General features: G+C 35.4%; 1 pseudogene; it reads left to right on the plus strand.

Moving 5' to 3' along the window:
* The first annotated feature begins 21,754 nt into the window (after positions 1 to 21,754).
* LOC107849194 lies at positions 21,755 to 35,513 on the plus strand (annotated as a pseudogene).
* Positions 35,514 to 72,089: the final 36,576 nt, after the last annotated feature.

Genomic DNA, 72,089 nt, shown 5'->3' on the forward strand with positions numbered 1-72,089 from the left:
CAGAGTTGGTTTGGGGTGTATTTTGATGCAGAGAGGAAAGGTCATAGCCTATGCCTCTAGACAACTTAAGCCCTATGAAAAGAATTACCCCACTTATGATCTTGAGTTAGCAACTATTATTTTTGCCTTAAAGATTTAGAGGCATTATTTGTATGGGGTACATGTGGATATGTTCACAGACCATTAGAGCCTGCAGTATGTGTTTTCTCAAAAAGATCTGAACCTGCATTAGAGAAGGTGGTTAGAGTTATTAAAAGACTACGATATAAGTGTTCTGTATCACTTAAGCAAGGCTAATGTAGTGGCTGATTCTCTCAGTAGGATGTCTATGGGTAGTGTTGCTTATGTGAAGGATGGTAGAAAGAAGTTAGTTCAGGAAGTTCATCAGCTTGCCCGACTAAGTGTTCTCTTAGTTGATTTGGCAAAGAGCAGTTTGTGGGTGCAGTACAGTTCAGAATCATCTCTAGTTTCTGAAGTAAAGGAATAGAAGGATAGAGATCCCAGTTAAGTCAAGTTAAAATAGTTGGTCAGAATTAGAAAGTAGAGGTTTTCTCCCAAGGGGGCGATAGTGCCAACTGTAGATGAGTTAAGGCAATGAATTCTTGCAAAAGCGCATGGTGCGCATTACTCTTTTCATCCATGGGCCACTAAGATGTATCGTAATTTGTGGAAGGTCTATTGGTGGAGTGGGATAAAGAGAGACATTGTAGAGTTTATGGCTAAGTTCTCTACATATCAACAGGTTAAGATTGAGCACCAAAAACTTAGTGGTTCCATGCAAGAGTTCAGTATTCCCATGTGGAAGTGGGAGAAAGTAAACATGGACTTTGTGATGGGTTTGCCTCATACTCATTGTCAGCATGATTTGATTTGGGTTATTGTAGACAAAAGACCAAATCAGCTCATTTTCTACCAGTTCATACCTCTTATTCAGCCAAGGATTATACCAAGCTCTATGTTAGAGAGTTGGTTAAATTTCTTGGAGTTCCATTGTCTATCATCTCAGATAGAGGTATGCAGTTCACCTCTCACTTTTGAAAAGACTTCCAAAAGGGTCTTGGTACCCAATTTCACCTTAGTACAACCTTCTACCATTAGACAGATGGTCAAGCAGAGAGGACCATTCAGACTTTGAAAGATATGTTAAGGTCGTGTGCCATTTACTTTAAGGGTAGTTGGGATAACCACTTGCCTTTGATTAAGTTTGCATATAATGCTAGTTATCATTCCAGCATTCAGATGGCTCCATTTGAGGTAGTTTATAGCAGTAGATGTAGATCTCCCATTGGTTAATTTGAAGAGGGTGAGACTACAGTGGTAGGGCCTGACTTGGTATTTAATACCTTAGCAAAGGTTCAGTTGATCAGGGAAAGGCTTATGATAGCTCAGAGCTGATATAAATCATATGCAGATGTATGAATAAAGGACATCTAATTTGAGATTAGCGACTTAGTGTATTTTAAAATCTCTCATACGAAAGGGGTGAAGAGGTTTGGCAAGAAGGGGAAGCTCAGTCCCCGATATGTTGGTCCTTACTGAATTCTCAACCATTTTGGAAAGCTAGCTTACGAGCTTGAGTTGCCATCAAACTTATCTTCAGTACATCCAGTGTTTTATGTCTCTTTTCTAAAAAAATAGATAGGAGACCTAGAAGTTATAGTCCCTTTAGAAGGTACAGATGTTCAGAACAGTCTCTCTTGTGAGGAGGTCCCAATCAAAATTCTTGACCATTATGTTCACAGATTGAGGAACGAAGAAATTTCGTTAGTCAAAGTTCTTTGGCAGAATTAGTCCGTTGAGGGAGATACTCTGGAAGTAGAAGCAGACATGTGAACCAGTATCCTTACCTCTTCTCTGGAAACTCAGTCTCAATTGAAGGTAACATTTTCCTTGAAATTTGTCCAGTTCCATACTCAGATTACCTTTACAAATCTGTATTAGTTCAGTTGCATAGCATTTTTTTATATCATGCATACCTTCATGAAATAGCTCAGTCATGTGTCATGTTTTCAGAACTCAGTCATGCTTCAATTATGCATGTTTAGTATAAAATCTCAATATATCAGTACATTCAGTCATGTAGTCATATTTCAGTTATGCATGTTTAGTATATAAATCTAGTCTATTAGTAGTCTCAGCTTAGTCAGTCTCATTCCCGGATGAATATCCCCAAGGGGGAGATATTGTAAGATCTCACAAAATTCTAAGCTTAACTCAGTTCGTTAAAGCTTGAAAAGAGGTCCCAGACTTCTAAATTGCAGCTAAGTCCCAGACTTATAAATTGAAACTAAGTTTTAATACTTAGACGTATTTTAGCCTTTGTAAGTTGGCGATCCTATTTCACGACCCTTACGGCCTTAAAATATTGATTTTTAGGTTGATTCATGATTAAGAATGGTAGTAGGTCACTTCGAGTGAGTTTTGGATTTTTCGAACCTCGTTTGAATTATGTTCAAGTGACAAAGATAGTGGGTTGACACGATCTCGATGCATCACATTGCCCATTGTGTCAATAATTAATTTCCCCCTAGTATTCAATGCAATTCCAGTGAAACAAGATGAACTTGATGTGATGCGTTGGTCATCGAATTGATGCCATCGACGCAACACATTAGTTTTTGCATCAGTGGGCATGCTTTTAGTCATTAAAAACCCACGTCTAAAGGAGTATTTAGGTCATTTTCCCACCTATTTTTAGCCATAAAACATAAAATCAAATGACCCTAGTGGCTAAATTGCTCACTTTCTTTCAAATTCTCTTAAAGTTACTCAAGAACAAACCCTAGGGCTTTTAATTTCAAGAGCAAATCTTCAAGAACAAACCACCAGTCTTCACGAATTCAAGAATCAAGGTATGTGAAGTGTTCATCCAAGGGTTTCCTTCCACCCGTAGAGTTCAAAAAACTCTTTTAAAATAATAAGTTAATTGATTTCATGAATTCCATGTAGGATTTGAGTGTACTCATGATTATGATGTTAATTATATTCTAATTCATGGTTTATTTCAAGTTTCATGTGAAATTATTTATCATGTGTGTAGTATCACATGAATTCATGTTAAAAGCCCGTAATTTTTGAATTGGGATTTGAAATTATGATGCCTAAATATTGTTTAGTATCATGTGCATAGATTATACTCCCCAAGTTCCTGATAAATTGCTCATGTGAATTAAATGTGAAAATCATGACATACTGGAATATGTACAAGCTTATATCTTACAACGGTTTGATAAAATGCCTCTATGAATGAGTTGTGAGCAAGTGAACATTGTTATGCCTTTCAAGTTTATGTTATGCTTTACTTGTCATGCTCTCGAGTCCTACGGGTATTCAATACCCAAAAATTTAGCTGCTTACCTAGAGTTATAGTTGTTATAGAATAGTCACTGTAGCATCACAAATAGTAGTATTCAATGATCAGTCATAGACTTAGTTTAGTATTCAGTTCAAAACTTAGTAGTATTTCATAAGTCAACGGGACCCAGTAAATTTAGTTCAGTTCAGATATACAGCACGATTAGTAATAGTTCAGTCCAGCCTAGTATAGTTTTAAAATTAGTTCAGTGTCTAATCAGTTGGGAGTAGGATTCAGCATCAAATGAACCCAAGAATGAGGACTCACCTGTCAGTAGAGGGTGTGATCTTTAGAAGCAGTCCTTCCATTCTCAAACTATGAAGCCAGTGTAGGTTGAGACATCAAACTGCCAGTAGAGGGTTGATAAGGTGTTCTACCTGCTAGTTGAGGGTACTACCATTCTCATTTTGAGCACCTACCAGATGAGGGTGATCCTCAACTTGTCATTACTCGTGGTACAGTACTGACACCTTTGTAGCTGGGGTTACAGGTTGGACCCCAATCAGTTAAGAACGGGGCATGTCGTTTAGATGATTTTCTCCCACAGTTTTAGTTTCACTCTTAGTATAGAACTCAATTCAGTTCTATAGAATCAAGACTGTCAGACACTGTCACCCAGCTCCGTATAGAACTCAGTTCAGTTCTACAAAATCAGGACTGTCAGAAATAGTCACCCAACTATCAGTAATATAGTTATTAGTAAACTCATATATTAGTTATTCAGTTATCAGAACTTCGTATCAAGTGTTACTATGATTTCAGACACAGTATATGTAGATATGTACATAATATTGCATAATTAGTGTTTCATCAGTTTTAGTTATACATGTACTATCATTCATTTGTATTCATATTACTTAGTTAGTTATTGTTTATGAATATCAGCCTACCTCACTTAGCATACCAGTACATTTAAAGTACTGACACATATCTTTCTTTTTTGCTTTTATGTTTTATATCATAGGTTCCGATGCACGGGCTCCTGACTGTATCTAGAAGGCCAGATAACTAGCAGTAGATTTAGTAGGGAGTCCTCATAGTTTGAGGAAGGAGTTGTTATTTTTAGCATTTTTAGTACATTATCAGTAGTTGGAGTTAGTTAGGGACTTTTCACATCAACTTCATTTTTAGACAATTTAGTTAGAGACTTTTCAGACTAGACTATTTTAGACATTTATTCAATTTTTAGATATGATTGTCAGATATTCAATATTCAGTATTTACGTATGAGTATATGATTCAGTTTTGAACCTTATGGCAATTTCCACCTAATTTCCGCATTATACAGTATTATTATTTAGTGATTGCAGCAGGTACCAGTATGGGTTAGCTTGTAGTCCTTTGAGATTATTAGCACCGTGTAACATCTGGGGTACAGACTTGGGGCGTTACAGTGTTTTCTCAGTTGCCTCAGTTCGTGTAACTAACATACTCTAGGGTCATTTTAATAGAGGAGCTGAACCCATATCCCATGGGTGCATTTAGGATGGTTTAAGCCATACATTTTAGGTTAATAGTTTAAACTCTTATGTTCATGACCCTTTTTCCTATCCTGACATCCTATATGTGTATATATAATTGTTGTGCATGTGGTTTTGATTGGTTTTGGCATTGGCATTATCTTACCACTTTCCCTTAGTTAAATACCAGTCCTTGCTCCATTGACCATCCTTAGACACTGCATTATTTTATGATGTAGGGTTTGAGAGCTTTTTTGTTACCTCTGTGTAGCATTAGGTGGTATAGTACGTTGGACGAGTTGATGTGAAGTAATGAGCCTCCCCTTTTTGGAAAGCCTTTCCATTTCAATAGGTTACTTTTTAGATTTTAGGAATTATGAATTCTCTTTTGTCATGATTGGGAGGCATGTATCGACCTAGTTTGGTATTTTAATTTTAGAGGCTTTTGTTGACAAGTGTGGGTTGTTTGTTTTTTTTAACTCTTTGTTCTTATTTGGTTTATCTATTCTTTCTATCATCATTTTTGGTTTTCTTCTATTATGTTCTTTTACTATGTTCTGGATGTTAGTCTAAGGGGGTGGTCTTCGTCTCATAGTGTGCTTAAGATACCCTTCATGACTAGGCCATGTTTTAGGTCGTGACAAGCTTAGTATTAGACCAAAGTTTAGGGTCGTTGGGTATCCATAAAACCATGTCGAGTATAGTTCATTTTTGGGTGTGTAGAATGCCATATTTATAAGGAAGAGTCTCTATTACATTTAAGAATGTTTTTCTTTCTTGTGTTCTATTTTTGGGCTATAAAGTCTAGTGCTATGAAACTCTTCTAACTCCTGCCTTACTTATATTTTAGATTATTCCTCTCCAAAGATCTGACAGTTGTAAATACTCTACTGGACCCTCTGTCCTACCTGAGGAAAATATAGAGGGAACTCCCCCTGTTATGGAGTTTAGCCCTGGTGTAGGGTCCCTACTCCTGACTGTAATGCTCCATGTAGGGTTCCACCAGTCACTACTAGTCCTCCTCGGGCTTCTTGAACTGGTGATACTTTTGCTCTGTCACCTCTGGGAGATCTCTCTAATGCAGAGTTTCGTCAGTCGATTCATATGCTTGCTCAATTGATGGCATCACAGTCCCATCAATCTAATTATGTTGGTCCTGTCGCTAGATCATCTGAGCTTAATTGGGTTGGCTAGTTTATGAGGTTGAAACCCCAAAGCTTTATAGGCTTCGAGGTTCAGGAGGATCCTCAGGGTTTTATTGATCAGATGGAGAAAATCTTTGGGTTGATGCATACTACTGATTCAAAGGGTGTGGAGTTTCCTGTCTATCAGTTGAAGGATGTGGCTTACTAATAATACCCAAGCTACAACTTAACTCTAAAGATTTTATTGTCGTTGTCAATTACAGTAACCCAACAAAGGTTGGAACGAATCCCAAGGGAATATGTGGAATCGTGGCTCTCAACTATTGTAATCAATGGGCAAAACTAGAAAAGTTAATGGGGGGCTTTGAGTAGCAATATCAAACAAGTGATGAATATCAACTTCAGTTGTAATTATTCATAAGTAAACACTAGGATTGTGTTCCCCTAGCTTCCTAACTCTGTAGGCTTATCATGCTTTATTGAACAAACCTGATACCTAACATGAAGAATCTAATAAGTTATGTACCTTCAATAGTCTTTTAGATGAGCTAATGGATTTCACCCTTTACCTTTTGAGTCCCAGGATGTCGTCTTGCTAACCTTTATCTTGACCCTAGTTAACTATTACATTTTGAGTCTCTAGTTATTAGATGATATCTAACCATTTTACATAGATAGTACCTAGTAGCATAGATCGATATTTAAACTTCAAATTATTGTTGTAGTTATCTTTTCCTTGTTACTACTCTTTTTTTGTAGTAGGTAGCAATAACCTAGGAGGGATCATAATGTTCGCAACAGCTAAGAAATCTATTTATGTGAAAATAATACAATACATGCATGGGTAAAGTGAAATGTAGCCAGCTATGCACCTAGCCATATCAACTCTCTCTCATCTTTTCTCTGTCTCCCTCATAATGTGTCTATTATGTACAAATCTCAGTTTTTAGTCACATTTTACTGTAAATGCTAGAGTGATATAGTCTAGACTAAAAATGACCTAGCAGATAGTCTTTGCTCAAAGACCAACCCTGACCCCTTTCATAAGGGTCTGATCAAGATGTGGTTGCTCTATATATCATCAATCCTAGAAATTTATTCATCAGGAGGACTACTGTGGGATAATATGATGCATAAAACTCTCGTACCATAGTTGGGCTGTAAGAATTGATGGTTTAGTCATCCACTCCAACTGATAATGATGAAAGAAAGACCGAAACTGTGGTACTTTACTTACCTCAGATAGATCAATCCTAAACTCCTAAAAATAAGATTCTTGGGCATACCGGTCTCTGAGATATGATTTTCTATATCATATATAATTTTTGAATCCCCTCCACAGACTACCTCAGGTTTTCCTTCGCAAGAGGTGCCTCTGTTTCATTAGTGAGTGTGGAACTTTATCACTGCTGTGCCGGTGCCTCTTCATATAGAGTGGCCACCTCATGGGAAGCTTGGTTTTTACCCTCCTCAGACTAGGATACATTTGACTAATATACATGAACTGTGGTACCCTTCTTATACTAAGGTACCATAGATGAATCCTCCTGCTCTGCAGCCTCGGATGAATCCTTGGACCCCTCCTCAGACTGGGGTCTTGAGCTACACCCTATAGATCTGGCTCCAAATCTACTTCATCCTCCTCTTCATCATTATTTGGTAGAAGAGAATGTAGAGGTGTTCTCCGTGCTGACTTCATCCTCAGCTGGGCTTCAACTACCTGATTAGCCTGGACAATCCAAACAGCGTCAGCCTGAGATATAGGCTACATAAAGGCTGGCTGTTTACCCCACTGTGAGTGCTTAGGTGGATGTTGTCCCATCGTCCCCAAAATAATTGTCTCATCTACCTGGCGAATCTATTATCTAGTCACTCTATGTGACACACCTCCTGTAGCTTCCCTAACTCATGCAACCAACTACTCCTCCACCAAACCACTTGGCTCAGGGGACTCATACTGTCTCCTTGATGTATCATCCTTTTTCTTCGTAGAATCTTCTGGTGCCATGTGTACCTTAAAACTAGTCGTTAGTTTCCAACCAAAAATAAGGGGATTGCAGAAGTTGAGAAAAAGTCACAATTCAAATAGTGCATATTTTTCCTTAATTTTCACACCCCTATAACTTCACTGAAGTCGCAACAAGTCTAATGTGCACAGATATATCTAGAATCATAATTTTCAATGTAAACTAAATGCCCAAGCTTTGGTATTCCTCTACTAGTTCAAATTCAACTTCCATTTAGGGCCTAACCTTATGATTTAATTCAAAATAAAAGCCCCATATCAAGATTTTTAGGCTACTTCAAGGATCCTACATACAAGTATGATAGTTTCTATAAATTTTACATGCAAATACACATATAAGCTTGTTTGTTCAATAATTATATCAATATATAACCATTAGGAGCCAAGAAAGTTACCTCTTTTATGATAATCCAGAAGTGAACAATGAAGGACGAGAGCAAAACCCAAGTTGGAACTTATTTTTAGTGTGTAGGGAGAAGTTGGTATGTCAAATAAGTTTCAATTCAACCTTTTTGTAAGTGTGGGATTAGTATGCTTTGACAGAGAAGTTTGGATTTAAAGATAAAATTGAGATTTTGAGACTATGAATGAGTTAGAATGATGTAAAATATGTTTAAATAGTGTGTGTGTAGGTAGGGGGGGAGAGGAATTAGGTCTTAAATAAGCATTGGTGTCTCAAAAATTTTATTAAAATCTTGGCCCACACGTACCCCACATGCGGCCAACAATTGGGCGTATGTACCATACGCGGTCTGCATGTGCAGGGTACATATGGGCTTACATTTTTGGCCAGCTTTCTTGTATTCTGGACTTGGTATTTTGATATTTTCTAGCTATTTATGGTTTCGTATCCTGAATTTACGGTTCCAAAAGTATGATTATTTTCCAAAGTCCACAACTTTCAATTCTCATCCTCAAAATTTAAATTTTTTTAATCATTTCTCACCTTACCTGGCCCATATGGGACTTTTGACCCTGATGGGTTGGTCACACAGTCCTCTTACCTAGAAATTTATGCATGTAGCAATCCTACCATATTCCAGGTAAGTCCATAAGCTATAAACCTACAAAAGAAAAAACACAAAAAGTGATCACTAAAATAGTGGGTTGCCTCCCACTCAACGCTTGATTTATCGTCGCGACATGAATTGGTTGTGTTAGTTACTCAAACTTCAACAACAAGCCTATGGGTTGCCTTCCATAAAATGCTTGATTTAACATTGTGACATGATATGGGTACCTTTCTTATTCAAAATTTATCAAGATATCCATAAGACTACCTTCCTGGGTCATCAATACAATAAATCACCAGCATCACCCTCATATCAGTTGGCTACTTCATTAATTTTTGGATGTTGAATGTGGCCTCCTCACCATTGAATTTGAACTTCAACTCTCTTATTTCTATGTCAGCTATTAATCTACCTGTGACCATAAATGGTCTCCCCAAATATAATGGGCATCTCGGTGTTAACCTCACAGTCTAGTCAGTTGGAAAGATGAAGTTATCAACTCTCATAATCATTTCAAACAAAATTATAATAGGTTTCTACACTGTGCGGTCAACCATCAATAGTCACATTGCAGTTGATTCAGGAGGGTTCAAGTCCAATTGCTTGAACACCGCCAACAACATTAAATTTATGCTGGATCCTAAGTCGCATAAAGCTTTGGCAAATTGAGATTACCTAATAGTGCATGGTATAGTGAATGCTCTGGGGTCACCCTTTTCCTAGGAAGAGACCTAGAAGTGACTACATTATAGTTGGTACAGTCCATCAACATCCTCAATTGTAGCCCCTTTATTCTTTGTAACCAATTTATTCATAAACTTAGCATATCTAGGCATATGTTCCAATGACTCAAGAAGAGAGATGTTCAAACTTAACTCTTTTAGCATCTCAATGAATCACTTGAACTGCCCTTCCTCTCTTTTTAACTTCAGTTGCTAAGGGAATGGTGAGGGTGGTCTTAGAATTTGTCTTGTTTCTTGCTCAACGACCTGCCCCATACCTTTATCCTTACCAAATTTATCATCACCACCTGTTAACATTTCTGAATTAACAATAGGTGTCGTACTAATAACAACTTCATCATGCTGAGGCACTTCCACAATAGGTAATGGGGGTCCACAAAAGTCATACCACTCCTTGTGGTAATGAAAAGAAAATGACCATCATTTTTCAAATTTTTCACAGTGTTGCTCAGAAGGGTACCTGGCTACCTCTGGTTCAATGTTGCTGACATCTGCCCCAAGTGGTGCTCCAACTGCTTGATAGTAGTGGCATAATATTCAACCCTTTACCATCTTAGTCAACCTCTCTTCTATTCTTATTTGCATCTCTTTTGCTAGGTGGAATGTACTAGTATCTCTTCTCTCTTTAGTCATCCTTCTTCATCCACTCACCGTCTTACTCCCTACTATGGTATCTATATCTGTTATAGTAGTTTTGACCTTGTTTTCCTTGCCCTTGGGCTTTGAAACTCGTTATCGGATAATCCAGATAGTTTGCTTCCTCCTCAAATTCTAAATCATAAGCTTTGGAAGCTGAACCTGTGCTCCTACTACATTTACTTTCTTAGAACTTGTTGCTACAAAATACTTTACCAGCAACCCAAGAGCAGCTCTTAGCAATGCAATCTCAACCTAAGACCAATTCTTAGCAGTGCAATCTCTTGCGCTACTATATCATCATCTACTTTTGGTAATATGAGGCACCAATATCATATATGCTAGATCCCCTCTCATCTTTCTAAGTTTTCCACCCTTAGTTAGTGAGCAAGATCTGATATAGCATCTTTGAAACTTTCTCCTAGCGTAGTCTCATCAAATCTCCTCTAGAGATGGTGTCTTCCATGGGTTTGGAACTGATTGTCAAGGCTCTGTAGAATATCTCCAATAGGCTAGTTCCTGAATCCGATGGTTCGACACCATGCTAAGATTCTTCTTGAACCTAAATCAAGCCTCGTACATAGATTCTGACTGCAGCTGCCAAAAATTATAAATATCAACCTTAATCTGCAATATCCTAGATAGAGGAAAGAACTGGTTTAAGAATTGCCTGTGCAATTCATTCCATGTAGTGATATATCCTTTTGGCAGTTCCCCTAGCCATAAAGATGTTTTTCCAATAAGTGTGAAGGGGAACAACCTTAGTCTAAGCGTTTCCTGATTCATCCCTATATTTGTATACAAGCTACAGATCCCATGAAATTCATAAGGTTCATGTTTGCATCATGAGTAGGTAAACCCACAAATACAACCTTCAGATTTAAGAGTTGGATCATTGCACTTGTTATGTCAAACTTAATGACTGGGGGTAAAATAGAAGTGATAATGGCTCCAGTCTCTGCTAGCTCAAAGTTCCCAGTATCCTTTTCATCATCCTCATACGGATTCAAATACTGATATATTAGAATCACTTAAGGACGACCACCTTTAACTCTATTTTGATGTAACACCGCAAATCTGGTACCTAAAATGCCACACGGTGCTCATGACCCCAAAGGACCATAAGCTAACCAATGAATGATATCTGTAACTAAGCACTACATAATATACTATATAAATACAGAATAAAAGGCTAAAAGGACATAAGGTTCAAAACTACAGAATAATAATAATACTGAACGTGGTATAACAATACCAAAACAATTGAAATAAATAAAATTACTGAAGTCTAAATATCTAGTTTGAAAGCCTATAAACTGTTTGAGTAAGGAGTTGATGGGACATGTCCCCAACTAACTCTGACTGTTAAAGTAAACTAAGTATTGAAATACTGAAATGATAAAGCATCCTCTAATGATGAGGGCTCACTGTTGATTGAAATCTGACCTGCTAAGCAAGATCGAGAACCTGAGCGTCCGAACCTAAGGTATAAAACACTATAGCGTAAAAGAAAAGTATGCGTCAATACGTGAGAATATATTGGTATGCAAGTGAGGTAAGATGAATGCATGGGGTTCATATGCATAAACTATAGCTGACTGATAACATAAACATGAACATGACTACGTGAGGATACATGCATGAAAACATAACCGCAATTGAAACATGGGGATTCTTAATACTGAATATATGATAACATGGATTAATAATAATTGATATAACTGATACTGGGTGACTGTTGTTGACAGTCTTGATTTTGATGGAACTAGCTAAGTCTCGTACTGAGCTTAGTGACTATATTTAACAGTCCTGAAATCTGTAGAACTATCTGAGTTCTATTAGTAAGACTGAGACTGAGACTATGGGAAGTAGTCATCTAACTGATATGCCCCTAATAAGCTATTATAGCTGAGTTGGGGTCTAATCTGTAACTCCAATTGAAAGGGTGTCAGTACCGCGCCACTGGTAAAGACAAACTGTGAGTGACCCTTGTCTGGCAGTATCCCCAAAGGAGAATGGTGGAACCCACATTTGGCAGTGTTAATCCACCTCATCAACCCTTAACTTTCAGTGTTGATGTCTCAACCCATGCTGGTTACGTAGTTCTGGAATGCAAGGATTTCTTTTAAGGGGTCACACTCTCTACGGTTAGCGTGTTCCCTCATCTTTTGGTTCGGTTGGTGCTAAATCCTACTCCCAACTAAATAGACACTGAAAAGATTATACTGATATGAACTGGACTGAGTTCACTAAGTTCTGTGGACTGATGGATTATTACTGAATTCTATTAACTGACTGAGTTCATCAGATTAGTTGATTTTTCCTGAGTCATATAACTGACTGAATTCTACTGATCATGGTGTGACTGAGATTATCATAAAACTGACACTGGCTCTAGGCAGACGACTAAATTATCGGGTATAAATACCCCCAGGACTCGATAGTATAATAATAAATTATGGAATAAGTTTGAAAGCACAACAATGGCTATATAGGTATATCCATAATTCATTGACCAAGACATTTCATCAAACACTTGACATGCATTAACTTGTACATGAATGGGGATTTCATATTAACATACTATAATGGCACTTTTTTCTTTGCCTAGGCATTTTATCAAACACATGGGGAGTATACTTTGGTTATACCATCATCAATGCATCTAATTATCATGGTTGCATAAATAAACTTACAAGTTTAAGGGTTTCTCATGAATATTATGCAAAATTGTACATACTAGGATCAATCATTGGAACATGTAACTTAAAACATGAATCAAAACCCAACAACAACATGAGCATGAATTTCAATTCAACTAAATCATGAACATTCATAAATACAAAATCTTTGGATTTTGAAAAGAGATTCTTGAGCTTCATGGGTGAAAGGGATCCATGAATCAACACTTGACATACCTTGATTGTAAGTTTATTGAAGTTCTTGGAGAGATTCTTGGAATTGGCTTTGATTTCTTAAAAGCTAGGGTTTAGTTTCTTAGGAGAGAATGTTCTTGATTTGGGAAAAAAGTGAGTAAATAAAAATTTAAAACATTTTTAGGGATTAAATCCTGCACCTGGACGTGTTAAAACCTTTGGGAGAGATGAATTTATCCCTGGATGAAAAATCTATTTTTCATCATAATTTCCTGATTTGGTAGGTTGGCGCGACACGGCGATATCATGTCGTGTCATTGGAAATTGCCAATTGGGAACTGGGCTGATGGCGCGACATGGTGGAATCGCGTTGCTATATTATTTGTGAACTCGAAGTGCACCGCGATGCGGTGAAATCACGTTGGTACACTGTAAAATGACAACTCTAAAATTGAGCCTTGGCGGACACGCCATAAGTATGGAGGCTCACTGGATTTTGACAATTGCCATTTTTGCATGCTCCGCGATGCGTTGGTGGCTCAGGTGACACTATCTTACTAAAATAATACTAACTCTTCGCCCGGGTGTCGGATTTGAGAAAATTTGGTATCGATGGAAAGCTTATTCAATTTTTCACACAGAAAAAGTCAATTCTTGAAAGTTCCACATGTTTAAAAGTGGATTCATCTTTTAAAGTAAGTCTTTAACATTCTTGGGAAGATTTTAAGCTAGGTAGAAGTACGGAGTATTATATTTGATTTCCACCTAGCGCTGCTTGGCGGTCTGCTTCTTGTCTCTACTCATCTAGCTCTACCTCCCTAACTATCAACTGAACTTCTTCTATTGCCTACCTCTTATTTTTAGCATGTTAAAATTACCCCCATCTACTAGTCAACAATGTCCTATGCTTCTTCAGGAGGACGGGGAAGCATATCATCATGAACCCCTCTAGGAATATCATCTATTTTCAGTTTCATCATCCTACTAGGTGTTTGTAGAATCTTGTCTAGATTTGGATTCACTAGGAGTAAGGGATTGACTCTACTCCGTATGCTAGGCATACACCGACATATACCCAACTAAGAAAGAAAACAAAAAGACCCGTAAACTATACAATCTCAATACACAAATGTCGTATTTCTCGATAACGGTGCCAAAATTTTATAATGCCCAATCTACACCTTTACTCTAAAACTTTTATGATCATTATCAAATATAGTAAACACAACAATGGTTGGGGTCGAATCCCAAGGGAATACGTTGAATCATAACTCTCAACTGTTGTAATCAACGGGCAAAACTAGAAAAGTAAATAGGGGATTTGAGTAGCAATACTGAACAACTAGCTAATATCAATTTTAGTTTTATCCATCATAGGTGAAAACTAGGATTATGTCCCCCCCAGATTCTCAACTCTATAGGCTTATCATGCTTTATTGAAACAACCCGATACCTTGCATGCAGACTCCAATAAGTTATGTACCACCAATAGTCTTTTGGACATACTTCTGGATTTCACCCTTTACCTTTTGAGTCTGGGGATATCACCTTACTAACCTTTATCTTGATACAAGTTAACTATTACATTTTGATTCTTTAGTTATTAGATTACAGCTAACCATATTACTTAGATAATACGTAGTAGTGCAGATCAATAATTAAAATTCAAATTACTATTGTAGTTATCTTTTTCTAGTTATTAAACCTATTTTGGAGTCAGTAGCAATAATCTAGGCGGGATCTTAACATTTTCAACTACAAATAAATCTATTAAAGTAAAGATAATACAATGCATGCATGGGTATTAGTTAAAAATAACAATAGCACTTCCCCTACTTTGTTAATTTACCAGGGTTTCCACAACCCTAGCTATGGGTTTTTAGCTTCTCATGCTTGTGAATTAATCAACAAAATTCATAATTGAAAGCATAAGATGAAATCACAATAATCACACGTAAAAACCTAAAACTTTAACTGAATTAATCAACCGAAGTCAATACAAAAGAATTCCAAGACCAAAATCAAATTTCAAAATCAAAATATGTTTATAAGTATTATGAGTGCATAAATTTTACTAAAAAAGCATAAGTGGTATTTATAGTACTTGGGGAAACTAAAAAATCAATGTTTAGATAAACAAAAAAGGGTCGGTGGCCACTTATCTGTGTCCACATGCGGCCTGGCCTTGGATGCATGTGCCACATGCGGACTGAGTTTAGGCACATGTAGAAACCTATAAGTTCCATAAAAAATTCCAGCAGCTTCAGCACTTTGGTATTTGTACTACTGGCATTTACCTTACCTTCTATATATACTACATGCGGTCCGCATATTGATATAGATAAGTGCCAAAAGTTTGCTTTCAGCTTTTTCACCCTCTGGATCTTTACTTTTGGTACTTACCTTTGTCTTATATAGACCATATGTTCTATATGTGGTCCATATATAGACATAGTTAAGTGCCAGACCTTCCAATATATGCAACCAAGCTTCAAATCTTCAAATCTCATTACATGCTTTGGTCACATCAATCTAGTAAGTTCTAAAAACACCCATAAATGATCAACTTAGTAGCCAAAACCTATATTTTCATCTTTTTCATGGACTTATCATTCAAAACCTAGTTTCCTAAAAATCATACCCAAAATACATCATATCTAACAAAACAACCTAAGAAACTTGCAAAATTTTTATAGTTTTAACTATCAAAAGTGCTATATTGCTATAGCATATCACTTACTAATGGTATGAGGAGCGGGAAGCGATGAGAGGTAATGATGCTAATCCGACTATATGGGATGACTTTTTAGGTACTTTTATTAATCACTTCTTTTCTCAGGAGTTTAGAAAAGCTAAGGCTGAAGAGTTTCTGAACTTAAAATAGGGTAAGATAAGTGTGGAACAATATGCCTTAAATTTTTAGCAGCTGTCCCATTCTACTCCAAAGTTGGTGTCCAATATGACGTCTAGAATAAGGAAGTTTGCTTCTGGTTTATTCTGTGACTTGGTGTTGAAGTATAAAGTTGCAATGCTGAACAATGATATGAATATCTCCAGGCTAGTGGTTTATATACAGCTAGTGGAGGATGAGAAAATAAAAAGGTAGAGATGGGATAGAGGCAGAGCAAGAAGTTTAGATATCCAGAGTAGGGTGTAAGTAAGTACAACAGTAGGAGATATGTCAAGCACTGCACCAAGAAGAATAATTGGGGAAGTTATTATTAGTTGGCTAGTGCTTCTTATCCTAAGCCTTCAGGTGATTGTCATTTTCAGGCATAGGGTGCCCAGACTCAGGCTAGTGGAGCTCATTCGACCCCGTCTTATCCTCCTTTCTAGTTTTATGGGCATATTCACCATGGATATTCTGAGGAGGGGAGGAATCGATGATATAATTATGGTTATCTTGGTCATATACACTGAAATTATCCAATTGCTAAAGTTTCCACTGGAGCTAATAATGTTTTAGTTGCCACTTCTTTGAGTCCTACACCTAAGGGTGCCACTTCAGGTACCGATATTGGACGGAATTATCTCTATGCTCTTGCTACTCATTAGGAATATATGGTATCCCCTGATGTTATCATTGGTATGTTACAACTCTTTTCTCATGATGTTTACTATTTGCTAGATGTAGGTTCTACCCTGTCTTATGTGACACATTATGTGGTTGTACACTTTAGTTTTGGTCCTGAAAATATATTCGACCCCTTTTATATGTCTACTCTAGTGGGTGATTCTATTGTTGCCAAAAAAATCTATAGGGATTGTGTGGTGTCTATTTTTATAAGGAGATATTGATCGATTTAATAGAACTTGACATGGTATATTTTGATATAAACTTATGGATGGAATGGCTTTATTCGTGCTATGCTTCCCTAGATTGTAGGACCTAAAATGTCAGTTTCCATTTTCCTAATGAAACAATGATTTAATGGGAGAGTAGTTCCTTAGTACCTAAAGAGAGGTTTAGCTCCTATCTTAGAGCTCAAAAAATAATTTCTAAGGGATGTCTGTATCTTCTAGTTCAGGCTAAGGATTCTAGTTCTGAGAGTCCCTCTCTGCAATCTGTCCTTATGGTTAATGCATTTTTTAAAGTTTTTCCCAATGATCTTTTTGGAATTCCTCTCGATACAGAAATATATTTTGCAATTTATCTTCTACCGGATACCTATCCCACTTTTATTCCTCCTTATAGGATGGCCCCGATAGAACTAAAAGAGCTAAAAAAGTAGTTAAAGGATCTTCTTGATAGGGGTTTTGTTCTTTTTAGTATTTCTCCATGATTGCTCTATTACTTTTTCTGTAAAAAAAAATAAAAAGTCTCTTTGGATGTGTAAAGATTATCGTATGTTGAACAAGGTTACAGTGAAAAATAAGTACCTTCTTCCTAGGATTAATGATATTTTCAATCAGCTTTAGGGTGCTATATATTTCTCTAAGATTGATCTTTGTTTGGGCTATTAGCAATTGAAAATTAGTGAAGTTGATATTCTTAAGACTACTTTCCAAATCTGGTATGGCCATTATGAGTTTTTGGTTATATCATTTAGGTTGACTAATGCTTTGGTTGCTTTTATAGATCTTATGAATTGGGTTTTCAGGCAGTTTCTAGATTTTTTTGTTGTATTCCTTATTAATGACATCTTAGTGTACTCTAAGAGTGAGGAGGATCATGCCTATCACTACTGAATTATGTTGTAGATTCTTAAGGACCAGAAATTACATGAGAACTTTTCTAAGTATGAATTTTGGTTAAGTGTTGTGACTTTTCTTGGGCATGTTATTTCTAGTGAGGGGATCAAGCTGGATCCTCAGAAAGTTGAGGCTATTAAGAAGTGGCCTAGACCTACGACTCCAATTGGAATTAGGAGCTTCTTAGGTTTGGCTGGGTATTATAGGAGGTTTGAGAAGAGTTTCTCATCTATTGCTACTCCGATGACAAGGTTGACTCAGAAAAGGTTAAGTTTTTATGTTTCGATACTTGTGAGGGTAGTTTTCTGAAGTTGAAGGATAAGTTGACTTCTGTAGTGATTTTGACCCTGCCCAAGGGTAGTAATGGATTTATTTTGTATTGTAATGCTTCTCGTATGGGACTAAATTGTATTTTGATACAACATGGTAAGTTTGTATCCTATGCTTCTAGAAAGCTTAAGGTTAGTTAGAGAAATTATCCAATTCATGATCTAGAGTTGGTTGTTGTGGTTTTTGGTTTGAAGATCAGGTGCCATTATCTATATGGGGTGCAGTAGATATTTATTTAGACCATAAGATCTTACAGTATGCGTTTATGTAGAAGAAACTAAACCTACGACAGAGACGGTGGCTTGAGCTACTTAAGGATTATGACATGAGCCTCTACTACCATCCAAGTAAAGCTAATTATATTGCAGATGCTCTTTGAAGGTTGTCTATGGAGAGCTTATCTCATATGAATGAGGAGAAGAGAGGGTTGGTGAAGGATATTCACAATGGATACGAGTCGTATACTACTCAATCGTATGGAGTAAAGTTTTAACTTTAATGTACTATTTTCTATATGGATGAAGCTTACGAGTTAGGGGTTCAGTCATACCCTTTGGTTACAACTCAAGGGTGTATGCTTGTACCCTTAACATTATAGATGACTTAGGAGGAGCCTAAGGTATGAGTAAGGGTAGCACTCACACCCTAGGGTATGATTACTTAGGATGTCGTATGGGGGAGACGTACCCCTGGATGGCGTCATTTTTCAACTCTTAACTAAGGGACTTTTTTTCATTTCCCATACCAAAAACCCTAAACCCTCTCACTATATAAGTGTGTTTAGCCTCCTAAACATCCATTTGGATGAATCAAACACCCTAAATACCCTCTCAAGTTCATCTTTGAAAGATTGGAGGCTAGGGTTTCAAGGGAGCTTATCTAGTAGGAAGAAAAAAATCATGTTCTTGGTGATGCAAGTTGTGTAAGGCATATATCTCTTACCGTTCTTAAATAACTCTAAAACCTATGTATTTCACACTTGAATTAGTAAGTGTACATGGTGGTTTTGAAATCAAATAAAAAGGGTTTTTTGCTAAATAATGAAAATAATGATACCTACTTAGACGTGTTTATTCATGTTATTGATGATGATTTGCATATGTGGATGCTTTTTGTATGTGGCCTAACATGTGGTTCTTGAGTAACCCTAATCTTAATGATTTATACAATAAAAATAGCCTTGTGGAAGGTATGTACGTAAGGTGTTTATGAAAATATCTAAGTGAATTGTCTAGCCAGATGCTTGTGATGTTTTGAACTAGGAAAATGGACCAATAAGCATGCATGAATGATAGATTCTATCATAAAGGTATTGTGAACCATGTTTTACGAAATTGATAATATTGTTGGGTTAATGACTAATAAAGGATTAAAGCCCCAAACATGAGAATGAGATTGATTTGTGTGTAGAGTTTAAATATGATGAGAATGTGGTGAGAGCTTGTTAATGAAATGTGAATGGTCCAATGTGTATCTACGAAAATTGGTCTAATGAACATGAATAAGTTATGATAGGGACTAAATAAATGTTAATACTTGTAGATTGTTGGTAAAGGCCTTATTGGCCATGTATTGAGTTATAATGATTGTAAATGCTTGGTAAATGGTTGATAAGAACCTTATTAATCATGTAATGGATTAGCTTATGGATTTAAATGGGTCGATGTCCCTATAAGTATTAATGCTTGATAAATGGCATTGTTTGATATTATTAGCTATGTAATTTGTTAATCTATGGCCATGTGGGTTTGACGGCTGAGAAAAGAGGGTTCAATTCCCCAAGATTGTACTTGAATTTTTTTATGGAACTAGGGTGTGGTATAGGAATGTTAATGAATAATGAATGAGTTAGTAGGGGTCTTGATGACCTCTAATTAAATTGAATAATGGTTTGAATCAATGCATTAGCCTAATAAAGTGTTCAATCGATAAATATTTCTCTGATATGGTCTCATGTGGGTCTTGATGACCATAAATTAAATTATGTGATGTAATGAGTCAAGGCATTGACCTATTGAAACGGTTGAGCAATGAAGTCTCCCAGAGGACCTGGTGGTTATGTGTAGTGTTGAATTGGCTAAATAGGCTAAAGCCCTTAAATGTCTAAATGAATTGTATGGATGTAAATGTATGAACCAATGGACTGAGGATCCAAATGTTGACTAATGATGGTAATGTGATGGATTGTTGTTAAATTCCTTTTCCTTATGAAATGACTTGTAGTTGAAGTCCCTTGTCCAATGACTTATGGTTAAAGTCCCTCATTTAATAGTTTATGGATGGAATCCCTTTCTTAAATAGATCTCTTAAGGTTAAAATACATCTCCTTTTGAAATGGCATGTGATTAAATTTCCATGAACGATTGAATGAAATGACATGTGATTAAATTTCCATTACCGATTGAATGAAATGGTATGTGATTAAAGTTCCATGACTGATGGAATGAAATGGCATGTCATTAAAGTTCCATGATCAAATGAATATATGCGTATGTGATAGAGTTCCATGCCCACTTAAGTATGTGCACACATGATTAGAGTTCCATGCCTAAGTGTATTAGTAAGCATGTGATTAGAGTTCTATGTCTAATTGAATATGTGAGCATGTTCTTAGAGTCCCATGCCTAATAGATTGTGGTATATATATAAAACCCTTATTTCCATGGATGGATATATGGTCCTAGTCCCTTGCTTAATGAGTGTACCCATGGTTGAAGTACTTTTTCTAATGATGTCTGAATGTGGTTAAAATACTATGTCTAATATAAATGGGTTGAACGTAAGTATGGAATGCTAGAGGCCTCAACTTTATGTCTTGTGATTGAAGGATTTGACAAAGTTGTTAATTCTTGATATCTTCTCAACATGTGATGTACCTATATGTAAGGATGCATGTATAAATATTATTAAATATAGTATATTGACTGGTTATTAATTGATGATGTTATTTTATTATTATCCTCGAGTTACATACTAGCGCTCCATTCGCTAACCATCTTCGGATGCTATGTCTTCACACGACATAGGGTCTAGATCATCATCTTCTTCTTCTATGTTGTGAACAGGTGTTTGAGTGGTTCGCACGTTGACGTTGAAGTGGTGAGCTTCCATACTCACTACTAGAAATTACCCCTATTGAACTAGACCTTTTGGGAAGGTTCCAAAAGCATTGCTATAGCAGGTCTATTGCAAGGGTTAGAACCATTGCAAAAAAATTGTTGTATTAGAACTATTTGGTGCTATAACCATTGCTATTGATGGATAACCATTTCAATAAGGTATCTTATAGCAACGGTTTCATGAACCATTTCCATAGAGTCACCTATGGAAACACTTTACTGGAAAAAAAATCTATTGTATCGGACACACTTTGAATATCATTCCATTTGTTATACTATTTATTTTGTCAGAACCATAGAGAGAAATAAAATCCAAACACTTCTACTTTCTATAATGGTGAAACACTCTTTTTCTCTCTTTTCTCTTCTACCACCTCTCTCCTGTCTCAGTTGAGAACCACTAATTCGAGGGTTTTGACACTGATTATATCAATGATTTTGTTGTCCTCGATGAACCCATCTCCACCGTACAATACTTCCCTTCTTCTCCACCTACCATTACTCTCTCCGTCTCTGACCCTATTAAATCTCATCATGGTCCACCTTCTTCTCCTCCGTCTAATCCTACCACTCATGTTACATCTCACCATCTGACCTAAATCCTACGTCGATGTCCTTTGAGGAATGGGATGAAGATGAGTTAGAAGGTATTCCTTAATCTCCGCCCTCTAATTCCTATTTAATTATAGAATTTGCCACTGAGACTTCCACTTTATCCAAATTGGATCCCGATTTAAATCCTAAACTAGAGCTTGACACTGAAAGATTGAGATTGATATCGAATTATACTATTGATATAGCTTGTGTTTATTTCTTGATTATGTTTGTAATAAATTAATTTGGGAAGAATGAGAATGAAAACTTAGCGTTAGCTTGGGCGAGTCAATTCGCAATGAGGGATTTGATATTTGATAATAATTCTAGTGGGAGAAGATTTTGTCAGGGTTTGCTGGTTATGATGAAGATAAAAATTTTGCAAGATTTGATATTGAGGTTGTGTAATATGTTGGTGCCTTGTAAAGATGAGGTAACTTTTGAGGTGTAGATAAATGATTATGCAATGGATCATGTGGTTGTTGATGTAGCTAAGAAGAAATTATTCTAGACAATGCCAAAATAGATTATGGATCTCCAGAGATTTGCATTAGTGGTGAGTCCACTAAGTGGTAAGAAGTGGATTACTGACGAGTTGGCTATTATTACTGAGTCATAAGAGGTGGCAGGGGATATGATCAGCGAAACCATGCTTCAGCAGGTTTCTTTCTTAATGACTATGTATAGCATTAGTTTTTCATAGTTCATAGTAGTCTTGGATGTTTTGTTGTTAGAAATAATATGAATATTAGTTTGATTTGTGTTAGTCATTCGTGCTATATTAAAATTGTGTTCTTTTACTGGAACGTTTGTTAGTGTAATCTACTCTATTGTCATTTTGGTATGTTGTTTGCTTCTCGTGGCCTTTATTTTATAACATTGGCTATTGTTTTATAACAAATAGTAAAACAACCATTGCTATTATTTTTTCTTTCTTGTAGTGGGGATTCATATGTATGGGGTAATTTTTGTTTCTCCAATGCAATTTTGTCAAATGCAACATGAATGAAGCAACATAAAATCGTCCAGTTTAAGCAAATTTAGAATTCAAATATTGCAAAATAGCATAATATGAAGACTGGTGATTAAATTTTAAATTTTATGTCTACTTTATGAGTTTTACATATAAGACCAAGCAGCATAACTTTTCAAAGTTTTGCCACTAGGCTGGTATGCCTCGTCCAGAAAAGTTACTCTAATAGCCTGATCATGTTTATGAAAATCTTCTTTGTGGTCTGTGGATTTGGTTAGTTTTGTTGTATTGGCTAAAAAATACAACAATAGTTCCATCTAGAAATTTTTTGATCCATAAGTTTTAGGTTTAGATGTTGCTGGCCTGCTGTTGCTTTTTTCTCCCTATTTTTTTCCAGTTTAGATGCATTATTGTTGCATCAATAGTAACAGGTTCCTTACTAACCCCATTGACATGTGAAATTTTGGACAGTCAATCGTTGAACTTGAGTTTCTTTTTTATTTATCAAAATACATAGTGAAATAAGTAATAGGTAACATAGATAATGCAACTTTTGCTAGAATAGGAAAAACTAAAAAAATGATAAAAATAAATAAATGAGTGAAGCAAGAGATTTCAAAATGATAAATCCTCTATAATCATAAATGTACACACTAGTGGGTTCCTTCATATTTTAGTATACTAGTATCCATCCGTGCATGCTAATGACTATTATATGGTCCTAGCTATTCCCTCTCAAAATCTATTATTAGCCTCTAGCCTATTGCCTCATTTAAAAGATTTTACAAAGTTATGTACAAGCTTCCAGATAAGTGAGAGTAGCAGGTTGACTATGAGAGTCATAGTGAGAAAGTAAAGAAGACTGTGTCAACATTGATAGGGAGAAAAGATAAGATAAAAGGAGGTAGAAAGTAGAGAGCCAGTAAGCATGTTACATCAATTGGTATTTAATAATACTGGAAAAACCTAAGGGAAAAGAACAGGAAAAGAAGAAAGAGAAAAAGGGCTTTTTGTCTAGAAAATATATAACCAATTTTGCCAACTGGTATAATAGAAAGAAGGCCTAAACATATTAGGTATTTCTTATGTTGAATGATTAGAGTGGTCAAAGTCCAATATATTATGTAATCCTTTATTCCATTATCACGTTTGGGAAATTTTTGTAAGAATTGTTTACTTTCCCTGCCTCCGGACATCTTGCAATTTCAAGATGTGAGGAATACCAGATACTTGATTTCATTTTACTGTACCTTCTAGCTGAGATCCCATGCTCTCTGGTGTCCTTGATTTTACCTTTGACTATTAGTTCTTTTTGGAGTTGATGAAGCTGCCACAAGTAGAGTCGAAATTCAGAGTGTGTCTTTTCAAGATTCAGTTCAAGTCTCAAGTTTATGTGTATCTAGAGTTCTTCTTTGCTTAAGTTATTTTGTGTCATTTGAATTTAGCTTCATTTTAGGTGACATACTTTAAGAAAAGCTTAAACACAGTGAATTCTGCATGCAAAGGGGTAGTTTTCTAGATTTTGTATATCTCATTCTAGTTCTTTCTTTATATATTATTTTTACCGAAACCTCAATATGCATGTAGTAGGTTTGAAGTTCCTTAAAATTAAAGGAGATATTGAAGAAGATTTTGTTTCTAGGGAATACGTTAAAGTAGGTAACTACCACAGGTAAGAATTTTTGTCTTTGGAATGCCTCTAGGAGCATTACAAGCATTTTACCTTTTCAACCATTGATGCCCATCATGTAGGTTTTCAAAACCTTCAATTCTATTAAATATAAAGTAATGGGGAAATTTTATTTTCTAAATACAATAATGGATTTTTTTAAATGTTGCAATAGTGGAACTTAATTCTCTTTGGGTATGGGGAAAATTCAAAACAATAATTGCTTGTTGCTAGAACAGGAAGAATTTTTTTGGTTAATTTAGGGGGAGTTTGGTTTCAATTATTTATGTCTTTTTCTACTTAAAAAAGTAGCATAAGCTTTGACCCCACGTATACTGCTTGGTAATCCAAAGTTAGTTGAGGTGGCAATATGAATTTTCTATATCCATTCTTCTCTATTGGAGCCCATTTAGTTTCACAATTAGAGTGCAAACTAATAAAGTTAAGCCACATAGTTCATTAATTTGATAGGCTTTATAAATTTTTGGAGAGATGACTCAACATTTAGGATCCTACTGATATAAAACAAATATCAATATAACTCTTGCACATACTATTAATATATGTAATTTAAAATGGTAAAATGAGTCCAAGAACCATAATTTAGTTATTTGAGGTGCAGGCCTGATTATACCTTCATGGACTTAAGTTATTTGAATAGATAACATTTTTCTTTTTTGTTGCTTGTCAAATAACATTGTTCATGTTCACTTTTTCAACTGTTCTAAGTAAACTAGAGTACTAACCAAATGCTGACTCACAGTTTTTCTCCCAAAGTTAATTGATTTTGCCATTTTGGGATCTGGAAATCTTCGTTTATATTCTACTTTTAGAAATATAGTCAGTGTTTTATAAGTATAAACACGATTTTGATTATTGCTTGCTACTGTTTCATGCACTAAGAATATCATGCTTTATTGATATGGCTAAACTAGTTCTATGTAATTTCAGACCTGATTACTTCTGTTATGAAGGGTGCAGGCAGGGGGGATGGGGCAGAGGCCGATTCCATAACCTCGGTTGGTTTTCGCAGATGACCCCTCACCTTGGTCTCCAAATAAGTTTTTCTAATAGTAAAAAGAACCTTAAAACCATGAATAAGTTGGATATGGGGCAGGAATAGTAGAATGGTTAGGGGGCTTGTCTTTAAGTAGTTGGCTTTCACGTAGCTACAGATGCAGGGGATAGTCTCTAAAAGCAACAACTGTCTCTTCTTATTATTCTCAGATATTATAGAGTTTGTGAACAATAAGCTTGAAGTTTGGGTCAACAAAATTTCAAATTTAAATTCAATGTAATTCTTTGTCAGAATGAAGTATGCCTTGTAGCTGATGATATTGTGTTTCGACAGTTGAAGGGAGCTTCAAATGTCAATGGTGAACAAAATTGAGGTTCAACAACATTTTTCAAAGATTGTAAAGATGACTAAGTCGTGGATCTTCAAAGGCCTTGTAGTGTATTAGTTTGGTAAAGCTCCTCTGAAGCATCATTTGTCTTAAGTTGATCACATCTTCTTTTCAGAATATGGTAAAGTAGTAGGTAGGAAGTTTACTGCATTGTGCTTATGAGTGGTGCTCTTTGTTGTCCATAAGGAGTGTTTGGTCCCCAAATGTTATTTTGTATGCAGATAGTATTCATGTATACTCTCTAATTTGTTAAGTGTACATATTGTGTTATAATTTATTATGTATGTAAATAAAATTTTACATTAATACAAGTGACTATTTTATATAAATCATTTTAATTTAGTAACATGTGGCAGCAATCGTTTCAATAGATCAATAAATCATTGTAATAGGTAGTTAATTGTTGTCGTAAAAGACCAATAAAACTGTTGTAATAGTTTAATTACATAGTTGTAATAGGTATTCAAAAATCATTGCAACAGAATAACAAAACAATCGCAATAAATGTTATTGCAGCAATTTAATGTCATTGTAATAGAATCTATTGCAATGGTTAATAATTGTTGTAATAGATGAAAAAAGGCATCCCAATAAGTCAAAAATAATCGTTGTTATAGCTTCACCTATGGTGATGGGTTTATCCAACCATCACATAAACTGTTGCCATAGACATATCGTAACGCCCATATATAGGACACTTACTGAACTATTACGGTAGAGCTATGGCAACGGTTTTATTATCTATTGTAATAGTTTTACAACCGTCACCATAGGGATAATTTCCAATAGTGACTCCTAAAGACTTACGTCTTATAGTCATGTTATCTTCTGACATAGACTTGTATAGTTTTGTTACTTGGCTATTATCGGGGGCATGTGCTAACATATCATTGACCTCGATTGTTAAAGGTTTTATGGAAGACTGTGGACTTGGGTATATTGGCTAGAGTATTGACATTACTAAAATGTTTTTAAGGTTTAGCCTTATCTTTCTTTTGTCTTATTATAAGGTTGGGATTCACCCAACCTTTGTGGTTATTTTGATGATGGTTAGATTAGGTTATCGGGGTGACTTTTGGTTTAGGTGGGCTTGAGTTTCCTATACAACATGACCTAGTTTTATGGCATGTCAATATTTAGCAAGAAGGGAAAGCTTAGTCCCTATTATGTTGGTCTATATCAGATTGTAGGGAAATTAGGGAATGTCACTTATGAATTGGATTTGCCAGCAAGTTTGACCTCTATTCATCTTTTTGTTTCATGTGTCTATGCTGAAAAAGTGTGTGGGTGACCCTTTTTTATAGTGTCGGTTGAGGATGTTGGTGTTTCTGACTCTGTCTTATGATGAGGTCCCAGTTGAGATATTGGATAGACAAGTTCATAGGTTGAGAACATATGATGTAGCTTTGGTGAATGTTCTTTTGAGAAAACAAAACGTGGAATAAGCTATATGTGAAGTTATGGAAAATATGAGAGAGAAGTACCCAATATTGTTTCCCATATTGGATAAAAGTGCTTAAGGTACAAACTTTGCTTCCCTTCTTATCGTATTTCAAATTTCTCATTGGATTCTGTTTGCATTCTTTTTTTATCATGCTAAAGGTGCCTTAACTCCTTATTTAGGGATGAATGATCCTGGGGGGGAGGGGTAATGATCCTGGGGGGGAGGGGTTTTGACAACCCAAGTTCTTGAGACTTAGACCCTTCAAGAGTTGAGTAATTAAACTATCCAAGATTCTGAAGTGACATCAAAATTGCTAGTGATAATGATCCAGGGCTCGAGTCATGATGTCACATAATGAGTCATTATGAGGACTCGTTACCACGATATTGAGTCGGCACTATTTTTGGTCCCTTGACAGTAAGTCCAGGGTATGACTCTTTATGAGGTATTATGATTCATTATGGATGACTTATTGTTATACCAGTGAGGGACCAGATTTTTTATCATCAAGTAACGACTTATGATCAGGCCTCATGAGTCGTTACCCAAGTCATGACAACTGTACTCAGTTTTTCCTACACGTTTTAATTAGGATCCTTTTGATATTTTCCTTTCTTTACACTTCTCCCACAACTTAAAAACACTCTAATAACCCCTCTCGCACCAGTTATCAAAAATAAAAACACTATCTTTCCTTTTTGACTTCCAAGGTAAGAAAAACTAGGGGTTGACAAGGTAATCAATCAGTCAAGCTCTAAACTTCGAATCCCTTTCAATTTTCTATATTTTAGGCATGTATCTCATCTCTAAACTTGTATTATAAATTATAGCATAAATTTATTTAACATTCATGTAATTTAAATGTTGGGTTTTGAAATTGGGCTGAGAGTTTTTGATTGGTTTCTAATTGAATTATTTCCCTATGATTTAAATTTGCTATTCATTCTTTAAGTAATGGATTTTGGGGCTGAATGGGTGCATTATTATGGTAATTGGAATGAGGAACATAGGTTTTCCCCAACTAATATATTCTTGGCTTGGTAATGGCATTAACCTCAACCCTCTTTACAACTTTGGTTTTGAATATGGAATTTGGATAATTCAACTTACTTTGGAATATTTTATTTCTTTAAAAAGGATAATGGATAATGAAAATGGTTTTGGAATGCCCTTGGTGGCAATGGTTTGGATTTAAAATGGAACTTGGCAGTCTAATAGTTGTATAAAATGGTTTGGCATAATTATATAAGCTTGCAAGCATATTGACATTATGATACCAAGTTGATATATTACTTAATAGATGACTCCTGGGTTAATGGTTGGGTTTTTCTGTAAAGTGGTTTCAATTTGGTCTTAAAGGGAATTGTGCAGCTCACCATGAAGGTGTAGTCCCGGGGGACCAACAATGGAAACCATGTTTGCCAATATGGGGATCTATATAACCATGTTCTTGGTGCACACATTATATTTTGGAATAGCTGTCACCTTGGTGTCTTTATCCTTTCCTTGATTTTCTTAGTTCGTGCAGTTAACATGCACTAGGGCCCTTTCAATAGGGGCAGCTAAACCTATATAGCCCATGGGTGCTTTTAGGACAGAGCGAGTGACACAGTTCAAGTGAATGGTTTAAACTCTTATGTTCATGAGCCTTGTCCCTATCCCTGCATCCTATATATATATATATATATATATATATATATAATTATTGTGCATATGTTTTTGACTAGTTTTGGGAATGGTATATTTTATCCCTTTCCCTGAGTTACATACCGGTGCTTACTTCACTGACCATCCTTAGACGCTTCATCTTTTCATAATGTTGGGTCCGAGATCTTTTTTGTTACCCCTATGTAGTGTTAGGTGGTGTGGTATATTGGTTGAATTGCTGTGAAGTAGTAATCCCCTGTCTTTTTTATAACCCTACCATTTTATTAGGTTTCTTTTCAGATTTTGGGATTCATGAATTCTCTTTTTTCATGGTCGGGGGCATGTCTCCACCTAGTTTGGTATTTTGGTTTCAGAGGCTTTTGTGGACATGCATTGGTTATTTATTTGTTTTGACTCGTAGTTCTCATTTGGTTTATCTATTCTTCTTATCATCATCTTTGGTTATCTTCCTCTATATTATTTTATTATATTTTGGATGTTAGGCTAAGTGGCTGGTCTTTGACTCACGGTGGGCTTGATATACCCATCAAGACTAAGCCCTGATTTTGGTCGTGAGACTCACCCAGTGAGATCGTAATATGAGGCAATTTCATTAGCTTAAGGTGCTTAAGGATTATGACCTTAATATTCTCTATCATTCGAGCAAGGCTAATATGGTTGTGGATGCCTTGAGTCAGAAGTTGACTAGCATGGGGTAGCTTGGCACATTTTTGACCTAGGAGAGGTACTTGGCCATACCCATCATGACTAAACCCTGGTTTGGGTTATGACACTTCACCCAGTGAGATCATAAGGAAATGCCATTTTCTTAAGTTGCTTAAGGATTATGACCTTAATATTCTCTATCATCCGGGCAAGGCTAATATAGCTGTGGATGCCTTGAGCTAGAATTTGACTAGCACGGGATAACTTAGTGCATCTTTTGACCCAGGATAGACACTTAGCCTTAGTGATTTAGTATTTCGCTAACCAGATGGTTAGGCTTGATATTTTGACACTTGGATATATTTTGGCATTTGTTGGGGCTAGGGCTTCCTTGATGGAGAAGATTTTGGCTCATTAATTTGATGATGTTAGGTTGAGAAAAATTTGGGATAAGGTGTTAAGTGGTGAAGCTAAGGAAGCCTCACTTAATCTAGATGGTATTTTGAGGATTGAAGGTCGAGTCTGTGTGCCGAGAGTGGGTGATTGGGTCAGATAGATTTTGGAGGAGGCTCATTGTTCTAGGTTTTGCATTCACTCGAGAGTGACCAAGATGTATCTTGATTTAAGGCAGCGTTACTAGTGGGGTGGTATGAGTAAGTATGTAGTGGTTTTTGCAGTACGCTACCTATTTTTCTAGCAGGTGAAGGTCGAGCCTTTAAGGCTTGGTGGTTCGCTTTAAAGGTACCAATTCCTTAATAGAAATGGGAATGAATCACTTTGGACTTCATGATTGGGTTACCACATACTTCTTGTTGTTCAGATAGTGTTTGGCTCATTAAGGATCGATTGACCAAATATGCTCATTTCATTTCAAATTAGGTTTCTTTTAATGTTGAGAGGTCGACGCATATCTATATTTGTGACGTGGTGCATCTTTATGGTGTACCATTCTCTATCATCTCATATAGAGGTTAAGTGTTCACATTTAACTTTTTGGAAGACTTTTCTAGAGGATGTGGATACTCGAATTAATCTTATACATCCTTTCACCCACAATGATGGTCAGTCGGAGAGAACTATTCATGTTTTGGAGATATGCTCCACGCTTGTGATACAAACTTTGGAGGATAGTGGCACAACATCTATATTTGGAGAAGTTTGCATATATAACTACTAAAAATTACTGCTATTGCAATGAACTTTTTGGCAATGATTCCAAAAGTGTTGTTATAGAGTCTATTGCAACAATTGGAACTATTGTAAAAAAATTGTTCTACTAGAACTATTTTGTTCTATAACCATTGCTATTGATAACCGTTGCTATCAATAACCGTTGCAATAGGGAGCCTTGTAGCAATGGATTCTTGAACTGTTGCCATAAAGTCACCTATGGCAACACTTATTGACGAAAAAAGCTATTACAACAGTTGTGATTTATTTCCTCCCAAAAATTAAAGAAATATATAATAAAATAAAAGAAATATATTAAAATAATTTAATATATTGAGATATAAAAGTAATAAACCAGTATTGAGTTATATTACCACAGTACTCTCGATTCGACCAAAATCTCACCACCGGACAGTATATTTTGACCAAAATCTCACCACCAGTATACTCTAACCACAATCACCACTAGTACTCTCCGACCAAAATCATCACCAGTACTCTCTGACCACAATCACCACCAGTAATATTCGACCACAAAATCGACCACCAGTGCGTGCTCCGACCATAAAACGACCACCAGTGCATGCTCCAACCATAAATCGATCACCAGTGCGTTCTCCAACCATAAATCGACCACCAGTACTCTGACCACAAATTTACCACTGCAGCGACCCCAAATCAACTTCTCTACTTCCCCACAAAAATTCAATTTTAGCTCTCAAAATTGGGGTTTTATTCTTTAATTTGTTAATTTTAAGGTTAGTGTCTGACATGGGTATGACAATAATTTTTGGGAGATTCAAGGTAGGTGATGATTTTTTCTTTTAACTTTGGAATTAGCTAGAAATTATTTCACTAATGGCAATAATAGTTTGTCAATTATATGAATTCTGATTGTTTATGAGAGACATCTGTATGCAAAACCCAAGATTTTAGGTCCTAAACATTGCTTTGTAAGCATTTATTGCCTGTAGAGATCTTTGTACCATTACTATTAGATATTTCACTGTAGGCTACCTAATCATGTGGCTGTAGTAATTGTGTGAAGAATTGAATAAGTTAGCTTGTGGGAATTTGCCATTTTTTGGAAAGGCTTCACAAGAAACAAGAATGCTACTATTTATCCAAAAATAAAGAGAAGAAATATACTCTTTGCCCATGTTTCCCTTTCTTGTAGTAAGAGGGTGTGGGGTTAAAGCAGTAGGTAAATAGGCAAAAAATGATGGGTACCTCTTTTTCCTATGATGTCTCTTTAAAAATGCGACATCACTTTGCTAGGTGACTGGATATGATGGACTGATTTACTATAATCTTTAAGAATTGTTTTGGATAACTCAAGTTAAAATTTTTTGCTTATAGTTAGTGTGAATTTAGGACATATTTTCTGCAGTTCTCAATTTGAATTTTCTTGGTGAAGTGCTTTAGTATTTGTGTCAATGTATTTATATTTTTGCTATATCTCAATTTCAGGCCATGCTTGCGGCCTACAGGGTTTGTAGTCCTAAACCTTTATTAGCTGTCTAATAGACCATGGAAAGGAAAAAGATTGTCATGCAAGATTAGGTTATCAGATAGAACCTATGAAAAGTAACTTTTTAGCTTGACAAAGGTAGTACTCAAATGCTTCCTTTCTTTGGTTTCTACATTACTTGTTCTTCTTTCTTCTTAGTTATTTTTACACACTTCTATGGTGAGGTGAAATTTCATTTAGTACCGTTAATACATTCAAGCCAATTTCCATATCGGGACCCGGCAAATTTGGATTCGTCCCATATATGGTCCATTTAAGGGGAAGCACTTCCTAGTAAAATTTTTCCATACCAGAGATTGAACTCGACTGAAACACCTTGGCTTTTGAAACTTTTAAATTTCCTGAGTTTGAGCTTTCTAATCATCATATGACTCATGTTTACTTTTTGTATGTTGCGGGTATGATTTAGGGGTCTTACTCGTGTGTTACTCATTATGGCATTGGTTGATTTTGGTGTAAGGTATGAATGGACATCATAAGGGTCGTATGTTGATGGTATGAGATAGAAGAGCCATTCATATATTGTTTATTGTGTCAAGCCCTTGGTAGGTTTCCTAGGGTACTAATCATATGATGTGGATACTAGTTGGTCTATGAAGTAATATGTTGGATAGGATTGGAGTCCAACTTTCTGCCTAGGGTACAAGTGGTGGGTACTACTTGTATGTTATGTGTACAAGTTAGGGGGAAAGTCATACCCTCCTGCACATATTTTTTAGATTTAAAGCTAATGGTATTTTGGACATTTTCCATCCCAAAACTTTTAAGACCCCAAATCTTATAACACTTTGTGGCCTCTCATAACATACTTTGAAGGATAAAAAAAAATCTCTAAACTTTTTCTTGAAGATTAGGCTAGGGTTTCTACAAGGTGCTCATCTAGAGGTTCAAGAGTCAAGTTCTTTCAGTGATTATTCGTGTTTAAGGCATGTGACTCTTCCCTCATTGTTAGTTCATAAAAATCATGTGTTTAAAGCTTTGTTTATGAATTAATAAAGGTATTTTTGAAAACCAATGTTGAGGCTTTTGTTAAATATTGTTGAGTATTGTTTACTCTTGGTTTAAATTATGTATACACATATTTTAATGATGGTTTTGCACATATGGGTTCTTGGTAATTGTGATTTAATAATTGGGTCATGGTTAACCCTAAACTTGATGGTTTTTACTTTTGTTTTGGTCTTGGTATTGGTATTACCTCAATGTGTTTCGGAAAATGTCTAAGAGAACAAACTAGTCACATGTTGAATTGTGTTTTGAATTAATGCATTGGCCTAAAAATTGTGCATTATTGGTAAATGGTTTTGTAAAGGCCTTGTTGGCTATATATTGATTTAAATAGTAACCTTGATGGTTTAATAGGTTCGATTCGCAACATAATGAATTGAACTAATGTCTTTGTTAGACAATGGGTTTGAGTTCTATATAAATAATTAATTAATTATGATAATGGCATGCGGTAAATTTACAAGTGGAATTGGTATGACAATAGCAACGGGATGCATTAGTATGTAATTAGTTTAATGGTTGTGTATGTTTAATGGATGTTTTTATTAGGCTTTAAAGTGAGATGTGTAGCCAGGCTGTGAAAGTGGAAGTCCAAAGAATTAACATTGGAAACTGTGCTAGCTGGTGTGGGTGTCTTTGTGACTGGGTAGTTCGAGTCTCTCAAATGAATATATCAATAGGAAATTTGAGTCCCCCTTAATGCATGCATTGGTGCTTAATCCACCTTGATTATGTTGCGAGATTCGAGTCCCTCATATAGGCATATAAGATTATGGATATTCTCTGGTTTGTGAGACTATATCCACTGAGGCCCTTCCAACTAGGAGAGCTGGTCCATATAAACCATGGGTTTCTTCGTATATGAAAGTTATGTTAAACAACCCAGGTTAATGTTTTTAAATTTTATGCTTATCGTGTTCCCTATCCCAGCATGGTATGTTTATATATATGTATGTATCGCATTGGTTATGTGCATTGGTTGATTGGTTTTAAACTGTTGGCATTATATTATCCTTATTCTTGAGTTATATGATAGTGCTCCAACTGCTAACTTTCTTTGGATGTTCTATCCCCATACGATGTAGGGACTGGTCATACTTTCATACCTACTACTCAGAGACTTGGATCCAGGGACAACTTGTGTTGACTTGAAGTGTTGAGCTTCCATACTTTGGCACGCTCCATTTCTTGATTTGAGTTTTCTTATGTATTTATAATCTTAGACTTAGATATTGGTTTTGGCTATGGTCAAGGGCATGTCCTGACCGAATATTCTTGGTTTCTTGTAGAGGCTTTGTATGGATAAATAGTGGTCTTGGGTATGTCATAGAATGGATATAGATTTGGTTATTATTCTGTGGTAGTTAGTTTGGTTTGGATGATTGACTTGGTAGGGTTGGTCTTGGTTATAGACCTATGCCAAGGTCATTTACATTCTAAGTAATCTTCATCTTGTTATGTATTTTGAATTTTTTCAACTTAGGGTATATGTTGATTGGTTGGATTATGTATCAGGGATGATCTCTGGTCCTTGTTGGACTTGAGTTTCCCATTACGACAACGCCATGATTCGGGGCATATCAAGTTAGTATCAGAGGCTTATGTTCATGGTAAATAGGAGTCCACAAAGCTATGTCTAGTTAAGTCTCTTTTAAGGGTGTGTAGAGTGCCACATTCATAAAGGAGAGGCTACAAGGTATTAAGGAATGTTTCATTTTCTTATTGTCTTAACTTCGTGCTATAGAGTCTTAGGTTTTTAATCCTTCTGATTTTTGTTTGCTCATTTCTTAGATCATGCCTCAAAGAAGATCTGATGTTCATGCAAACTCCTTTGTCCCAACAAGGGACAATGGTGGTGGTACACACTCTACTTATGGAGTACAAACTCGTTCTAGGGGTCTTGTTCCTAATTATCCTGGAGTTTCACCGATTCCATCTAGTCTTTCTAAATCTCCTCTTGCTAAAGTGGCCAACATTGAGTTTGGTCAGTCTATTTATATGTTGGCATAGTTGGTAACTACTATGTCTGAGCGTGGTATTCTATTTAATCTATCCTCTAAGGCCATAAGGGTTGGCCAGTTCATGAGGTTGAATCCTTCAACCTTTATTGGTGTTAAGATTGAGGAGGATTCTTAAGGTTTTCTATATGAGATGAAAAAGATCTTTTGTGTTATACATGCAACTAATATGGAGGGTGTGGAGTTTGCCACCTACCAATACAAGGATATGGCATACTATTAGTATGAGGAATAGGATCAGATAAGGGGTGATAGTGCTAAGTCATCTTTATAAGAGGATTTCTCTAGTGTATTTCTGGATCACCTTTTTTCTTAGGAGATGAGGGAGGCAAAAATGGAAGAGTTTGTGAATTTAAGGCAAAGTAGGATATCTATCAAGGAGTATTCCTTTAAATTTCACAAGCTAATGCAATATGCTTCAGAGATGGTTTCTAGCATGAGGGTTAGGATGAGAAAGTTTGCTTTGGGATTGTCTCGTGAGTTGATCCGTGAAAGTAATGCTGACTTATTAAACAAGGAAATGGATATATCTAGGCTATTTATGTACATGCAGTAGGTAGAGGAAGAGAAGAGAAAGTAGACAGAGTTTAGTGAGAGGCAGTTGAAAAATTTAGGCCTTCTGTACATAGTAGAGAGATGGTGGTATATAGGTAAAGAACAAGTTGGGGAGTTTTGGTTCTTTTTCTTTGGCTAGTGCTTCTTACTCAAAGTTATAGGGTGATCATAGGTATTAGCATAATGGTGTGTTCCGAGAATAGGGTCCTTAATCTCAGGCTAGTAGTGCTCAGTCGGCTCCATCCTACCCTCCTTGTCGATTTGTGGGCGGTCGTACCATGGGTTTTGTGAGAAAGGGAAGAACATATTTATTTATTGTGGTTAGATTGGTCATATACAGCGTGACTATCATTCTAGGATGACTTCTGGGGCTAACAAGGTCCCTGTTTCCTCTTTATATGTTCCTTCACCAAAAGGTGCTATTTTCGCTTCTAGTACAACACTGGCCGAAATCACATATATGTTTTTACATCTTATTAGGATTCTAAGGTATATACCGATGTCGTTATGCTATGTTGACACTCCTATCCCGTGATGTGTACTGTTTATTTAATCCAAGGTCCACTCTTTCTTATGTGACCCCATTTATGGCTATGCATTTTTGTTTTGGCCCTGAGTTTATATTTGATCCTTTTCTATATCTACCTCGATTTGTGACTTTGTTATTTCTAAAAGAGTCTATAAGGGGTGTGTGGTAGGTTTTGGTCATAGATAAACTCTTGTGGATTTGATAGAGTTAGATATGGTTGACTTTGATGTCATATTAGAGATGGATTGGTTGCATTTGTGCTATGCTTATTTAGATTGTTAGACCCATAAAGTCATGTTTAAATTCCCTGCTCGAGGGTAGTTATGGTTTCATAGTGTATTATGATGCTTCTCATGTTGGTCTTGGTTGTGTGTTGATAAAGCATGGTAGGGTAGTGACCTATGCTTCTAGGCAGTTTAAAGTTTATGAGAAGAACTACCCTACTCATGATTTAGAGTTATTGGCAGTCGTATTTGCATTTAAGATTTGCTGTCACTATCTCTATGAGGTTTATGTTGACATCTTTTCTGATCATAAAAGCCTACAGTATGTGTTTACTCAGAAAGAGTTAAATCCTAGGCAAATAAGGTAGCTTAATTTGCTGAAAGATTATGATATGAGTCCCCATTACCATCAAGGTAAATTTAACGTAGTTGCTAATGTTGTTAGTAGATTATACATGGGAATTCAAGCTCATGTGGATGCGGATAAGCAGGAATAGGTGAAGGACATTCACCATTTGGCTAACCTTGGAGTTTATCTCACATACTCTGAAGATTGTGGTGTGTTTGTGAATCAAGTATGATCGTCATCTCTTGTTGTTGAAATAAAGGAAAAGAAGATGTTGGATTATGACTTGAACAAGATTACGAGGAATATGTATCAATAAAAAGTTGTTGATATTGCAATTGGTGGTGATGGTAGCTTGAGGTACCAATGCAGGTTCTGTGTCCCTAATGTCAATGGATTGAGGGTAAGGGTTTTTGGCTGAAGCTCATGGATCACATTATGCTATTCATCCTAGTTCTACAAAGATGTATCATGATCTAAAAAAGTTTTATTGGTGGAATAATAAGAAGCGAGATCTTCCTAACTATGTGGCTAAGTTCTTGGTGTGTCAACAAGTGAAAGTTGAGTACATAAGACCCGGACGCTTGTACCAAGATATTGAGTTGCTCGAATGGAAGTAGGAAGCAATTAATATGTATTTCATTACCATTCTTCCTCTATCTCAAAATTATTATGATTATATTTGGGTCATCATGGATAGGATGACCAAGTCCGCTTATTTTTTTCCTGTAAGGACCAGTTATTCAGCTGAGAATTATGCCAAGTTGTATCTTGCAGAGATTGTGAAGTTGCATGGTGCTCCAGTTTCTATAATTTTTTATTGCGGTACTCCATTCTCATCACATTTTTGGTGATTATTTTAGAAAGGCTTGGGAACTAAGGTATGCCTTAGTACCACTTTCCATCTGTAGTTGGATGTACAAATAGAGAGGACTATTCAGATATTAAAAGATATCCTTTGTGCTTGCATGATTAACTATGATGGTAGTTGGGTTGACACTTTGCCTCTTATCGAGTTTTTTCTAACAATAGTTATCATACTAGCATTGGTATGGCTCTTTTTGAAGCGTTGTATGATAGGAGATGTCCTTCTCCTATTGGGTGCTATAAGGTTGCCGAGGGAAAGTTGTTCGGCTCGAATTTGGTTATAAGCCTTAGAAAAGGTGAAGGCAATTCGTTATAAGTTGAAAGTTGCTTAAAGTCGCCAAAAGTCCTATACAGATGCGAGGTGTAGGGAATTGGAGTTTAAGGTTGGCGATTAGGTATTCTTAAAGGTGTCTCCCATGAAGGAAGTGATGCAGTTTGGTAAGAAAGGGAAGCTTAGTCCCCTATATGCTGGTCCATATTTGGTTGTGAAGATGGTTGGAAATTTTGCTTATGAATTGGAGTTGCCTTCTAGTTTGAGATCCATTCATCTGATTTTCCATGTATCTATGTTGAGGAAGTGTGTAGGTGATCCTTCATCGGTTGTTCCCATGGAAGGGTAAGGTATTTTGGGTTCCTTATCTTATGAGGTAGTCCCGATTGAGATCTTGTATTGTCAAGTTCACCGATTGCACATGAAGGATGTGCTTCAGTAAAGGTTCTTTGGACGAACCATAAGGTTGAAGAAGCTACTTGGGAGGCAGAAGTGGGCATAAAGTCCAACTATCTGCATTTGTTCCCTGTTCTAGATCTTCGTTCTCAAGGTCTATGTTGATCGTAGCATCTTTATTTTCTAATTTTGTTAAAGGAATAGTGATTCCTTGTCATCTTTGTTTTATAATTTTTTTTAAAGGGAAGTTTGATGTGTAATATTATGTAGAACTCAAGCTTGTGCATGTCTTTACTCGTCATTCGAGGATGAATGATCCTAGTGGGGAGAATTGAAACACCTTGACTTTTGTAACTTAGAAATTTCCAGAGTTTGAGCTTTCTGATAATCATATGACTCATGCTTACTTGTTGTATCGTATGGGTATAGTTTAGGGGTCTTGGTCATATATTACTCAGTGTGGTTTCGGTCATATTCTTCCCAAGGTACGAATGGGCATCATAAGGGTCGTGTGTTGATGGTTCAATATAGGATAGCCACTTGTAAGTTGCTCAGTGTGTCAAGCTCTTGGTAGGTTGCCTAGGGTATGATTCTAAGGTACTAATCATATGATGTGGATGCAAGTTGTCCTAGGCAGTCATATGTTTGACAGGATTGGAGTCCAAATTTTTTTCTAAGGTACAAGTGGTACCCACCACTCGTATGTTGTGTGTACGAGTTAGGGGGAGCCAAGTCATACCCTCTTGTACACAGTTTTTAGCTTTTAAGCTAAGGGTATTTCGAACATTTTCCACCCCAAAACCATTAAGACCTTACGTCTTATAACACTTTGTGTCCTCTCATAACACACTTTAAAGGGTAAAAACACTCTCAAAATCCTCTCTAAACTCTCTTGAAGATTGGGCTAGGGTTTCTACAAAGAGTTCATCTAAAGGCTAAAGAGTCAAGTTCTTTTCGTGAATCTTTGTGAATAATTCATGTGAATCTTCCCTCATTGTTTGTTCATAAAAATCATGTGTTTAAAGCTTTGTTTATGAATCACTAAGGGTGGTTTTGAAGACAAATATTGAGCGTTTTATTGCATATTGTTGAGTTTTTTTTACTCTTGGTTTAAATTGTGTTTATACATATTTTAATGATGATTTTCCATATGTGGGTGCCCGGAAATTATGGATTAACAATTGGGTCCTGGTTAACCCTAAACTTGATGCTTTTTACTTTGTTTTGGTCTTGGTAATTGTATTCCCTCAATGTGTTTGTTAAAATATTTAAGACAACAAACTAGTCACATGTTGAATTGTGTTTTGAACTAAGGCATTGGCCTAAATGTTGTGAATCATTGGTAAATAGTTTTGTGAAGGCCTTAATGGGTATATATTGATTTAAGTAGTAACCTTGGTAATTTAATCAGCTAAATGGGTTCGAGTCCCAACATAATGAATTGAATTAATGTCTTTGTTAGACAATGGGTCCGAATCCTAAATGAACAATTGATTAATAATGGTAATAGCATGTGGTACACTTACAAGTGGTGTTGGTATGACTATACCAATGGGATGCCATGGTAAGTAATTGGCTTAATGGTTGTGTATGTGTAATATATGTTTTAATTGTGCTTTAAAGAGAGATGTGTAGCCTGGCCATGAGGACTAACACCGGTAACCGTGCTACCCGGTGTGGGTATCTTTGTAACTGGGAGGTTCAAGTCCCCTTAATAGAGTCATTGGTGCTTAAGTCACCTTGATTATGCTGGGAGGTTCGAGTCCCCCATATAGGCATATATGATTATGGATATTCTCTGGTTCATGAGACTACATGCACTAGGGCCCTTATAGCTAGGATAAAGCAGGGCTCATCAATTCGTGAGGTGTCTTGGTGTATGACGGTTATGCTACATAACCTAGGTTAATGTTGTCTATATTCATGCTAATCTTGTTCCTTATCCTAGCATAGTATATATGTGTGTATGTATTGCATTTGGTTATGTGTATTGGTTGATTGGTTTTGAACTGTTGGCATTATGTTATCCATATCCTCAAGATACATGCTAGAGCTCAAACTTCTAACCCTCTTTGGATATTGTATACCCATGCAATGTAGGGAATGGTCATACTCTCACCCTTCTGCTCAGGAATTTAGATTTGGGGACAGTTTGTCTTGACTTAAAGTGGTGATCTTCCATACTTTGGAAGGCTCCATTTCTTGCTTTGAGTTTTCTTATGTCTTTATTGGTTTAGACTTTGATATGGTTTTTGCTATGGTGGGAGGCATGTCCCGATCAGATATTCTTGGTTTGTTTTAGAGGTTTTGTATGGACAAACTGTGGACTTGGGTATGTTATGGAACAATTATAGATTTGGTTATTGTTCCATGGTTCTCGGTTTGGTTAGGACAGTTGACTTGGTTTGGTTGGTCTTTGTTATAGACCCATCCCAAACTCATTTACATTCTAAATTATCTCCATCTTGTTATATGTTTGGAATTCTTCTAACTCAGGGTATAAGTTGATTGGTTGGATTGGGTATTGAGGGTGATCTCCGATCCTTTTTGGACTTGAGATGCCCATTACGATAAGGCCCTAGTTCTGGTTGTGTCACTGAGACCTCTGGTTAAGGGCACCCCAAACCCTTGGTGTTATTCAAAACTCTTAATGATTCATACACTTTTGATATATATCTTTAACTACATAATCTCTTTCAATACCATTGATGAGTGGAACATTGTAGGGCCTTAAGCTCTAGTAAGTTGTTTGAGTTGTGTCATTTTAATAATATGTATAACTTCAGTTGGATTCTTGACTTTGTGGCTATTTTTTTATGATTAATGCATTTAAGGCATGTTATGTTGGACCACCTTAATCTTAAAAAGCTTTATGTGAGTGAATTCATAAAAGATTCATACTATACTACTTATAATATCATGTATTATTTCTCTTCTATTTGTTAAGTATTTTAAATAGTAGAGAAAATGAACTGGCTTTAGCCCCACTTCTCTTTGATAATCCTTTTTGGAAACATGGATTGCTTTTTCGAAGATAACATAGTTGAAAAGGCCTAATCAATGATTTTTATTTTCTTATACTAGAATTATTTTCCCTTTGCATTTCGTCATGCCACTCTTATGCCACCACTTTGTAGTCCACACTTATTATGATATCCATACAGGCCCACTCATACTGCAGATTTTGAAAATCTATCATACAATAGGTGTACCAATGTTTTCTAAAGCTAAGAAAATATAACAATATCATTTAGTTAGATATGCATACTATGTGATGTACAAATTATTTTTGTTATTCAGTGGAAACTTTTATATATGATTGAATTGTATCTAAGAATTTCTTTAGATGACGTTCTTTGTATACGTTCTACTTTGACGTGCCTCCTAATATCATATTTTTTGTTTGTGTTGGAAAACTTTACTCGAGATAAGATCTTCATTTTCATGATAGAGATCTCAAAGAAAGACTACGCTTTGATATTAATCTTTTGATATCAAATTTAGTGAAACTTATCATCACTCAAACTTGATACTACATGAGAAAACTAATGATCAATTGACTTTATACATTTTGCTTTTGCATTTAGATTACTAGTTTATTGCATAAAATTTTAATTTTGATTATTATTAATGTAGAATTTTGTTGTGATATGTGTATATATATATATATATATATATATATATAAAGACTAATATGTTCATCTAAACTGTCAATTGGTATTGGAAGTAGATGCAACAAGTGGCAAAAACCGTTGCAATAGCTAATTAAAATAGTTGCAATGGATAGCACAAAAATGTTGCAAAAGATTTGAAAACGTTGCAATAGTTGTCAAAAAGCATTGCAATAGATAGTTAAAAACTGTTGCAAAAAAACCAATAAATGTTGTAGTAGATATTCAAAAATTGTGGCAATAAGGTTATTGCAATGCTTTCCTATCGTTGCAATATAGTTTATTGGAGAGGTTCTTAACTATTGCTATAGACAATATGAAGCATCCCAATAGGAGTTAAAAATAACAGTTACAATAGATAGACCTATTACAAGGGTTGTTGTAACTATCGCAAAATTCATTACGATACATCAATCGCAATTCTCACCTATGCAATGCATGCAAAATCATTGCGGTAGCTCTATCACAATGATTTTTGTATCAATCACAATAGTTTTTTGAACTGTGTCCATATGGGTGATTTTTAGTAGTGATAATAATAGCTATCATTCGAGTATTGAGATGGCTTCCTTTGAGGCTTTGTATGGTAGGCATTTTCGCTCTCTATTTGGTTGATTTGAGGTTTCTGAGAATAAAACTTGAGGTACGAACTTACTTCATGAGTCCTTGGATAGAGTTTGGGTCATTTAGGATAGTCTTCAAGTGCTTCAAAGTAGAGAGAAGTGCGGTGCAGATTGTAGACTTTGTGCTTGATGTTCTATAGAAATATAGCACTATCGATGCTTAAAACTACGAAGATATGCAAGTTTCCTAGGTTGTTTTGTTAGATATGATGAGTTTTGTGTATGTTTTTTAGGAAACTAGGTTTTGGATGCTAAGTTCATGAAAAAGAGGAAAAATGGTGTTTTTGGATACTTATTTGATCAATTTTAGGTGTTTGTGATACTTTCCAGATGTTGATGACCAAGCCATGTGATGAAAGTTTAAGATTTGAAGCTTGGTTGCAAGTATTAGAAGGCTCGACTCTTACCTATGTTTGCATGTGGATCACATGTTGCACATATGGTCTATATAAGACTAAGGTACCGGAAGTGAAGATCCCAAGAGTAAAAGAGTTGAAAAATAGCTTCTGGAACTTACTTATGTCAACATGTTGGCCACATGTAGCACATGTGGGCTGGATGGGGGTAAGGTAAGTGCCAAAAGTCCAAAATCGCGATGATGTCGTCCAAAACTACACTCCAAATAGAAGTATAATTTGGTCGATTACAAATATAATAACCCAACTAGTTGAGGTCGATCCCAAAGGGAAAACGTGAACAATTGCTTGAGTTGATGTAATCCGTACAGGAAAGTAAATGGTTGGGAGGGTTAGTATCAATCACAAGTAGTAACCAAATCTTAAGTGCCTTTGAGTTTTAGAAAATAATAGACTAACACTTGGCTTGTGTTCCCCTTGGCTTCTCAACTCCGTAAATTTTTTGAGATCAACCCAACTATTCTGTTGTTCTGCATGCAAAGTCTACAAGGTAGGTATTATCATCCGTCTTGTCTGCGCAAAGATAAATATCACCCTTTACAGTTAAGTCTTAGGGAATTTCCTTCTTACTCCTTACTACAACCTCAGATCACTCTTCCTTTTAGGATAAAGTGATTAGATGAGACACGGGGACTTAAAGATGGAGGTATAAATCTCAAATCACTGTCTTATCTTCTTTTCCCAATTGCAAACTCCCTTGTAGGGATGGAAGCAAATACAGGCTATTTCAACCTACTGTAACTACATGAGATTAATTATCATGAAGAAGATTAAGATATATGGAGAAACTCTAGAAAGATGAGTATCATACTTCTGCTACATAGCTAATCCACCAGGGTTCCCACAACCCTAGTTAAGGAGATTAGCCACTCATGTTTGTGCAAGAAACCATGATTTTCAATGAAGAACACAGAAAATCAATTGTACAAGAATAAGATGAATAAGCTCCAAAGTCTTCAATTGAATAAAAATTCAAAATCTCTAGAAGAATTGTAAAAGTATTATAAAGTATTGTAATAAGGCATAAAAGAGCATAACCTAATAAAAAATAAACCCTAGGGTATTTACAGTATCTCAAAATAATATAAAAGTCCTAATAAAAATGGAAAAGGTAAAGTTATGTCAGCAGTCAGTACGACTCGGTCTTCACTTGTACCAGCATCATACGAGTTGTACCCTAGTTTTTTTTATCTGTTACAATGTATGTTCTCCTAAGGCTTCAACTTTCCGTTCAGCATACGACTTGTGCTTACAAGTCATACCTGAGTGTATGACTTGTGTCATTCACTCATGTCTACCTGGGGATTTTGTCTTTCCAAGTTTGAATGCTTGTTTGTGTATGACTTACCTACAAGAGTCGTACTTATACTCCTGACTCATATACTTCTAAGACTTCAACTCATGGATTGTATCTTAGCTTCTGTTATGCTTACGACAGCTCTATATGACTCGTATCGTAGCTTACGACTTGGATACTTGAGTTGTATCTTTCCCATACTCAGTTTCTTAGGTTGTCTTCCGATTCTGTTGAGCATACGATTCAACATACGAGTCGTATCGGATGTTCACAACTCAAGAATTGACTCGTATCCTGATCAAAATAGGTGTTTTTCAGGTCTTTTTCTTCTCTTCTCATTCAAACACCGTTGTAAACTTTTTTTACCTACAATATAAACCAAAATAAATCATTCTAACAAAATATCCTAAGTTCATGCAAAAATTTCCGGTTGTTAGCATCGAAAGTGTCGTGTTCACATACCACATTAACACCCACAACTTAGACTTTTGCATGTCCTCAGGCAAACAAAACTAAATAATAATTTTGTAGAACAGAGACGACGATTAAACTGGAAGATCTTAAGCAACCCATGAGAGTGATTTTGAACTTAAGATAAATCTTATTGTTCCCCTCTTAATTTTAACTTTTTTAACTCAAACTACGTATAACAATTTTGCACATGTAGAAACAAGAAGGAATCCGATGATGGTGTTACATTAGCAATAGACTCTTGGGTATAGACATAAATTACGTTCATCAAATAATGTAGCAACCTTGTAGCATAACCCATGTGTACTCACAATTAAAGAAATCCCATTCACTCTTCATATGGATAAACCAATCTATTTAGGTATATAAAAATAACTCCCTAACTCACAAAGAAGTATCACCGATGCACACAGAATACCATTGGCTTGCCCTTGTGCTCTTTTTCTATGTTGTCAGACAGTCATGGTAAGATCACTAAAGGACTTTATTCATCTTGTAACGTAGGCGTCGATATGGTATAATACATAGATATTTACTTGGTGACTAAACCTCCCGAACACTACGCATTTCTCGGGGTCCACTTACTTTTCCACTTCTTCTTTTATTTTCTCCCTTATGTCTCCCTTTTTTAAGCCCATTCTAATTGGAACAAGTGTGGTTTTCTATCTTTCATTTTTCCTTTCCTTTTATTTTACTTTTCATTGCAGCTTTTCTTTCTTTTTTTTCACCATGCTTGCTCAAGTTTTAACTATTTTTCTTCTACCTACTTTCTTCATACTCATTTTCCCTAATGCACCCCTATGATAGCCACCCTTAACTTAGGCGATTTTGTTGTTTAAGGTGTAGAATGTCCAAAGATGACCAGGACAAAATAGGTTCATTGTAAGTTAAACGAGAAGGTGATAGGTGTAACAAGAAAACTTGGTTTATCAAGGCTCAAACATTTGGATCAAAGGGATTCATTCATTTGGTTAGGGCATTTTAGGCTCAAGTGGACTCACACAAAAAGGGCGTATGATCACTTCCTACCCAACTATCCTAGACCTAGGTAAATGAAACCGGACAAGTTCTAGATTCCAACACATTGGGAAATTAGTAGACCTCACACACACTTGCATAGGGCTACACTACTAAGTTCTAGTTATCCAACTATGCAACTAGTTTGTCCCTAACTGTTCTATCCCTAATCGTAATACCATTACCAGTCTCAATATTCTTACACAAGTATACAAATCATGCAATAAAATAAATATTTTTAGAGGGCTCAACTTTTTCGACATAATTTCAGCACAATTTAATACAGATTTCATAATAATATTTCAAATTAGCAGTGTTTCAAAAACCACAAATTAAAAATCAGAAACAAAATCTTTCATTACAACTGAATTATTTTTCAAAATCCTTAAAAGTCATGATAAAAAATAATCTGTTGCCATAGGCACGCTGATTTTCTCCCTATCTCAGTTGCCTACAACAAACCTATAAGTCATAACAGACTTTCATTCTTAGCTATATATACTTTTTAGCTACTCTCAGATTATTCTTAGAATAACCCACCCCCAACTAAAAATCATTGCACTATCCTTAGTGTTAAAAAATAAATAATGTAAGGATGATAAGTCATACCTAGGTACTCAAGGTGCCGGTGTATTAACATCAGGATGTAGGCCCTAAGATCGGATCCTACTCTCATCATTCATCATCCCATCAGTTGGGACTGCATCATTCGAGGGAACAACACTGACCCCCACAGCATCAAGAACTAGATCTCTCAATCCACAAGCTCTCATGGCCATCTCTCAGACCCATTTTTGTCGGTCCAGTTCATCTTGAATACTTTTAGCTCTAGCCTTCTTCCTTGCTGCTTTATATCTTTCTTTTCTTTTCTCTTCTTTGTTATTCGATATCCTTAACTGGTGCTTCTTCTAGGTCTGCCCAAATGTTATGCACATGGACAGTCAAAATAACAATCTCTACAATGGGTTCAGTAACCACCGATCTCTCATAAAGCTCTACGACCATTTTATTAATTTATCCAAAATTAGATCTGATATCAACAATACTAAGCATCTTACCTCCACTTAACTATCGAGTGATCCTCAACTCAAAAGAATTTCGGCGCCCTTGGACTCGTCTATCTTAGTCCTCAAATATCCTATCGAGCAAATTTTTCATTTCTCCTTCCATGTAACCTACCTTAGCATTAAGTATGGCTAATTTGGTCACAACCTTAGTCCATGATGCTTGTGATATAATCATAATATTAGGAGGCATACCCTGTGGTAGAAGTGGCACAAACTGGACTGCTGGTAGGGCACTAGAAAGGTCCGTATCAGTATGGAAGCCCTTTGTCTATGCTCATACCTCAGTAGTTCTCGGCTGCAACTTTGGTATCAGTTTGACCATCTTAATGGAACAATCCTATCAAAATATTTATTTCCTGTCTCGCCGGTCGGGCCTAGGGGTTGGCAACATCTCTAATCAAGACGAAGTCAAATGTCCTCCTAGCCTTAATAATCTCATCTATCCTAAGGAGTTCCAATCCTCCCACAGCTAGACATATCTGTGTAATCATATAAGGGTATAACAATAATGCCTTCTCACCATCAGCAACATGATCCCACTTTTCTTAAGATAAAAATTCTGCTACGTCGAACTCATAGCCGACCATGAAACTGGCTATTATAGTTGTTCAGATCAGGATCAGAACATAACACTAAAAGTTGTACATAGTCAGTGCCAGGCTAGTGTCCACCAAGCCTTACCCTTGAAGATGAGAATGCTCTTTTTTATCTTCTCCGAGACCATCTCGGGGCCTCATGTAACCCAAATAACATTCATACCCTTTGAAGCTATACGTTCAACAATCCACCAAAAAATCACCATTTTCTCCTTAAAACCCAGCGTCCGCCAAGTTATCTTCCTCATCTTCTCTATTTTGTAGTTTATCTTACTGATGCTGACCTAATATTGAATCTATAGTCGATACAAGAATCTTCCAATAGTCTGAGGGTAAATATCAACCCAAACTCCCTGAATCATAAGTGATGTAATAGGCTTACCACCCTTCCTCAGTTGTCCCTGTAGGTATTATCTCTGAAGTTGTTGCATAAAATTCTCAAACAAAGACTTCACAATATATCTTCTGGGCGCTTGTGTCATATGCTTAAATCCATACTTTCTGAACCGCTCTTCAAAACCATATAACTTATACATCCCTATCGTAGTCAATCTTTGCTCAGAATATAGTACTCTTCTGATCTTTCCACCCAAAAGATGGAACAACCCACTATTGAATTTATCCTATACACCGGGATACCCATATCATTCAACGATAGGAACTAAAGGAGTGGTCAGTGTAAGTGGGGTTACTGTCTATCTATAGGGGTAACGTTTACCCCTTCAGAACCTTGGGCCTCTTTAGAACTAGAATCTGTCAAACTGGATTCAGCCTCATCATCCTTGGTGTCTTCAGCAGGCTATGGTGTGTGGGGAGAAGACACAGTAGGATTCTTCCTCCTCGACCCTTTTGGGGGTGATTCTTATTCTTAGAAACCACTTTCTTCCCCTTTGCTTTCTCAGCAGCCTTCCTCTTTTGTTCAGCTTTATTTGTTAAGGTTCCTTCATAAATTTCACCACTGATAGCTAATAAAGTCTCGTACTTAGAATCATTGGATTCTACACTAGCAGATAGTGCTTATTTCTTGTTCTTTTTAGAAGCTTGTTTGGATGAGGAAGCATTCTTTGGAGGCATGTTTCCTGCAAATGTACCATTGTTATTAACAAAGTAAAGAAAAGAAAAGAAAAGAAAAATTTAAAACTAAAGTTTAGTGTGCTTATTCTGGTTAGGGTATGAGTGGTAGGTACTGGTCGTACCTACTAGGTATGACTTATATGTACGAGTCGTATCTTATATAGTGCATGATATTTTTTCACTGGTAAGCTTACGACTCTGCCTAACCAGTCGTACCAGCAAGGTAGGACTCGTTACCAACAGTCGCAAGAAAATCAGAAACATTAATTCCAACTTAAATCCTCCCATGTGGGTATAACTAAGAGTGTACGAGTTGTATGGTCTGGGTACAGCTCATATGGTCGATTCGTATCCATTTCAAAACCATAAATTTATTAGAATTCCATATTGTCAGTTGGTACGATTCCCATTAGGACTCCCGTACCGATGGGTATGAGTCATAAGAAGTCTCGTATCCATTGCAACCTAGAAGTTCAACTTTAAAATTTGACTCCAAATCAATTTCACAAAATATCCACTGCAATGTTCAATAATATCAATCATTTAGTCTACACAAACATGATAAATACCCTTAACCTTCAAATTTTTACTCATATTTCCTCCTTTTTAACCAAAACCTAAGAATAGGGTTTCACAAATCCAACATTAATAAGCATTCAACCAAACCAAGTTCTTGTTACCTAGTATTCATCATTTCAATGCAAAATTGACTAGATTGAGTTCAAGAATTTCTTGGAAACTAGAGAAATTAAGATGAAGAATAATTTCTTAATTTTACTTTGTTCTCTCTCAAATTCGAGCTAAACTCACTATGATTGTGAATTTTTAAATCATTGGTAGTTTAATCAAGTCATTTATCAGTGATTTCATGATTTAGAGCTTGAATTTTAGTGAAAAATGGAGTTGGGTTTTTGTTGGGAGTATTGGGGACACGTTGGGTGCCCTAATTTTTTTTTAATAAAAAAGATGGGTTGGGTCAACCTGCGACCTAACCTAGTAAGCACGGGTTTGAGTTATGTGTACGACTCGTACCCAGGCTTATAAGTAATGTATGTGACTTATATAGTCTTGGAATCTTACTTGGGTTTCTGGAGTAGGCACGACACAAGGTAATGAATCATACCTTGAGGGTATAACTCGTTCTACGAATCGTATTCATTCTAGAATTTGTTGCCTAAGTTTGATTTTGTTCCCAGGTCAATATGACTCCTACTTATGAGTCGTACCATATAGATACGACTCACAAAGATTCCGTATGATGAAACTCTTCAGTCTATGGATACTTTCTGCATTCCTTATTCTTGCATACTAAACAAAAATATTATCCTATAGATGATTAAGTACAAAAATATGGGTTGCCTCCCACGAACGCTTGATTTAACGCCGCAGCACGATGTGGCTAAGTTGGATACTCAGATTTCACCAACTAGCCTCTTTGGTTTAATCCCATGCAGCGCTTGATTTAACGTCACAGCACGACGTAATTGCCTTGATTAGTCCTTCTTCATCTAGGTCAATATCAGCTATTTTAGTCATGTCTTCAATATTCCCAGGTAGTGCTTCACTCTTGGCCCATTTACCATGAACGGAGGCTCACCATCCCTCTTTAATTATAAAGCACCATAGGGATAAACTCTTATAATCATGAATGGACCGTACCACCTTGACCTTAGCTCACCTTGAAATAAATAAAGCTTGGAATTATAGAGCAGCACTTGGTCACCCTTTTCGAATACTCTCTTCTCAATCTTGAATTCGTGATGCAACTTCATCTTTTCTTTGTAAAGTGTTGAACTTATATATGCCCGGAGCTAGAATTCATCCAACTCATTTATCTTATTCAACCTTGATTTGGTTGTATCCTGCCACTCTAGATTCAGCTTCTTTAACGCCCATTGCGCCTTATACTCAAGCTCAATTGGTAAGTGGCAAGCCTTTCCATACACCAGCTGATAAGGTAAAGCACCTATGGGGGTTTTATAAGCTATGTGGTAAGCCTACAATGCATCATCTAACTTTCTTACCCAATCAGTCCTATTGACATTCACAGTCCTCGTTAATGTGGACTTGATTTCTCTATTGGACACTTCAACTTATCCACTAGTCTGTGAATGATAGGGTGTTTCCACCCTGTGTTTCACTCTATATTTTTCAAGCAAACTCTTGAATAGATGATTCCAAGAATATGACTCTTTGTCACTAATAATTGCTCGTGTCATACCAAATAGAGAAAAGATGTTCTTTCTCAAGAATGTAGTGACACTACATGCTTCATTGTTAGGAAGCGCAATTGCTTCACCCACTTCAAAACATAGTCTATAGCCACAAGTATATATTTCATGCCAAACAAACTCACAAAAGCTCCCATGAAATCTATGCCCCAAACATCAAACATTTATAATTCTAAAATAGGAGTCATAGGTAGTTTATGTCTTCTAGAAATGGTACCTTTTCGCTAACATTGATCACAAGAAGAAGTAAAATCATGATCATCTTTGTATATGATTGGCCAATAATAGCTGCATTGCAGGATTTTATGAGTTGTGTGGGCTCCTCTGTTATGGCTCCCAACTGGCGATAAATGAAAAGCCTCAAGTATGCTCAGCATGTCCACCTAAGGTATACATCTCCAAATGACTTCATTTGCACAAATTCTAAATAAGTAATATGATTCGTTACCTCATGCATAAATTTTTTTCTTTGCTGATATGAAAGATCTTCTGGGACTAGATCACTAGCTAAGTAATTTGCATAGTCTGCAAACCATGAAATTAGATCTTGGGAAGTTGCCAATATCTATTCATCTGAAAGATTGTCATCAATATCCAACCCATCAGCAACCTTTTGCATAGCTTCCTCCTCCAATCTCGACAAGTAATCTGAGACTTGATTTTCTATGCCTTTTTCGTCTTTCACCTCAAAATCAAATTCCTGTAATAACAACACCCACCGAATAAGCCTAGGCTTTGCATATGTTTTAGACATTAGGTACAGCAATGTTGCATGATCAGTGTACATAATCACCTTTGTCCCAATCAAGTAAGATCTAATCTTTTCAAAGGCAAAAACCACTGCCAATAACTCTTGCTTCGTCATGGTATAGTTTTTCAGAGCAGGATTTAGTGCCTTACTAGCATAATAGATAAGATAAAGAATCTTTTGTTTCATTAACCTAGTACAACCCCTAAGGCCACTCTACTAGCGTCACACATAATCTCAAAAGGTGAAGACTAATCAGGAGAAATAATGATTTGAGCAGTCACCAACTTCTCTTCTAGACTTTCAAAGGCCTTCTTACATGCATAATCAAAATTAAATTTTACCTCCTTCTCAAGAAGATTGCAAAGAGGATTAGAAATCTTCGAGAAGTCCTTGATAAATTGCCTATAAAAATCTACATACCCTATAAAACTTAGAATTACCTTCACAAAAATTGGGTAAGGTAATTTCTCAATCACTTCAATCTTCGCTCGATCAACCTCTATGACCCTCTTTGAAATCTTTTGCCTAAGAACACTTCCGTTTTTAACCATAAAATGGACTTTTACTAATTAAGTACCAAGTTGTATTCTTCACACCTTTGTAGTGCCTTTGCCAAGTAAATAAGACAGTCATAAAAAGTGTCACCAACAACCAGTGGACAAGGGCATTACATAGACTAAATGGCATCCGTTTGAATGAAAAACTCCCATAAGGATATGTTAAAGTCATCTTTTCTTAGTCCTCAAGTGCAATAGTGATCTGATTGTAGCTTGAGTACCTATTAAGAAAATAGTACCATCCTCTTCTTGATAGCCTGTCTAACATCTCATCAATGAAAGGCATAGGAAAATGGTATTTCTGAGTCCATGCATTCAATTTTCTATAATACATGCATACTCGTCATCCAGTGACTGGCCTCATAAGTACTAGCTCATTCTTTTTATTAGGTAGACAGTTATTCTGCCTTTCTTCAAAATATATTGTACCATACTGACCTACTTGCTATCAACAATGGGAAATACTACTTCGGAATCTAAACACTTGATTATTTCTTTCTTAACCACCTCCTGCATAGAAGGATTAAGTCAACATTGATGTTCAATAGATGGACACACAATCCAGCTCAAGTTGTATTTTGTGAGTACACAACCCAGGCGGAATACCTACAATATCTATAATAGACCATCCAATGACCCTTATAAAATTCTACAACACTGGCAATAATGTTTCTACTTCTGAATACCGTAGATCTGCTGCAATATTAACCGGCAAAGTATTGTTGGCCCTCAAAAATACATATCGTAAGTAAGATGGGAGGTCCTTCAAATATAACACATGTGGTTCCTCAATAGATGGGCGAGCAGATGGAGTTGTTCCATTTTTCAAGTCTAAATCAAGCTTCTTTGGTGTAAAATTATAAGAAACATTACCATACAGTGCACCTACCAACTCCTCATACTCCTCAATACCATTAAAGTCAAAATTCACGATCAAAGTAGCAAGTGCTTTAATACCTAGTCTCTCTTCAATAGGAACAAATACATCAGAACCATCATCCCAACAAGTCAATGCATAAATTTCATGTAATGAATCCGTCTCCTTATCATACATATTATTACAAATAACATTCTTAATTCTTCAGGTTGCCTCATGGATTTGAATACATTGAATATCATTTGTTCATCATTCAATATTAGGATTAAATATCCCAGATCCAAACCAACCAATGTCCTTCCATTAGCCAAAAATGGTATTCCAAGAATAATTGGAACTTGAAAGTCTACCTCACACTCTAAGACCATAAAATCAACAGAAAAATAAAAGAAGCCACCTTCACCAAAACATCATATAAAATACCTACTGGCTTTTTCACATTTCTATTTGCCATTACTAGTCTTATGGTGGTGGGTTCTAGAGATTCCAATCCCAATTGCTTAAATACACCAAATGGCATGAGTTTGATGTTAGCACCCATATCACATAAAACACGCGTATAGTTGAAAGATACAATGGTGCAAGGTATAGTGAAAGCACTGGGATCCTCCTTTTTCTCCACAAATTTTCTAGTGGCTATAATACTATAATGTGAATATTAAAAACCAGCTCATAACTGACTGCTCTCTTCTTGGTGATCAGAACCTTCATAAATTTTGCATATCCAGGCATTTGATCTAATGCCTCCATTAACGGTATGTTGACTAATAGTTCTTTTAGCATAGATAAAAACTTCTAGTACTTACCATCTTCTTATTTCTTTTTTAGCCATTGTGGATAAGGAGGGAGAGGTTTTGATATGGGATTCAGCATAGGCACTGTAGCCTTCTCCTCTCCTTCATTCTACTTGCTACTAATCCCTATATTAATCAACTTATAGTCATTCTTCTCCTCATCAACAACGGATGTAGGTGGATCTGTAGTGACTTTACCACTTTGAGTGGTAATGGCATGGCATTGACTATCATTTTTGGGGTTTACCACTGTAATGCTTGGAAGAGTGCCAGGCTACCTCTGATTGATTCTAATTGACATCTAACCAAATTATTGCTCCAACTGCTTAATTGTTGTAGCATGTGACTCAAATTTTTGGTTTAATCCTGAGAGATCTGCTTTGATATCCTTTAGGCAGTTCTTTTGACTTTCTTCCCTATAGACTAGTTTAGACAAAAGTGCCTCTATTTTGGACTCTGTATCTCAACTACCTGGTGGAATATAATTGTCACTCTTCTCCTTATAGTCATATTTACTCCACCAATCACCATCTTTGTGTCCGCTCCTCTCTCTATATATACCATTATAATAGTTTTAACCTTGATACACTTGCCCTTGGGCTCGAAAATCTGCCAATCTTTGATCAAGATACTGTACCTCTTCTTCATATTCAATCTCAAGTGGTTTAGACCCTTGTGTTGCTACTGCATTCACTTTTTTAGCACTATTGTTGCAAATTGCTTTGTAAGTAGCCCAATATTTGTATGAAGCTGTGCAACCTACTGTGCTACCGTATTATTAGTTGCTCTATAAGTGTTTGTTACTCTAATAGCATATGTACCACCACCATATTCTAAATCTCTAGTATTCAATCCTCTACTAGTCACAGTAATATCATCTAGCATTTTTTATGCAACAATCCAATGAAGACACATAAATGCTCCTCCTGAAATAAGATTTGGCATATCTCTTGAATTGTCATTTTGTGATCTATATAAGATTTTTGACAAGTTAAACCATCTAATTCTATGATTTTATACCATGCTCAGCTTTTTCTTGAATCAAAACCATGTCTCATACATAGACTCTACAGGTAACTATCTGAAATTGTAAATTTCATCCTTCAACTTATCATCTATGTAGGACAGAAAAATCTGCTCAGCAACTGTTTCTTCAACTCATTCCAAGGAGTGATAGATCCTCTTAGAAGTTATTCTAACCATAGTGATGCTTTACCTATCAAAGAAAATAGGAACATCCTCAATCTCAATGATTACTGATCAACCCCTAGAATAGTATAAGATGTGTAGATCCCAAGAAAATTTGCATGATGCATATTTGCGCAATCCTTAGCTGCATCCAAAAATACACCCTTCAAATTCAACAATTAGATCATAGAACTAGTGATATCAAACTTCATATTGGGGTTAAAGCAGAAGGAATAATGCTTTTAGACTCAATAGGCTCAACATAACCCATATCTTTATCATTCTCTTTATATAGTCTATGTGTTGATATGCCAGAATAAATGGAACTCTGCCTCTCTGAACTCAATGATTAACATTATATCTAGGCTTGAATAGTCCACCTTTGTTGAGCTAACTCCACCTCTACAGTAAGTCTAGCCTCTTCAACTTCTCTAAGTTCTCTCTCTAGCAGTTGTTGTGTCTTTAAGTCTACAATATTCTTTGGATATAATAGAGCACGCAGGAGTTTTGCATTTGGATCCATAGGTGGGGTCTTGAACTTCATCATGAACTTATCCTGACATTCTTATTGGTATTTTAAGGATTCTCTTTGGTTCTGGATCAAAAGAGAGTGAGAGATTTCCTCTACTCCATAAACTTGGCATATACTGGCATATGCCAAATCAATAACAGAAAATAAGAACCTTCGAACTTCACCAATTCAATTCACTACTCAAACCGTCTTCCCAGTCAACGGTACCAAAATTTGATATTGCCAAAAATTACACTCCAAATAGAAGTATAATGCGTTCGATTGAAAATATATAAACCTAACTACATTAGGGTCGATCCCATAGGGAAAACATGAATAGTTGATTGACTTAATATACTTCATGAGTAGTACAGGAAAGTAAATAGGGGGAGGGGTTAGTATCAATCACAAGTAGTAACAAAATCTTGAGTGGTTTTGAGATATAGAAAATAATAGACAAACACTAGGCTTGTGTTCCACCTGGATTTTCATCTCCATAAATTTCTCGTGATCAACACAACTATGCTATTGTTCTACATGAAAAACCTACAAGATAGATATTATCAACCCCCTAGTGGGTGTGAAGATAAATCTCACCCTTTATCGGTTAAGTTTTAGGGCGTAACCTTTTTGCACCTAGCTACAACCTTAGTTCATGCTTTCTTTTGGGATAAAGTGATTAAATGAGATGCGGGGACTTAAAGATGGAGGTATAAATCTTAAATCACTTTCTTAACTTTTTTCCCAATTGCAAACTCCCTTGTGGGGATAGAAGCGAATACATGCTATCTCAAGCTACTGCAGCTACTTGAGATTAATTATCGTGAAGAAGATTAAGATACATGCAGAAACCCTAGAATAGATGAGTATCACACTTTCTCTACATAGCTAATCCACCAGGGTTCCCACAACCCTAGTTAAGGAGATTAGCCACTAATGTTTGTGCAAGAAACTATGATTATTAATGAATAATACAAAAAAATCAACTAGACAAGAAAAAGATGAATAAGCTACAAAGTCTTCAATTGAATAAAAACCCAAAATCTCCAGAAGAATTGTAAAAATATTGTGATAAGGCATAAAATAGCAGAACCTAATAAAAGATAAACCCTAGGATATTTATAGAATCTCAAAATAACATAAAATTTATAATAAAAATAGGAAAGGTAAAGTTATGTTGGTAGTCTGTACGACTCAGTCTTCACTTATACCGGTATCATATGAGTTGTACCCTACCTTTTCGTATCCGTCGGTAGACAAACAAGTAACGAAGCTTGATTTTTTTTTAAAAAAAAGTCAAAAAATGACAAGTAGTGCTTAACTAAATTAAAAATAAATAAATAAAGGCATTGTGGAATTTAACTAAAGGCATACAAAAAATTCAATCAAAGATGAACATATATAAAAAAAGGTCTGATTAGAGGGAAAACTAACCAAAAATGTCCTATTTTAGGATGGACAAACACAATTCATGCTTGCAAAATTTTAAAAACTAAGCTGGATTTTTTTTCCTTTTTTTCTCTTTTTTTTTTGAGAAATTAAAGACAACATGCAGTGATTGACTAATTAAGAAAAAATTATGCATACAAAGATAACATCCAGTGCTTAAATGATAAAATAAGTGCATTACGATATGTGCAGGTAAAAACAAAGTATGGAGTTCTTAAATAACAAAATAAATACATTGCGATGTGAAAGTAAAAAAAAATGACATGCAATGCTTAAATGATAAAATAAATGCATTTCAATACATGCTGGTAAAGTCCAAGATGGCATGTAGTGCTTAAATGATAAAATAAATACATTGCAATAGTTGTGAGGCATGCAGTGCCTAAATGATAAAATAAATACATTGCGATATGTACATGCGGTGCTAAAATAATAAATGTATTGTGATATGTGCAGGCAAATGCAAAGATGACATGTGATTCTTAAATAATTTAATGAATAAATGCTTTGCGATGCGTGCACGTAAAGACAAGAAAAAATGCAGTGCTTAAATGACAAATAAATACATTGTGGTATGTTGTCAGCAAAGGCAAAGATGACATGTAGTGCTTAAACAATAACATAAATGTATTGCGATATTTGCGAAGCATGCAGCACTTAAACGATAAAATAAATGTATTGTGATGTTTGCGGGCGCGCAGTGCTTAAAGGATAAGATAAATGCATTGCGATATGTGCGTCCAGTGCTTAAATGCATAGCAATATGTACCGATAAAGGTAAAAATGGCATGCTATACTTAAATGATAAAATAAATAATTGTGATATGTGCCAGGAAAGGCCAAGATGGCATGCACTGCTTAAATGATGAAATAAATGCATTGTGATATTTCCAAAACATGCAGTGCTTAAATGAAAAAATACATTGTGATATGTACGTGCGGTGCTTAAATGACAAAATAAATACATTACCATATTTGGGAGGCAGAAGTGCCTAAATGATAAAATAAATGCATTGTGTTATGTGCGTACAGTGCTTAAATGCACAACAATATGCGCAAATAAAGGCAAAAATAGCGTGCGATGCTGAAATGATAAAATAAATGCATTGCGATATTTGTGAGATATGCAGTGCTTAAAGAATAAAATAAATGCATTATGATATATGTGTGCAGTGCTTAAATGCATAGCAATATGCATCGATAAAGGCAAAAATGACTTGTGATGCTTAAAAGATAAAATAAATGCATTGAGATGCATGCAGATTAAGATAAAGATAGGATGCGGTGCTTAAATAATGAAATAAATAAATGCATTGCAGTGTGTGCAAGTAAAGGCAAGAATAAAATATGGTGCTTAAACGATGACTACAACAAACAGGCTATATAGTGATGACAATTAGTGGCAACTAAATTTATCACTGCAGAAACATCATATACAGTGGCAACAAATATTGTCGTTGCAATAAATAGTCTTTTAGCATCAACTTTTTTTGTCGCTGCTAATACGCATCACTATATAGAAAATTTTAGTTCTCGCGGAAATAAAATTTTTGGCTCCATTTTTATAGTGGAAACAAATATATGTCATTGCTAAAACTTACTTTGTGGCGACAATGTCGCCCCTGAAGGTAGTTAATTTTAATATAGGGAACCCTCTAGTAGATATATATATATATATATATATATTTTAGAAAAAAAAATTACATTAGTCTTTCCCAAAGATGTTGTCCTGTATACCAAAGTTCATTGCCTTTACCAAAACTCATCGATGCCATTTTCTTTTGCTCTAAATACACAACCAAAATCCCGATCAAAAATTATAACAATCCTTCCCCAAAGTTGCGTGTGTGTGTATACCAAAGTTTATCGTCTTTACCAAAATTGATCGCTGCCATTTCGTTTTTGCTATAAACACAACCAAAATCTCAATTCTGAAAAAAAAAGAGTTAGATTTATTGGTCAAGCTGCTCAAAGCTGTTGATTAAAGTTTTCTCAAAAAGGTTTTCAAAATTTATGTTCCATAAGGTATGTGGTCAAAATCCTTTTAGGTATTATATTAACCATTTAACAAATGAGCTTGAGCTTGAATTTTATTATGATTTTGATGGTTGGGTGGTGTTTATTTGGGTTTTTTATGACATGGGTGTTGGTGATTTTTGTGATTTTTGTTGTTGTTTGATGGGATTGTTCAACCAAACACATGCTTTAATGGAGTTAAAAGGGCTTTTTTCGCCCTACTTTTCTTTTGTGTATTCTTACTTTTGTGATTTGAGTTGTGTGTTGTTTCGTCAAATATTTACGGTTCTGTGCATCAAATGTTGTTACTGCAAGTTAAAATTGGTTTGTTCTTATGCTTATGTAGTTGTTTTGTGTCCTTACTCTTGCCAGGACACCAACCATGTATTTTGACTGATGTGCACTGATGGTATATCATGAAACGATCTATCCTTTGTATCTTCCTTGAAGTTTTTTAAGGATGTTGAGTTTAACTTGGCAACAAGTGTCTTTTAATTTGTAAATGCTTTGATATTTCCTCATAAAGGGATCTTTTATGTTTTCTTTAGGAATTGAAAAATTGGGGCTTACGCTAAACTTAAATCCAAGCCACTGTATGTATGTCAACTCTTAATGTTTTTTTCTCCTATTGCATGAAAGTTTAGGATAGTTTAGGGGGACTGAGCTATATGTGATGATGTTTACATATGTTTCTTCAATTTGGAACATTTTTTCTGTAATTTCTCCAATAGGACTTTGTATAGTTGGCCAAACGTGCATCAGGCTTCACGAAAACTCTATTTATTACCTACTTGATTATGTTAATATTTATGTGTCTTCGCTTGTATTGGGTTTCTTGAGAACACAAACAGGAATGTTGATAACTTACATTTGATTGATCAATATAGTCATCTTTCTTACATCAAGTACATGTGATGTAATGACTTTATCTTTCCTTAGACTTATCCTTTAGTTAGTTAAGAAGGTGGACTATTGATAGAGCTTGTTTGTTCAATTTTGTAAACATGGGAAAGGATAAAAATATTGAGGGAACTTGGTTTATTCATTGGCAGAGAAGGTGGTTGCAAATGATCTTATGATGTGTCTCCACTAAACTTAATGTCTTAAAATAAACTTTATTCTATTGCAATTGATATTGATTGTGAAGTCACATAGAATATGAAAGACTATTAAATTGTATACTTTATTTTCTTAGTTTGTCCAACACATTACATTTGTGACTAGTTTCTCTTTGTTTGTGATATTTACAATACACTTCGATCTTGTATTTATTTTGATTATTTTCATACTTGTATCTTTAATTAATTAATTGATTTGTTTTAATGATATAAAAGATAGTAATGGATAAAAGTTGGTTGAGTATCACGAACAGAGCTGACCCAAGATATAGAGAGGGAGTAGATAACTTTCTTAATTGGGTGTTTAATCAATCTAGGGTGAGCACTATTATTCGATGTCCTTGTAAGGAGTGTAGAAACACCGTGTTTAAGATGAGAATTGATGTATGACTACACTTTTTGAATAAAGGCTTCTGGGCTTCCTATAAAGTACGGGATTATCATGGAGAAATGTTCGATAGGGTTGAAAATTCTAATCCTCCAGGTAGTGAAGAAGTAGAAGATGATGATGTTATTGAAATGATTTATGATTCTTGCGGATATACAAATATGCAGGATACTACTAATTCTCGAGATAGAAATGAAGATCCAAATGTGCATGCAACAAAGTTTTATAGATTATTAGAAGATGGTCATACAAACCTTTATCTGGGTTGCACAAAAGTCATGAAATTGTCTTTTGTTGTTAAATTACTTCACTTGAAGTGCCTTAACCATTGGAGCAACAAATCGATGGATGAGTTGTTGAACTTCCTTAAAGATGTTCTTCTTGAGGGGTCATTTGTACCCAAGCCTTTCTATGAAGCAAAGAAAGTTCTTTCTGATCTCGACTTGGGATACACTAAAATTGATGCATGTAAGAATGATTGTATATTATATTGGTGCAATTATGAGAATTTTCAATCATGTCCAAAGTATGGTGAATCTCGATAGAAGGCAGAAGAACATAAAGGCAAGAAAGTAGCTCATAAAGTATTATGGCATTTTCCAATCAAACCAAGGCTTCAAAGATTATACATGGCAAAAGAGACGGCAAAAAAGATAAGGTGGAACAAGGAGGAAAATATTAATGATGGTGTCATGCAACATCTATCTGACTCAATTGATGATGGTGGACCTTGGAATTAGACAAAGTTTGCATCCAATTGAGGATGGAGATAATATTTTGTTATCGGTGGCATGCTATACTTTGTCCTCTGAAGAGAAGTTGAAGTTATGCGACTTCTTAGCTAACTGAAGGTTCCAGATGCCTTTTGATCAAATTTCTCGATGTGTTAACGTTCTTGAGAAAAAGATACATGGATTGAAGTGTCATTATCATCATGTATTACTGCAAGATATTTTACCAGTAGCAATACATGTTTTATTGCCTAAGGAAGTTTGTGAACCAATTATAGCCTTAGGCAAATTTTTCAAGAATCTATACTCTAAATGTCTGACAATTGAAGATATTGGTAACCTAGAGGCTGAAATTCCTATCATATTATGCAAACTTGAAATGGTTTTTCCTCCATCATTCTTTGATGTCATAATTCATTTGCCAATTCACTTGGCAAGAGAGGCAAAACTTGATGGACCCGTTCAATATCGGAACATGTACCCTTTTGAGAGGTATTGTATCATTCCAAAATTTAAATGTCATTATATATAAAATGTCATATTCTATAATTATATAAATGTGATATCTTTATATAGGTATTTACGAGAACTTAAAGCTTATAATCATAACAAAGGCCATCCAGAAGGTTCAATTGCTGAAGGATATTTGGCAGAGGAAAGCCTTACGTTCTGTTCACGGTATTTAAAAAACATCTCAACTAAGTTTAATAAATCAACTAGAAATGATGATGAATCTGTGTCAAATGGTGAGATGTCTGTCTTTAAATACTGTGGACAAACAAAAGGGGCCTCAGATGGAGGAAATAGGCTGCCTCATGATGAGTTCAATCAAGCATGTAATTATGTGCTTGAAAATTGTGAAGAGATTTCACAGTACAGGGAGTAATTCTATTACTAGTTCAAATATAATTTGACATTAATATAATTCAGTTAATCTTAACTAACACAAATTTTAGGGAATACATGAGACAAATTGAAGTAGAAGGTTCAATGCGTGCTCATCAAGTGCATAAAAATGGATTTATCAATTGGTTTCGTGCACACGTAGGTTTCTAATTAAATCACTCAATAAATATAAGCATTTTTCAATGTTCTTATATAAGTCATAATGGTGTTGCTTGTTTTTTGTAGATATTTTTACTATCTTCTCAAGGTCGTGCAAATGATGAGATCATAAGTCTAGTTGTTGGTCCAGAACCACTGGTACATCGATATTCAACATGTATGGTCAATGGATTTAGATTTCAAACAAAAGACCTTATGAGAAAAACACAGAACAGTGGAGTTCTTGTGAGAGGAGATGTTTCAGACTCTAATAAGGAGTATTATGAGGTATTGAAGGATATCTATGGGTTGCATTATACTGGAAATAAAAAAATTTCATCTTTTAAAGTGTCGTTGGTGGGATGTGGCACACCTAGGAAGAGGATATAATATTGACAAGTATGGTTTTACAAGTGTGAATACTCAATGTGTGTTGAATACAAATGAGCCATTTGTGTTGCCATTGCAGTCTGAACAAGTCTTCAACTTAAATGATTTGGTCGATAAAGATTGGCTTGTTGTTGTAAAGACTAATCCTCGTGACCTTTTTAATGTTCCTGAAGTTGAAAGAGAAGCATCATTGAATGACGAAGTTTATCAACAAGATGAAGTTGAAGATATTTTGTGTGGCAATAATCAAGAAACTAATATTGAGGTGTCTTTGCATAGGGATGATGTTGAAGCAGAAATTATTTTACGAACCAATGATCGAGTAAATAAGGAAAATAGTTTTATTAATGACAATGATACAGACATTTCAGATAATGAAAAAAGTGAAGAAGAGTTTCTTGATGATAATGATGGAGAATACAATGATATATCTTGCTAAAGATTGAGAAGAAAGGACTGAACAGAAGTTTTGCATATTTTGTGATCTTATTAGGCTGGCATTTGTTTTGAGAAGTTATTATTAGAATGATAGATGGTGTTTTGTATTCTTTATAGGTTGACATATTGTAGTTTATGCTCTTATTATTAAACCCTTGTATTTGGCATTGTTTTGCTTGCAACTTTTATTTGTAAATGAAATTAGTGTTTAAGTAGAATCAATAATTTTAAATAGATCAACAAACTGTTAGATATCTATAATTATTTGATTTACTGCTTCATTTTATAAATTGATATTTTCCTCGACAGTAGATATATATATTTGTGTTATTTTTAATTTATGGTTCTGAAACACTTCTCTTTTTTAACATAATGTATCAGGAAATAAGAGCAACTGGGTGAGGTAAAAGTGGAAGAGGAGGTGCGGGATGTAGACATGGACGTGGCAGCTTTGCAGAATGTACAAGTTTTGAAACAACATCTAATCTGCAAATACAACCAGTGGGAGTTATTGTGCCTTCTTTGGAGACTGGACAGTCATCTAATCCAAGCCAAGGACCTCTACAAATAGAACGTATGCCAAGTGGCCCTGTCAAACCGACATCCCCAGAGACACAATCATCAAGAACTCTAGATGAAAATGTATAACTTAGAGTAGAGGCTGAAAGTGGTGCAGGTTAGTTCACGATTAACTTCTCTTCTTATTAATTCCTAACATATACAAAAGCATCGTCGTGTCATTCTATTTTTTTTCTTTTTCATGATTAATGTATTTGTACCAGAGGGGGCTTATCTTTGTTCTTGATTAATCATCCATTTTTTTTAATCACTTGTTTAGAAAAAAAATTGAGAACTTCTATTAGGATATTAGTTCATTGGTATAATGTTCTAGAATTTTTTGGTAATACCTGCATTTTTGTTATACAACTTTCATACATGGTTTGTAGGCTGTATCATATATGTCTTCTTTCTATATAAACATGTTTTCTTATCAAAACAAATAAGAAAGAAAAAATTAGGTGAATCAGTTTTTCTTCGGCATGGAAAATAGAGAATGTTGTTTGCCAATTATGGTGTAGCTGCTTGGTAAAAATTGCACATTAGTTGGTGTAATGCAGATAACTTTTGTTCATGTTGCTCCAATATGGTTAACTGGCTTCGTCACTATTGCAGATATACTAAAATTGCATTTTTCATCTGTGCTCTTGCTGCTTTAAGCTATATAAGTATTTTGTACTTTTCTTATGGTGCACCTATGTAGTTTCGGATTGTACAGACTATGGGATCTTGGAATTCTTTGATAAAGATGAATCCAGCTTGATAATATCAAAAAACACATAACAACTTAACATGTTATTCTGAAGCCAAACTGGTGTATATTAGGATGAACTAGTTAGTTTAACAAGTGGCCCTTATATTATATATGAGATAAATCGGCAGCTGACTATCTTAATCAGTAGATCGTTGTGCTTAATCGGAAGATCACTGCCTTATTTTAGTTTTTTTATTCCCACTCCGCCTCACTTCTTTCCTCGCCTTCCGCCTGCTCAAGATTTTAATTTCGTCATCTTCTTCTTCAATATTTGCAAAATACAACTAGAAGTGATATTTTTTTTCATCCTTTGCGAATATCCAGCTTTGTTTGCTTTACTTATGAGCTTGTTATAGTGCAAAGTTTTATCAAAAACTTAGAGATTATGTTCATACAGATGATGACATTTACATATAAAGTTTAATTATGAGTTTGCATAGTGAAAAACTTATAAAAAACTTTTTATAGCTTCTGGTTATACTATACTAATGTTCATACCCTGCTCACTCCGACGATCGCTGTACTTAATCGGTAGATCACTGCTTTAATCGGCAGATCACTGCCTTATTCTAATTTCTTTTGTTCCCAGTCTACCATACTTTCTCCCCCGCCTTTTATCTACTCACGGTTTTAATTCTGTCATCGTCTTCTTCAATTTCTGCAAAATACAACTAGCGGTAATATTTTTTCTTCCTTTGAGAATATCCAACTTTGTTTACTTTACTTATGAGCTATTTATAGCTTTCGTCAGATATTTCTAGCTCTGTTGTACTTAGTCGGCAGATCACTACCTTAATCAGCAGATCTCTGTGCTTAATCGGAAGATCCCTGCCTTAATCGGAAGATCACTGCCTTAATCGGTAAATCGCTGCCCTAATCGGCAGATCACTGCCTTAATTGACAAATCCCTGCCTTAATCGGCATATCACTACATTATTTTAGTTTTTTTATTCCCACTCTGCCACACTTCCTCCCCCGTGTTCTCTTGCTCAGGGTATCAATTTTGTCATCGTCGTCTTCAATTTCTAAAAAATACAACTAGTGGTCATATTTTTTTGTTCTTCATTTATGAATATCCATCTTTGTTTGCTTTACTTATGAGGTTGTTATGGTAAAAATTTTATCAAAAATTTAGAGATTATGTTTATACAGCTGATGATATTTACATATAAAGTTTAATTATCTTGCATAGTGAAAAACTTGAAAAAAAGTTGTAGATTTTGAACATAAGAGGTATCTGATGCAACAACTATTAGTTTCTGGTTTGCCACAGTCAAGAAAAGTGCCTGATTAACTGTACCATTGGTAACTCGAAGATGGTGGGTTTTAGCAGAGTTCACAAGGACTACGGTAGTGTCTGTATCGTAAAGGCAGTCATCGTAAATTCCTTCAATTTAAAGGGTATTTTCATAAACAAAAACACATAAAAGCCCATCGATGCATTTGTTAATTTTGGTCTGTAACATATCCTTCTTTTTCTTTTTTTCGTTCACAAAATATGAAAATGAAGAATTTTAGCAATTGAATATAGTCCTGCTCTTAGACACCATAAATGTTGCTTTATCTATACAATATACGCTTGGATGTTGTCCTTTTTCCTTTTCCTTGGTTAAAGGATCTATTAATCATAAAATGCATCAGTTTGCCGTTGAAGATTGGAATTGCCCTCTATCTGTTGTATATACAAGTCCAGTTTGCATTTCTTTCTGGAATAGCTATAACAATCTTTCTAATACCAGGTACTAGATGAATCCGATATAGAGTTGAACATGCTACCAAATTAATTGTGATGATATTAAGTTCGTAGAAACTTACTTATTATTGGTAACAAACATCGTTGATATGCTTGTCCTGTTCTTAAAACATCTGGCCAATAAAACTGTCAGTATTGTCAATGACCATGGTAGTTTGCTAATCAGTTTTCCTAGATGAAGGTCTAGGCTTTAGTTTAGGAGCAATTTTTGTTTCTCAACTTATATAAGACATCAGCATCAGTAATAAAATCAGTAGTCCCCCGTAATTTTAGACCTTGTCGTCCAGGTTTGACTTAAGTTGATAAGTGCTTCTTGATATGCCAAGGTCTTAATGGTTTAGCCAATTCTAGAGAAGGCCTGGAAATTTTTATTTCACATATTTAATAAGTGGATTGCAATGTAATTTCAAAAGCTACAAAGACCATGATGGAGAAATAATGGATAAGCAATAACGTATCATAACAGTCCTTTTACTGTTTTACTCTCGTTTTCTCTACCTTTATGGAGTGACAAAAACAAAAAAGGGTTGATATTTAGGCAAAAAATTATCATAATAAATATAATTGGCCATCCCATAGATAGTATCCAGATAAAAGTTGGAAGTAACAAATCCTTTATCCAACATTCTATATTATTTAATTGGGGCAAAAAGATGGAATGGATCAACTTAGAGTTGCTTTTAGCTAGTGTCTTAATACACATATCAAAGTAGTTGGCTAGGTTAAATTGGGACCTCATTTATTGGATATGCTTCAAATGGGTTAAAATCAAACACAGTTCATGAGGAAATTGATGATGTTCGTAACTGCTGACTATATGGTTCGGGTCTATATTCCTTTTTACTTTTGCTTTTCATGTTGATACGTGTTCCATGAGCTGAGTATCTTTTAGAAACAACCTCTCTACCTCCATGAGGTAGGTAAGGTCTGGTACACTCTACCCCTCCCTAGACCCCACCCGTGGAATCTCATTGGGTGCGTTGTTGTGTATGCAGAAAAATTTGCTCCATTGATCATCGGTTGTACTGCTAGTGAAAAAACATATTTAATTTACAACATTACTTCCAAATCTTTCTAACTCATACCAAAATTGAATCTAGAGCATCATTATTTTATTTTGTGTAAAATTCAATCTCTTATAACAAATCAATATTTGTTTTTTTATTTATAGATTAGGTAAAAGCCTCTTAATTTAAAGCTTTTTAGTAAATAAAGTGATTTGGTATTTTTTTAATGGCAGGGATGTTTTTAACCAATGGGTTGACCAAGGAGGAGCCTGAAGGCGAAGAATACATTTTTAATTTTTGATCATATGTATAAATATGATAAAATTGAAGCACTATGTCGTTCTTAATATATATGCCATTGATTTCTTATTAAGGAATGTACTTATAATATTTGATCGGAGGATGATTTTGTAAAACACTATTGGATGCTTTTATTAGCTAATATTATTTGTAGTTCTTAAAATTTGTTGTCAATTTTGTAAAATAATATTGATATTGATTTTATGGTGAGAAAGGTCTTTATCGATGACGTACAACAATTTTAGTGGCGACTAACAAATGGTCACAATAGATTTGCAGCAGTTTTAGTGGCGACTAACAAATGGTCACAATAGATGTGTAGCAGTTTTAGTGGTGACAATCAAGTGGCCACAATAGATGAGAAGTAGTTTTAGTGGTGACAATCAAGTGGCCACAATAGATGAGAAGCAGTTTTAGTGGCGACAATCAAGTAGCCACAATAGATGAGAAGCAGTTTTAGCGGCGACAATCAAGTAGCCACAATAGATGAGAAGCAGTTTTAGTGGCAACAATCAAGTGGTCACAATAGATGTGCAGAAGTTTTAGTGGCGACAAACAAGTCGCTGCTAATTCCTTTATATCAATGGCGACCTAGCCCCAATATTTTTTGTCAAAATACATTATGCAGCGTAATTGTCTATATTTTGTGGCGGTAATAGTCGTCACAAATAACTTATTATTATGGCGATAATTCTTTATCTCCATAAATAACCTTTAGTTATAGAGGTATTACCCACGGCATAATTGTCGCTGCTAAAAATATTCAGTGGCGATTTTTGGTTCTTTTGCCGCGACTTTTGTCGCTACTAAAAAACAGATTTCTTGTAGTGGATAAAATAAATACATTGTGATGCATGCAAATAAAGACAATGATAAAATGATATGCTTAAATGATAAAATAAATGCATTGTAATATGGGCTAGTAAAGGCCAAGATGACATACAGTGCTTAAATAATAAAATAAATGCATTGTGATGTGCAAGTAAAGATAAAGCTAGCGTGCAGTGCTTAAAGGATAATATAAATGTATTATGATGTGTGCAAATAGAGACAAAGATAACATGCAGTGCTTAAAATGAGGAAATAAATGCATGGCGATGCGTGCAAGTAAAGGCAAAGATAGACTATAGTGCTTAAACTATAAAATAAATGCATTGCAGTATGTGCAAGTAAGGTAAAGATAAAATGTAATGATTAAACAAAAAATAAATGCATTGTGATGCGTGTAAATAAAGGTAAAGATAACATGCAGTGTAAAAAAAATAAATGTAGTTCGATATATGCAAGTAAAGACAAGCAAACATAAGTATTTAACTAAAGAAAAACATGCATAACTGTCTTTTGAAGGGAAGACCAACCCAATTTGTCCTATTTTAGGGTGGAAAGACCCATGAGAAATGAATATTTAGCAAAGAATTATTTGGGAAGGAAGTGTTCACTTATTCTCGATGCTGCTTTCAAAATTGCTCCAGTATCGAATTGTGAGATGCTGAGGGATGCAAGATTGTGTACTTGCTGGGAAGAAAGAATTATTATGGGATTGTGCTGACCAAACTCTACATAGAACTTCCTACATATCTTGAGTATTACGAGAATCAGGTCAATGTATTTCGAAATAAGAAAATAAAGTAAATTTTGAAGCGGCTCTCAAAATTTACCCCAGTGTAGGATATTAATGATAACACTGACTTCTTCTAAGGAAATCAATATATATATATATATATATATATATATATTATTGCAGATTGAAGAGATGCATGACGTCTCCGATTGTCTACGAAGACTGAGTTCCTCAACTAGTGAGGTGAATGAAATCTATAGCCTCTCAATTGATGGGGCTATTGAAATGTAAAAAGTCTCTAGACTGAAAAACAAATGTAATAAGCTCTCGACTGGATGGGCTATAAAAAATGTAAAAATATATTCAAAAATGAGAGCCTAACTGAAAAATAAAATATCGGTATTTAAAGGCATGTGCTTGAAAGAAAAAGTCAAATGCCCATAGTTCAAAATTGAACGCCTTCAAATAAAAATAGAAATGCATGTATGTGAAAGTGGACACCTTAAATGAAAGGTAAAAAAAATGCCCGCATATGAAAGTGGGCATCTTGAAAAAAGAAAGAATTTTTTATTTTCTTGATAAAAAGTGCTGAAAGATGAAAAAGACACGATCATGTCTTGGCTTCAGTTGGTACCAATAATTAGTAGTGTGTATAAGAATCCCCCCATCCTTTTCTCAGCTAACTGAGATCAACTTCTGGGTTACTCCTATAGTTTCAAGTGGTACCTTAGACACGCCTAAGTATCGATAAGATTTTTTAACTTGCTTTAAACAAATGTTTTGAATTATGAATATCCTCATGCTTCAGGTGTCCTCTCTAGAAAGAAAGTCTCACTTCACACATATTTGAGTAAAAGAAAGTCTCATTTTGCACATATTTGAGTAATTTTCTTTTGAATCTAGGGATGTATCAAGAAATACACTCTCACTCAGAAAGAAATTCAGTGCACACAATTGCGATACCATAGGCTTGACCTTCATGTAAGTATCCACTAATATGAGAACACTTGAAATAAAATCTCGTAGGACTTGATATCGGCTTGTAATATAGGTTTGGGGATGGGTAAGATAATATTTGGGACAAAAGTGACTAATCACTCAATAAGTATTACACTGCATTTGTGCTTTTGATGTTTGTTGAGCTTTGATGTGTGATCTTCTTAGTTGTGTTGCGTTATTCCTTGTTTTCTATTTGCTTTGACTTCTTTTGAATCTTGTGTTAGAATTTCCCCCCTTTTTTTCAAGAATGTATATATATTTTTTATTTTTTTCTTTTTTTTTGCGGGGGGTTTTGCTCCTTTTAAAGTCATTTTTTCATTTGGGATAATATATTCTTTGGATTTTGTATTTTTGATCTTGAATCTTCGTCTGCAATTTACACGCATTTAGTGTGCTCAAGGAGGTATGACCAAGAGAGGAATAGTGCATGTTGGCACTTAAAAGGTATAGGCTCGGATGCGGTTGTCAAAAGAAAAGGTTTTAGGCTAAAAAAAAAGGGAATGCTAGGGATTAATGTCATTTGGTGGGCTATGAAAGGCTCAATCGGGTTAAAGAAGTCCTACGGTCCTTTCCTAAACCAAGTGCAACTCAGAATTTTGCCTCAACAGGCATTAAGGCCAAGTTCTAGATCAACAATGCAATGTAATGAATTAAACTAAATCTCACCACACAATGCACATGAAACAATGAGGTTGGCTTCATTTTTGTCTTAGATGTATCATGTATGCAAGAGAATTTTTTTCAAGCGTTACTCAGGTGTGATAAAAGGTACCAAAAGAATCTATGGTTTACCATGAAGTCGGTCCTTTTTATCATACCAATTTGTTCTTTCATCATGCACACTCCTAACTGTATTGATACCAACCAAGTCAATTTTGTTTTTTATTTAAAAAAGAATGGGACCGAACCCAAATGAGTATTTCCTACTTATCTTGTGAAAACAAGAATCAGGTCTACGTAGTTCAGGAAAATTTACAAATTTGTTTGTGCAATGTATGATTGCAAAAAAAAAATTGATGGTCATTCCTAAAAATAATGTGAAATACAATCAAGAAAGAACTGCTTTTAAGATAAAAATTGTTCTGATCAAATGATTGAGAAAATAGATGTCAAGCATGGGGAGGGATTTGACACAACTTCAATATGCTGATAAGATTGAAAAACTCAGACAATGAAGAAATTATAACATTAGTTCGCTGCAGTTGGCAGAATTGTTATGATTGAAGAATACTGAACCCTCGCTGTTGAAAGTGAGGATCGATATGTCATAAAGTTAATGGTTTACGACGTTCGAAAAAAGAAATTATGTATTCTTGCACAAAAATCAGGCGAGGATCTAGAGGTAGGTCGGCTAAGAAATAATGTCAATGAGATTTGGATGTGAGGAGCTATTAAATTGTGCTCTTGGAGGCTTTTGGAGAGCATCTTTAAACCGTTCCAAAAAATTACCCCAGTTTGAATATCGGAGAAATTATTCTGAAATGATGAAGAGACCAAACTCTAATGCAGGGTTACCTACATATCTTGTCAGGACAAGAATCAGGTCAAAATGTAGTTCAAACCTATATGAAGCTAGTGACAATGTTGCTAAGGTGCATTTTTAACTGATCCGCTATGCAAAACAAAGGTTAGACTACACCTTCTCACTAAAGTATAATCAATTTAGAGCAAACAAATATGTACAACAACAATAATTCTTCAAATATGTACAAACACTATGACAATGCGTCACT

The sequence above is a fragment of the Capsicum annuum genome, chromosome 12, assembly GCF_002878395.1.
Source record: "Capsicum annuum cultivar UCD-10X-F1 chromosome 12, UCD10Xv1.1, whole genome shotgun sequence".
Lineage (NCBI taxonomy): Eukaryota > Viridiplantae > Streptophyta > Magnoliopsida > Solanales > Solanaceae > Capsicum > Capsicum annuum.